The sequence below is a fragment of the Beta vulgaris genome, chromosome 4 (assembly GCF_026745355.1).
Source record: "Beta vulgaris subsp. vulgaris cultivar EL10 chromosome 4, EL10.2, whole genome shotgun sequence".
NCBI lineage: Eukaryota > Viridiplantae > Streptophyta > Magnoliopsida > Caryophyllales > Amaranthaceae > Beta > Beta vulgaris.
Genome location: NC_079205.1, coordinates 16,114,974 through 16,187,062, shown reverse-complemented (window position 1 = coordinate 16,187,062; position 72,089 = coordinate 16,114,974). Strand labels below are relative to the sequence as shown.

General features: G+C 35.3%; 2 protein-coding genes across 4 annotated transcripts in view; one reads left to right on the top strand and one right to left on the bottom strand.

Annotated features, from left to right (window-relative positions):
* Positions 1–38,538: 38,538 nt before the first annotated feature.
* Positions 38,539–47,971, bottom strand: LOC104884685 (probable glutathione S-transferase). Its single transcript, XM_010669368.4, has 2 exons — positions 47,453–47,971; positions 38,539–39,039 (listed from the first exon to the last, which is right to left on the bottom strand). Exons 1-2 carry the CDS (start codon positions 47,762–47,764, stop codon positions 38,677–38,679), a joined length of 675 nt encoding a protein of 224 aa, XP_010667670.2. The 5' UTR covers positions 47,765–47,971; the 3' UTR covers positions 38,539–38,676.
* A 12,594-nt stretch (positions 47,972–60,565) lies between these two features.
* Positions 60,566–72,089, top strand: part of LOC104884684 (7-hydroxymethyl chlorophyll a reductase, chloroplastic) — an 18,071-nt gene continuing 6,547 nt past the window's right edge. For 2 of the 3 annotated variants that reach the window (XM_010669367.4, XM_048641518.2), the window contains exons 1-16: positions 60,566–60,726; positions 60,812–60,920; positions 62,190–62,274; positions 65,418–65,529; positions 66,008–66,092; positions 66,183–66,224; positions 66,610–66,688; positions 67,218–67,269; positions 67,363–67,425; positions 67,969–68,066; positions 68,259–68,294; positions 68,390–68,451; positions 69,280–69,307; positions 69,461–69,540; positions 70,049–70,118; positions 70,206–70,263. In XM_010669367.4, the coding sequence (XP_010667669.2) occupies positions 60,651–60,726; positions 60,812–60,920; positions 62,190–62,274; positions 65,418–65,529; positions 66,008–66,092; positions 66,183–66,224; positions 66,610–66,688; positions 67,218–67,269; positions 67,363–67,425; positions 67,969–68,066; positions 68,259–68,294; positions 68,390–68,451; positions 69,280–69,307; positions 69,461–69,540; positions 70,049–70,118; positions 70,206–70,263 (1,135 nt within the window). In that variant the 5' untranslated portion in view covers positions 60,566–60,650. Of the gene's footprint in view, positions 60,727–60,811; positions 60,921–62,189; positions 62,275–65,417; positions 65,530–66,007; positions 66,093–66,182; positions 66,225–66,609; positions 66,689–67,217; positions 67,270–67,362; positions 67,426–67,968; positions 68,067–68,258; positions 68,295–68,389; positions 68,452–69,279; positions 69,308–69,460; positions 69,541–70,048; positions 70,119–70,205; positions 70,264–72,089 lie in introns of those variants that run through there. The other variant, XM_057394204.1, reaches the window with a different exon arrangement.

The window sequence follows — 72,089 nt, the reverse complement described above, 5'->3', positions numbered from 1 at the left end:
ACTACAAAGGCTATGATGATCAAAAAAGGTTCAAGGTGGCTACCTTAAAACTCACAAAGTATGCTTCTTTTATGGTTTGAGAGTTTGGTTATGGAACTTCGAAGGGAAGATCAAAGACTCACTTCATGGGAGGACTTGAAGAGAAGGATGAAGAGACGGTTCCTACCTAGGTCTTATGAGCAAGACCAATACATTAAGCTCACTTGTTTAATGAAAGACAACCTTAGTGTTGCTGAATACACTAGGGAATTTGAAAAACTTTCTATGATTTGAAACATGCAAGAACGAGAGGAGTTGAAAATTGCTAGATATATCAAGGGGCTCGCTAAGAACATTGCTGCCAAGGTCGATACTTCTCAATTTTTCACTTTTGATGAAGCTTGCAAACTAGCAGAAAAGTATGAGAAACAAGTGAAGGACGAGAAGCCCAAGCATACTTATATATCTTTTCAAAGTTCACAGCAATATGGGTTTGAGGAGGGTTCTCAAGGGAGCAATTTCAAGGGTAATTCTAATTCGAATATAGAAAAGAAGAATGGAGATAAACCGAAGGTGTTTTTGCCTAAACAAGAGTACTTAGACAAGAGAATGTGTTATAAGTGCAGAGGAAGAGGACATATTGCGAGTGAGTGTCCCAATAGACACACCTTGACTATCATCCAATACAATGAAGCTACTGCCTTAGAAGAACAGGGAGAGTTGACACCTTTAGAAGATGAAGAAGAGGAGGACGCATATCCTGAAGATGATATCAATTTTTTGGGAGTAATTAGGAGAGTGTTGCATGTTGAGTCTTCACCAAATCGAGAACAAAGGGAAAATCTGTTTCATACGAGATGTAGGGTGAAGGATAAGACATGTGATATGATCATTGACAGTGGCTCGTGTGTGAACATAGCTTCATCAGCTATGGTAGATAAGTTGCAATTGCCTACAAGGGAACATCCATGTCCTTACAAGATTAAGTGGTTGAATGATACGGTAGGTTTAAGCGTGAAAATGCAAGCACTAGTTGCTTTCTCTATTGGTGGCTATTCGGATGAACTATGGTGTGATATACTACCAATGAGTGCTTCACATACACTCCTTGGTAGGCCATGGCAATTTGATCGCAAGGTTAGTCATGAAGGTGAAAGAAATGTTTATACTGTGCGAGTGGGGAACAAGAAGATTCACTTGGCTCCATTACCTCCAAAGCTTTCGGGTGCTACTGAAGTTAAGGGAAAAAGGGTCGAGTAGTACTTCTTCACCAACTAGTTCGTGCTTCATTTCTACTGTTGATTCAAAAGAGATGACAAAGAAGGAGAGAAAGGTTAGAAAGCAAGACCATCTACTGCAACTTCGTCGAAAGGCACCACTTAGTGTTGGAGATCATATATGGCTTTCCCTCGCTGCCTAAAAGCTATATTACGACTCAAAGGGGAAGGAAGAACTGGTGGATGAAGGACCATTCCAAATTGTGCATCATGAGAATTTCGACACATATCAAGTGCTACTTGGCAAGGGATGTTGTGTTTCACTTAATGTTTGTGATTTGGTACCATGCATGGATGGAACTTAAGGGCAAGTTCTTCTTAAGAGGGGGAGTATGATGCGTATGAGGAGCATCAAGTTCGCTAGACAGTGCCAGCCACTGAGCCAGCCACTGTCCAGGAGTCCTAGTTCTGTTAGGATTCATACATAGTGTCCTAGTTCTGTTAGGACTCATATCTTTATTGCTTTCCTAGTTCTACTTGTATTAGGAATCATGGTTTTGCCTACGTTCTTAAAACGATGGATTTTACATGATTCAAAGAGTTTACAAAGTATAGGACTTAGGGACTTGTCCAAAGCCTATTAGGGTTCTAGTTTATTATGTTTTTCTATTAGAATTAGTTTATTTGTTTTCTACTAGGTTTAGATTAATTAAACTAGTATAAATAGGGTGTATGTAGTTCGAAATTTAAGATAGATTGATGAGATTAGAGTTTTAATTTTCTTTGTGGAAATTTTCGGACTTCTGTGTGATTTCCAAACCTTGAATCAATTACTTTGTGTTTGAGATTTAAGATTGATTGCTTAATTACTTTGTGTGTTGAGAGTGAATCAAGACCCAGTTCGTGAATTACTTTGTGTTTGATCGAATTGTTCTATCCTTAATACTTAAAGAAAACCCTAAAGATCCACTCTTTCTTTCAAGATTCTTAGATTTCCGTAAAACTCGACTAAATTACATTCACATTCATATCAACGCTCTCATACATATTTTTATAGTACAAAAACACACATTCCAACACATTGGAATACACTAAAACTCTATCGATTTACATTCGTTGACATTGTGCTTGCTGGCTTCGAGCGTGCTGCTTAGCTTACGATGCTGCTGGATCAGTGCAGTGTAGTGCAGGGATGGATCATCGATACTAGGATAGCACGATGTCGACGTCTCATAACATGCTTTCGTGCCACCAAGCTATGATGATACACTTTCTTAAACTCTCAAAGATTACTTCAATTAAATATAATTCAATTCCGTTTCTCCTTAAAAGCTCAGAACCTAGAACATTAACACTAATTATCTCACAAAACATAGGAATTTTGCCAAGATCGATATAATTGCAAACCTCAACAATTACGAACAATACCTTAGCAAAGTGCACCCAAAATATCATAAAAACATCGTATAACTTGAGTGTATCACCTACGATAGGAGCAAGGCTGTTAAATCTAGCATGGCCAATACAGCACCATGCGCTTGGTGCATGGGGCTTATGTTTGGTGCCCAAGGCGTCAACGCAAGTCCTTGGTGTGTTCCTAATTTGTGTAAACTGCGCCTATCTTACGTCAACGCATCCTAGTGCCCTTGGCACATCCTAGTGCGCTTGGCACATCCTAGTGCGCTTGGCACATCCTAGTGCGCTTAACGCAATACACATCCGAGTCATTTTCGTTCGTTTAAAGATTTACTTTTATCTTTGGTGAAAGTCTATCCTTTGAAATTCGATATCAACTATCTTTAAAAATTAAAATCTAATTTTTGAAACTTTTTTGAATTTGGGTAAATATTTTTAATTATTAAGAATAATTAAGCTTTATTGAAAATACAATTAATTATCAAGAATAATTAATTGGGTTTATGAAAATGAGCTTGAATTAATATGAATAACTAATAGCGCTCTTAAATGTGGACTCAAAGTTGTTTAAAGCAAATAAATAGACTTTAGTTTCACAAAATGATTTTAGGCCAAGCTGTTTAGATCGCTCTTCCTTTGGAACGAACCAATTAGGACTATGGTATGTTTCATCATTAGGCAATACATGGGAAGACATGATTGTGTGTCTATAATGAGTGATTGCATTGTGAGGAGATTTAGCTGCACCAAAGGTCCCCGACTGCGTTTTTTAGTGAAGGTGATCGTAATTCAGATTTTTTTCACCTCCAGGATTTTCTCTGTAGCAGCGTAACATAATAAGAGGAGTACACAATAGTGATGGTGTATTGGTGGATGATGACGAGGATATTTAAATGGTGGTTATGTAGTACTTCATAAATCTTTTGACTTCAACTTGCCCTTGCAGCTTCGAGCAAGCTTTAGCCAGCTTAGAAACACGGATCATGGCAGGAATGAATCTAGAGCTATGTGCTCCTTTTGCTCGGTTAGAGGTCTTTGATAAGTCATAATTATATATAGTTTTTTTAGGTGCATTTAGGTTGCATTTAGATTTATATTTAGGTTCATTGTTGCATTATATTCTTAAGTTATGCTTTTGTACTCCTATTCGATATGTTTTCTTGTTTTTGATGAATTTCAGGCATTGAGGATGTATTTGGAGTATGATTAACTAAACTTGAGGATTAAGAGCACTTGGAAAGAAGCTACAATGCATAAGGATTGTTTGCATATTTCATAGTACGAGTTTGAGCTAATACAAAGAAGAAAATCATTAGAAGGATTGTGTAAAAAGAGTCTTGTCTACTCTTCTGATCGTCACTTTTGATGTGCTTATTGAAATTGAGTAATTCCAGAATATTTCGAAAGTACACTTGAAGAACTTTTCAACTATAGGTGGCACGCCATGGGGAGACTTTTAGTCAAGCAGTTATGCCTTGCTTCCGGAACATTGCACTGTTTCTTTTGGAATCTATTACGCGTACGCGCGGATCACTAATCCGCCCGTTAATGATTTATTTAAAACTTTCCTGGTCTTATAAATTACTTTCCTAGTCATATTAGGTTACTTAATATTATTTAGATTAGGTTTTAATTCTTTTTTCTCTCTCTTCCTCCCTTCACACGTTATTTTCGTATTCTTAGTTTTAGTTTAGTTTTGTCCTATTTTTCTCTCTAGTTTTTAGTTGTAAACCCTAGTTTTTATTCGTTTTCTTTAATTCATGAGTTTCATTAGTTTCTGTACTTGATTTTTTTTATTATGCTTTTCTTTGTAGATTTAGATTTCATTATTTGTTTTATGATGGAGTAGTTTTTATTTCTAGGGTTTGGGAATCCATGTTTATATGATATGGTTATTAATTGATATTTATTCATGGTTTGATTAGTTATTGATTCTCCAACAGATTAGTGTTTTGATTGTTAATCTTGCAATCTGATCAATTGTTTGATTAAATATTGCTAATATCGAGTCATAGATCGAGAGATAGTACTCTTTAGAGGCTTACCTACAATTAGCAAATCTAATTATATTGAGCGACCGTACTAGCATATGTTGATTTGAGAGCGTTAATACCCGAGCATAGGATTAACCTATGCTCTAGATATCTGATTAATTGAACTATTAATGATATTTTGATAGATTATAGTTATCAACATGGTGAACCATTACCCTAGATCCTTAGCTTTTTAGTTTGATTAGTTTAGAACTTTAATTCAAATATTTGTGATCTTGTTTAGTTTTTCTATATCTTGAAAACTAGATTAAAATGACTATCACTAGATTAAAATGACTATCTCTGTGGATTCAACCCTACTTACCCTACTACATTGTTAGACGGTTTTGTAGGAATTACTTTTGATAGGTGTACGACAACCTATCAGTCTTCCAAGCTCTTTCCCAAATGCATCCTAGCCAACCTCTGGGCATTGATGGTCTTAATGCAAACCTTTTCAAAAAAATTGGCACATTATAGATGAGGATCTTGCTGACTTTGTGATTAGTGTGTGTTTGTGTGTTGATGGGCCAATCAAGAATCGAGTCCATTAATAATACTAGAAAGATTCATATCCTCAAAGTTAAGTCCCCTTATAATATGTCTTATTTCCGTCCCATTTCGCTGTGCGATGTAGTGTATAAGCTCGTGTTTATCTAAGATCTTAGCTAATATAAATAAAAAATATTCTTCCTTCTATTGTCTCCCATAACCAGTGTGCTTTTTTCCCAAAGGACTTATTACCAATAATGCTTTGGTGGAGTTTTCACTATTTGAAAAATCAAAAGAATAGGAAAAAAGGTCATGTTGCCCTTAAATTGGATATGAACAAGGTTTATGACCTTGTTTAGTGGGACATTGGAAGATGTTCTCTTTAAGTTTGGGTTTACTTCTAGTTGGGTGAATTTAGTTATGCAATGTGTTAGTATTATTAATTTCATAGTGCATATTAATGGTGTAGATTCAGAAATTTTTTCGCGGAGAAAGGTCTCCATCAAGGAGAACCCATCTCCCCCTATTTGTTCATGTTATGTGTAGAGGTTTTCCCCATCGTGATTTCCACGTGTGTTTCTAATAAAGAGTTAGGTGGTATCCTGGTTGCTCGTAATGCCCCAGTTTTTAGTCACTTACTATTTGTAGATGACAACATTTTGTTTACCATGCTCGTAAAGATGAGTGTTGGAAGATAATGACTATTTTTTTGCATACTTACATGATTGCTTCTGGGTAAGAGGTTTGTTGTATAATATGAGCACTATAAGAGGGGGGGGTGAATTATAGTGAGAGAATAAGCACTACTTTTTGCGGAATTAAAAGTAAACTTGGGAACAAACAATGGGAACACGAGAGATTTTACGAGGAAAAACTTCCTAGGCCTAGTAGGAAGAAACAACCTCGACCACAAGGGATTTTAAACAACTTTCCACTATAATAGGCCAAAACAACTCTGATTACAACCTATTACTTTTCTCTCGATTCTCAACTTAAGTCACTCAACTCAAGTTCCCAACGACAGTTCCCAACAACTGACGTTTTCTCTCAAACTTCACTCGAAGTTCCTTTCTCTTTCTCTTTCTTCTCTTTCTCTTGCTTCACTCAAAGCTTTCTCACACTTACAAGAGTTCACTCAAACCCTTTTTCTCAAAAATACACTTTGTAAAACAATGGAAGAGTAATAAAACTCGATTAATGTAAGTATGAATTCTCTTAAGGAAAGGCACTGACACTTTAGATAACTTAAGACAAATTAACTAAGTCAGACACATTTTACTAAATGAATTAGGCGCCTATTTATAGACATTAAGACAAGACATGATTTCCACTAACTTAGACCATTATCACATGTTCTCCATGATTTCTAATTAATTAATTAAATTAAATTATTATTCCAAGTCATGTACATCATCCACTAATCCATTACTTCACTTCTAGAAGCAGTAACAATACGTGGTTTTGCAAACTTGGAGAATAATTAATCTTATTTAATTTAATTAAATACTTGGAGGATAATTAACTTAGCCACTAAATCCACTAACTCATAAACATGTAGCAGTAAATCATTTAGGCGTGTAAGCTAGAATTTAGGAAATAAATAAATAAAAATCTTTAGCTAGTTTTTAGGAAAAAATCTTTTTCAAAATCTTTTATAAAACCGGAAAAAATTTTTTTATTTCAAAAAATCCGAAACATTTTAAAACCGGAAATAATATATTTTCGAAAACTAAATCTTTTAAATAAAATATAAAAGATAAAATATATATTTTAAAAAGATAAGATTTGAAAATCAGTTATTTTAAAATCAGAAAATCTATTTAAAATCTTTTCCTAACAAACTTAAACTAACTTCCTAAAATTGTGGATCTTAGTCAAATATCCCTAAAAACTCTAACAACTATATTGGGCACACAATTACTTAGGCGCACAATATTAGTCACTTAGTATTCCTAAATTAGTTTTAAGTCTTGTTCCCTAATTATTAAGTCTTGTTCCTAAGCCTTGTTCCTATAGTGCCAGGTCTGTTCCTTTCATGGGAACAGAACCAAGTTCCTTTGAGAATTCACCACGAACTTAATAAAGCTATTACTCAACCTTAACAAGAAGATTAATAAATACCCTAATGTATTCTAATCTTCATTCCATGCTTGATTCTTCATTCTCGAACATCTTTACTTCGATCTGATTAATTCTCCGCTTTAATCTTCAATCAAGTATTCTCTTAGCTCGAGCATGAATTACCTTGCAATCAACATAAATAAAATATACTATGTCTTTTGTGGTTAGGTCATCTTCAAAACTCAAGGGTCAACAATTTCCCCCTTTTTGAAGATGCAACAAAAGGCATATACAAAAATAATAATCATAAGTCATATAAAAATAATTTCAACAAAGTATGTAACCAAGTTAAATTAACTATTATAGACTTGTTATTTTATTTTGTAAAGTCGAAATATGAGAACATAATTCATGACAAAAAAAATTTACTCTGATTTGCCTTATCTTTCCCCCTTTGGCATCTTCAAAAACATAGTCCACGATTTCAAAAAGATGAATATTATTCACTAAACACATCACACCACCAAACTTGTAAGAAATAAGTTGGTTAGTATAAGCAAATAAAGCATTCAACTCTCAAAAACCGCAATCCAAGAATATTAGCCATTCATTTAGACGCACACATGCAAAAAGATCAAACTTAGAATTAAGCAAACCAAAAGTTCCATTGTAGCATGATTTAAGGAGAAGGATAGAAAAGACAAATATTAAACAAAGTTCATGTTCCCACACAAAATAAAACAAGCTAAATAAAAAATTTATGATTTAGGAGAGGGAGGTTGTTCTACTTCTTCCACCACATCATGAAGCTTTGCCATCACTTCTTGATGATTTTCGGCCAATGTATCATTTCCCTTGAGCACAATGTCTTCCAACTTCAACAACCGAGTTCATAGCTTGAATGGAGGAAGAAAGTTCACCAAGCCGAGCCATAATCTCTTGTTGTCCATCCAAGGCTTTGTCAACTTTGCTCATAACCCCTTTTACCAACCCATTTAAATCCTTAGCTTCCGTAGCAAACTCCATCATTGCTTCCGAATGACCCATAACCAAGGAAAACAAAGAATCCAACTCTTCTAGCATGAGCTAGAGTATATGTAGAACCAATGGTAGGATTTTGAGAAGTCGAGGGAGCTTGAGAAGGCTTGGGGTTTGCGGTTTGTTCCTTAGGTTTGGGAACAGCAGGTTGTTCCTCTAGAATGGGAACACCACCTGTTTCCTTAGCTTTAGGAACAGAACAGGAGGGTTTTGAGGTAGAGGGAGGGATAGTATCATCTTGTGGTGCTAGGGTAGAGGGTGAGGCAGATTTTTGTGGAGATGGAGGAAAAGGAGGATTGGTTTCCATGGGAACAGGAGTCGGTTCCCTAGAAGGAGGTAGGTTAGATTCATAATCTTCCCTATCAATCACCTTTACTTCATCTTCCTCACAACTTTCTTCGGCATCAAGATAGGAAAATTAAGCACTTTCATATTTTGAACCCTTTGACTAGCTCTAGTGCTCTTCATAACCGGTTTCACCACCTCATCAACCACCTTCTTCCCTTTCTTCTTAGTTTCTTCTTTTTCTTTTTCAATTTTCTTTTCTTTTTGATTTTTTTTCTTTTCTTTCTTTTCGTTTTTCTTCTCTTCAACTTCTTTTTCTTCTTCTTCTTCTTCCACTTCATCATCCACATCATCATCATCCTCATCATCATCAAGATTAGCACGTCCCTTAATAATTCTCCATTCACAACACAAACATTTAAGTTATTCAAGGCACGCACATTCAACATATTTCCCGTGGACACACTTATTACTGAGTTCCCGAAATTTTCACTTTAAACTTAAGTAGAATTTCGGTTACTAAGGCTCCATAGCCAACAACAAATCCATTTTCAATGCAATGACTCAAATGTTGAATCATTAAAGAGGGAAAGTTTATGTGTTTGTGAGAAGCTAGACAATGAATGTAAATTAAATCCAACATGCTAACTTGAGCACGTTTGGAAAGCGAGGCAATAAAGCTTTCTTGAGGATGTGAACAAAATTTTGTGATAAGGGGAAAGAAGATTTGATCAAGAAAGTTTTTCCCTTTTGACCACCATACTTAATAATCAATTGATCAAAGGAAATGTCCGAAAATGGATATGAACCACGTTGTTTTTGAAATAAATCTGTTCCTCTCACGGGAACACCAAGCAATTTACCCAATGTTTTTGCATTAAAATCAATTTGAGTTCCTTTCACCAAGGTGGAACAATTTCCTTCTTCATCCATGGAAAAGTTTTCACAAAATTCGTCCATCAATTTAGGAATCAAACTATTTCCATAACATTTCACAAAAAGATTTTCCCAACCTTGAAACTTAATCATATTAAGTAATTGACGAAAGTTTACTCTTTTGCACCAAGAAACATCAATAAAAAGTCCATGCACATACCTAGTTGCCGTGGAATTTTTTCGAACAACCGAGTTGTTCCTCTCTCGGGAACATCTGATTCCCCCTCACTAGTTGCATGAGCTTCTTCAACCTCCATTTCAACCGATTCTTCTTGTTTCTTCCTTTTCCTTAGAATTCTTGATGAAGAATTTGGAGAAATATCCATGGGTGTTGGTGATTCAATTTTAGAGGATGAAGGAGAGGGTTTTTCGGCTTTGTGGGAGGAGAGAGAGTGTAGTGTTTTTGGTAGTCATGTTTTGTGGAGTAATTTTCGGTTTTATGAGAAGGAAGGAAAAAAATTTGTTTTGTTTTAAGGAAAGAATAATGTAAAACCGTGTATTTACACGTTTTTAAAAAAATCTTCTAAAATATCTTCAACTAACTTGAGAGATATAAGGAAAAATCAGATTTTTAGGAAATAAAATCTGAACAGAATATTTTTGGTTTTTCGAATTTTGAAAAGAAAAAAATCTAACTCTAATACGCTGGAATTGGGAACAGCGTTTGGGAACAGTGAATGGAACAATGAAATTTTGCTACTTTGGAACTCCATTAATTCTTTTAATCCTTTGTTATCACTTAAGGCATAGAATTGTCCTATGAACAATAAGGGGAATATTATTGGACATTGGTGAGCAGTTTTCAGACATTTTTACTTATACATATGAAATAATCATATAAGAATTGTGATGTATTTAAGCAAATAAAACATCGAAAATGCACATCAAGACATAATGCCAAAGAATTAACACAAAGGGGAATATTGTAGCAATCATTTCAATTTAATTAAGCCAAGTTCAAGTCTCAATTTCTCAAACCTATCTCTATTTAAGGGTTTTGTCAAGATATCTGCAATTTGACGTTCAGTCTCACAGAATTCCATTTTAATAAGACCCTTTTCAACATTATCTTTCAGAAAGTGATGCCTAATATGGATGTGTTTGACTCTTGAATGTGTACACGGATCTTTAGAAATACTAATAGCACTAGTATTATCACAATAGATGGGAACACATTCAAAGTAGATTCCATAGTCACGTAGTTGTTGTTTTATCCATAGCATTTGGGAACAACATGCTGCTGCTGCAACATATTCAGCCTCAGCTGTAGATAAAGCAACTGTGTTTTGCTTCTTGGTGCTCCAAGAAACTAAACTATGACTAAGGAACTGAACCATACCTGATGTACTCTTTCTATTGACCAGATCTCCTGCATAGTCAGCATCCGCAAATCCTTTCAATTCAAAGGTATCACTCCTCGAATAGAATAGGCTTAAATCATCTGTTCCCTTGAGGTATCTTAGGATTCTCTTCACAGCTGTGAGATGAGATTCCTTTGGATTGGCTTGAAACCTTGCACATAATCCTACACTGAAAGCAATATCAGGACGACTTGCAGTTAGATATAGTAATGAGCCAATCATACCTCGATATTGGTTTGATCCACACTTGTTCCTATAGAATCTTCATCCAATCTGGTTGAGATTCCCATAGGTGTATGATTAACTTTGGATGCTTCCAAACCATACTTTTTCAATAGTTCCTTTATGTACTTTTGTTGATGGATGTAGATTCCTTCTTCTGTTTGCTTGATTTGCAACCCCAAGAAGAAGTTGAGCTCACCCATCATACTCATTTCAAATTCTTTACTCATGAGATTAGCAAAGTCCTTGCACAAAGATTCATTAGTGCACCAAATATAATATCATCAACATATATTTGAACAACTAATAAATGTTTTCCTTTTGATTTTAAAAACAAGGTTCGATCCAATTTTCCTCTTTTAAACTCATTTTCAAGAAGGAACTTAGAAAGTCTTTCATACCATGCTCTTGGAGCTTGCTTTAACCCATAAAGAGCTTTGTCAAGCTTAAAGACATGATTAGGAAATTCTTTATTTTCAAAACCTGGAGGTTGTTCTACAAATACCTCCTCATTAAGATAACCATTTAGAAAAGCACATTTTACATCCATTTGATACAATTTGAAACCCATGAAGGCAGCAAAAGCTATGAAGATTCTAATTGCTTCCATCTTGCAACTGGAGCAAAAGTTTCTTCATAATCAATGCCTTCCTGTTGATTGTATCCTTTCACAACTAACCTGGCCTTGTTTCTTATGATAGTTCCGAACTCATCTAATTTGTTTCGAAACACCCACTTTAAACCAATAACCTTGTTATGTTTAGGCTTAGGTTCAAGGTGCCAAACTTTGTTTCTTTCAAATTGATGAAGTTCATCCTGCATTGCTACGATCCAATCAGCATCAGTGAGAGCTTCTTCATGATTCCTAGGTTCCAACATAGAAAGAAAAGCATGAAAAGCACAAAAGTTTTTCAATTGAGATCTCGTTTGAGTTCCCTTATTTATGTCACTGATTATTAGTTCCACAGGATGGGAACGATGAGTTTTCCAAGGCTTTGGTTGGAAATCCTGGATGGAAACTTGGTTTCCTTGATCATCTTCATTTCCCTGTACTTGGGAACCAGGTTCAACAATAGTGGATCATTCACTAGTGCATCATCACTTAGTTCCTCTTCTTCCTCATTGGGAACAGGAACAGGAGTTGTTCCCTTGGCTTTGTTCCCATGACTTCGTCTTCCAAAGTCTCATCAATAAGACTTAGGTCTTTTGTCAATCCTATTTCGAAGTCATCTTCAACCTGTGTCTTGCATCAAATTTATCTGTTTCATCAAAAATAACATGCACACTTTCTTCTACACACATAGACCTTTTATTATACACTCTATAAGCCTTGCTACTAGAAGAATATCCTAAGAATAGCTTCTTCACTTCTAGCATCAAATTTTCCAATATTTTGTTTCCCATTATTATGAACAAAACATTTACATCCAAATGTTCTGAAATATGTAATATTGGGCTTTTTACCAAAATACAACTCATATGTAATATTGGCTTCTTCACTTGTACCGCGTAAGATTACAAGTGTAGTGGGAACCCTAATTTTTAAATGTCATTGTTGCAGTTCTTTGTGGTAACCGCGATAATAGATCTTTCATATTCCCGTTAAGACATATTGCTACAGTTTTCATCTAGAGCCGCTACAATATGTTGATTTATTACAAATTTTCCTTTTTTTACGTGATAATTTGCTGCGTATGGGTAAAATCGCTGCAAGTCAACCGCAATAATAAAATATTATTCTACTAGTTGACGCTAAAGATGGTGAGAAGAAAATTCACTAGGTTCATGGGATAAGGTTTGTCAAACAAAGGCATAAGAAGGTATGGGTTTTCAACATTTTGAGTCTTTTCATGACATTTTGCTGGCCAAACAAATATGGCGATTGTTGAAGATGTTGGAGAGTGTGGTTGCTAAGGTACTCAAGGCTCATTATTTTCGAAAGTGTCAATTTTAGAAATTGTGATTGGATATAACTCAAGTTATACTCGGAAGAGTCTTGTTGGTTCCAGATGGGTTATCTCTCAAGGTTGTAGGTGGAGAGTCTAATTATAATTTGAGATCAGATGGTCCATCCATAGTAATACACGTTTGATAGAGGCTTCCCTTGGGGTCGTCATTGATGGTGAATTCACCACGAGGTGCTAATGTTGAGAGTACAAAAAAGTAATGGAGCTAATCGCCAGGACAAAGGTGTATGGGAGGAAACAAAAGTTAGAGATATATTCCTAAGCTTTGAGGCGGATAACATCCTCAAAATTCCCCTTAATGAAGCCATTTCCATGGATAACTTGATTTGGAATTATACGAAGGATGACATTTACTCAGTCTGGTCATGCTACAATTTCATCTGGTGGTTCAATTCTCTTGGCGAGCAGACTTCTGCTTCCTAACAATTGACGGTTTAACAACATCTCTAATCACTTGTCATCTCTTGAAGTCAAAACGTTCATTTGGAGAGCCTGATCGATTTAATACCCTCCCAACTTAAAAGGGGCTTTTGCCCGTAGGATTCCTATAATTAGTAATGAATGTGGTACTTGGCCAGGTTATGTTGAAGATATTTTTGCATGCTCTTGTGTACTATAACCGTGCTCAGAAGATTTGCGCAAAGTTGGGGATGGTGGATGAGTTGTTAACGGAGTGTGAATCCTCGTCTTTTGCAGAATTGTAGTGGAAGATATCCAAAATGTTGACGACTGAAAACTTGTGTCGGGTGGCTATGATTTATTGGGGGGTTTGCATTGGAATGCTAGGAATAAAGCAGTGTTCCAAGAGTGGACGAGGTATTATAAAGAAGTTCTAGCAAGTGACATCACCTTTTATAAGCCTTTGTCAAAGCTTTTATGCGTCACGAGACTCACTTGGAAAAACCTCAAGCGCATTGGTCTGCCCCCTCCCTTATGTGGTTCGCTTAAGATGGATTTAACTTTTCATAAAGGTGGGAACGTGAGTTTTCAGGCTGTTATTAGGAATGCCGATGATTCATTCTTAGCTGCTATTATCCATCAAATGCGTGGTGCATGAGAGCCCCCGATATGATAGTCGAGGCGTATGAAATCCTTTTTGCTATGAAGTTAGCCCTTAGTTATTGGTATGATGAGGCCATTTGTGAGAGTGTTTGCCTAGAGGTGGTACATCACCTCTAGAAGGGGATCTCGATGTTCTCCTCGCTATCATTAGTGTGTGAAGACATTTTCAATTTGTGCTCCTTTTTTCATGCTATTAGTTGGAGTCATGTTGAGAAGGCGGGTAATATTGTTGTCCACCTCCTTGATAAGTCTTCTTCCCTAAAGTTAGGAGAACATGTTTGGTTAGGAGGGATTCCTGAGTTTATTGTTGATTATGTAGCTTGTGATATTTTTGAAATTCATATGCAAGAAATTTCCCATTTTCCTTTCAAAGAAAATCAAAATAAGCGAGTAACGAGCTAGTAAAGGGACTTGCCCTCTAATTTGGATACACAGTCTTACTATGACATTTGATTTTTTATCTCTATGATTGAAAAAGATTACATTTCAATTTTTTTCCTTTTTGAAAACGTAGCATTCAAATTAAAAAGTAGTACTCCCTCTGTTTCAAAATATAAGGCATTCACGCTTTACGAAAATTTGCTTTGACTATAAATATCTTTTCAAATACGATAAATAAAAATTATACCGTTGGATTCGTCTTGAAAAATACTATAATAATATTGTTTTTAAAAATTTTCTATCAGCAATAATTGAGAGTAATTAACGGTCAAAGTTGAACCTCGAACATCGTGCGTGCCTTATATTGTGAAATAGATGGAGTAAAACTTACTAATTCAAGTATATGGCCTTTCCCAAGAATTTTAACTGTATATGCCTTTGATTTTGCCACTTGGACTTTACCCTGTACTTAGGCCCTGTTCTATGGACTGAATTAATGGAAATTCAGTTTCGTTCTATTTAGTTCGACAAATTCAATTCAGCTATGTTCAGTTCACACAAATTAAGTTCAGTTCTTTTCAGATCAGACAAATTAAGTTCAGTTCAATTTTGTTCAGACAAATTAAATTCACTTCAGTTCAATTAAGACAAACTAAGTTCCGTTGAGTTTGAAAAATTTTTAAGTTCAATCTAGTAAAGTTCAAAATAACAGAGCCTTATTAGCCCGATTAAGGATTCATAGTTTATGAAAAAAAATTAACATACTTGATTATGCAATGCAGATGGTGATGTTTACTCATGCTTTACATTCTCAAACAGATACCTAATGCCTGATATTAGCGACTTGCGTGCTTCTTACTGAAACTTGGTTCCATCATCACCCAGAATGACACATCTTTGTTTACTTTTCGCCAAGAAAATGACTAAAGGAGTTGTCCTTGGAATAAAGCATGCAATTATTTATACGGTATTTAATAATTAAATAATAATATATTAAATGAACTAATACTTAAATGATTTTAAGTAACCATAATGTTTTGCTAGAAACCGATTATGATTTTTGATAATAATAAGTGTTATGTCCTAAATTTTTGCCTAAGCTGGGACTTGCAGTTAGGTTGATTGCCGCAGCTAGGAAGCATCAGGTAGCAGCTACAACAAGCAGTTATGAAGCTCAGAAGATAATTCGGTTAAAGAGCATTGGATACTGATCAAGACCAAGTCAAATTACGTTGTTATGCCTAAGAAATAGGGTGAAAGCTATTGTTGAGCAAAAGGAGGAGATATCCCTTGATTTTAGGAGATCATGGCACCACATTAGCGGATTAGTTACAAAACGGCTAAGTGGGATGCAACATTCAACAAATGTATTAGTATAAATAGAAAGGGAATGATCTGAGTAGCATAAGCTTTTTACATCATTTACATTCAAACACTCTCTTCTATTTTTACAATATTCTCAAGTGTACTTAGTATAAGCTATAAGCTACAAGCTACAAGCTGTAAGCTATAAGCTGTAATTCTGATACATAGTGGATTGGTGGACTCAATTCCACCCGCGGTTTTTACCCTTCTTCTTGGGATTTTCCGCGTCACCATTTCTTGGTGCCTTGTCTCTTTTTTGGCATTTGTTCATTTTCGTAGCTAAGCATCCGTTATTGTTATAGCTGCATCTTCATTAGCTGTAGATCCTCAGCTGAGTTCTGCCTGGTCAGAATTTGGCATAAACAATAAGTATTGCATCACTACTTTAATCATTTAAGCCTTTTGTGCCACACATACACTTATGACTGAGTTTAGGAGTAAAGATTAGAGTATTAATACGATTAGGAGTAGGGTTGGAGAAATTAATATAACTAGGAGATGGGAGAAGATGCACGCCCTAGCTGTGTGGCACGCGTCTCCAGGCCTCCCCCTCTCTACTTGTTCTTCCTCCTACCCCTAATCACTGATCTATAGAAATCAAGGGGAAATGATTCAAGTTGGTGGCAGACTTCGTTAGAGGATATACACTTGATGATCTTGAAAAGTTTATACTTCGGCATTAGGGATGATTTGCTAAACACCCTTAAAAGGATTCATTATCAATATGAAAGTTTATTCGTTATTATTTAGACTAAAGAATTGTTATTTGAAATTCCATTATTATGATATAGATCCTTTCAATGACACTACTTTCATGCTCCTCTATGTTGATGATACTATTTTGTTAACAACTTCGCATTCTCTGTGAGATCGTTTAATCACTACTATGGAAACTAAAAATCTTATGACTGTTGTAGGATCACTGAGTTATTTTTTGTGCATTGATACTCGTATTCCTTCTTTCATACTGAGTCACAGTAGGGCTGCTCTTTTCCAAAAAAAGCGCAGTCCTACGTTTTCTTCTTTTTTTATTTTTGTACTGAATAATGCGCGCATGTACAGTATTATACCAAAGCTTAGTAATTTTTCCCTCCCTTAGAGAAATTTCACGAGCGAAAAACCACCCCATTGCTCCTCCACCACCACAGTGCGCGAACCCTAATTCGAGTGCACCACCACCAGCACCACTACTGCTGCCCACCACTTTGCTCCACCACCACCACATTGCTGCCCACCACTGCTGCCCACCACCAATTAATTCGAGTGGGTTATTTGCGCACCACCACATTTGCGCACCACCACATTGCGCACCACCACCTTGCGCACCACCCACTACATTGCACACCACCACCTTGCGCACCACCTATCACCATTACCCTTCTCTTCTCTTTTCTTCTCTTCTCTTCTCTTATCTTCTCTTCTCCACCATTTGAGTGGTTTAGGGTGTAGTGGAGCTCCTCCACCACGCCACATTGCTGCCACCACGCCACCAAGTATGAATTAATCTTGTTTTTAAGTTACTTTTGTTTTTCTTAATTGAAGTAAATGATTAATGTGCAATGTGGGTTTTGTCAATTGTAGGAAGAAGAGGCTAAGGAAGGCAAATAAAGTTCCAAGTATCTCTTTTCTCTTCATTACTCGTCGTTGGTGTTAAGAGGTAACTACTTTAATTTCGTTGTCTTTTTTGTTTGATTTAATTTGTTAATGAGACAAAGTTGTCATGTGCTTCATATTGATTTAATTAATGATAATTTATTGATATGAGATTGTATGAAAAAGCAATGTGATTTAGCTATATATGAAATCTACAAGTTGTTTGAATCATCATCATATGCCTCGATACCCGTTCAAGACTTACTCATTAGGAGTAAGTCTTGAATAGTCCCCGTTTTGGGACTGTTATTGGACGTTTGATCTCACTTAGGTGGTGAATGTGTGTGTTCTTTTCAATTCTGAGGAAATTCTTGGCTTATCGTTTCTCTACATTGTTCTCTAGGTACATATGTAGATAAGCAATTATCTACATTGTGTACTTGGAGAACTGTAGGGAAATGCTGCCGGTTTTTCCTTAGAATTGAAAAGTTGGCATATATTCACTAGTGAGATTAGACATCCAAGGATGGGTTAGGTTGGAGTGACAAGGACCTTCAGCTGCATGCATATAATTGAACATGTCACTATCTTAGCTTGCTGTATACGTGTGTGATTTGAAGAACCTAATGTGTCCTTTCGGTTTAGCGTACGAGCGGATACATGCTTGTCCTAACGATTGTGTGCTTTATCGTAATGAGTATGAGCATTTACATGAGTGTCCACGTTGTGGATTGTCGAGGTACAAGCATGAAGGAGCTGGAGGTAGTGAATGACCACTAGCTAAGGTGTTGTGGTATCTACCCATAATACCTAGATTTAAGCGCATGTTCTCAATTAAAGGAGATGCAAAGAATTTGAGGTGGCATGTAGATTGTAGGAAGAAAGACGGTCTGCTCAAGCATCCGGCTGATTCGCCTGAGTGGAAAACTATCAATAGGCTGCATAACTCATTTGGTAATGAGGATAGGAATCTGAGGCTTGGATTATGTACGGATGGTATGAACCCTTTTGGCAATCTCAGTTCGCAACATAGTACATGGCCAGTAGTTTTAGTGGTTTACAACTTGCCTCCTTGGTTGTGCATGAAACGCAAGTACATGATGTTGTCGCTTCTTATATCGGGGCCCAAACAACCTGGAAATGACATAGATGTATACCTCCAGCCGCTTGTTGAAGATTTACAGAAGATGTGGAACGAAGGAGTGTTAGTATTTGATGCGTATGCTAATGAGATGTTCATTCTGCGTGCCATCCTTTTTTGTACTATGAACGAGTGTCCAGCTTATGGGAACTTATCTGGGTATAAGACTAAAGGAAAACAACCTTGCCCGATTTGTTTAGATGATATGAAATCTACACACCTCAAGGGATGCAAACATGTGTATATGCGCACACGAAGGCTCCTCAACCGCGACCATCCCTATCGGTTTAAGAAGAAGGCATTCGATGGATCGGTTGAAGAAGAAGTTGCTCATCGACCATTCACTGGTACTGATGTTTATAATCAGGTGAAGGGCATTGAAACAGTCTTTGGTAAACCTACTAGTGAGGTTGATCGACCTACAGGATTATGAAAAAAGCAGTCCATTGTTTGGAAACTCCCATATTGGAAAGATCTAAAGGTCAGACATTGTTTAGATGTCATGCACATATATAGAGAATAATGTTTGTGAAGCTATTCTCGCGAAACTTATGAATATTCCGGGAAAGACAAAAGATGTTAAGGCGTCACGACTTTACTTGGAAAAACAGGGGTTTCGACCAGAGTTGTGGGCTCAGAAAAGGGACGGAAGGAAGAAGAAAATAGCGGAGGAAAGGGTTGATGATGAAACTCTGAAAAGCAAAAAAAAGGTGGAGGATTCGGAGAAAAATTATTTGCCACCAGCTTGCTACACGATGTCGCATGCAGAGAAACAAATTTTTTGCGAGTCATTGTATGGCACTAAGGTCCCTACTGGCTACTCATCGAATATGAAGCGCTTTGTTACCTTAAATGGTGAGTTGAAGTTATCGAGTATGAAATCGCACGATTGTCATGTCATGATGCAAGTATTCTTATCGAATACAATTCGTGGGATACCTCCAAAGCATGTGAGGCACACCATTACAGAATTGTGTTCATTTTTTCATACAATATGCAGCAAAGTCCTAGACCCGTCGACCCTCGATTCCTTGCAAGCCAGAGTAGTTGAAACTCTATGCAAATTTGAGATGTATTTTCCCCTGCATTCTTTGCCATTATGGTCCATCTCATTGTCCATCTAGTTCGAGAAATTAAGTTGTGTGGTCCAATGTTTTTGAGGTGGTGCTATCCTTTTGAGAGAGATATGGGAACTTTGAAGGATAAAGTTCGGAATCCTGCACAACTAGAAGGTAGTATAATTCAAGGGATTGTGGGTGAAGAGATCAGTAATTTTGTGGCTGAGTATTTTGCTAGTGTTGATCCTGTTGGACTTCCGACATCCCGACACGAGGGCAGACTTGAGGGCAAGGGTACAATTGGTTCAAAAATGATCACACCTTCCGCAGAAAAGCGTAAACAAGCTAACTTATTTGTATTGCATCACGTACCAGCTGTCCATCCTTATTTAAATGAACATATGGAGGAATTACGTGTTAGAAATCCTGGAAAAGGAGTGAGGGCATTGACGCAAATGCATAACAAGACTTTCATTGATTGGTTTCATAAGCGAGTACTGAATGATTTGGATGAAAGTGTTCCTAAAATAGTTAAGTGGATAGCATTTGGTCCTCGTGAAACTGTACTTATGAGATTTATGATATTAATGGGTATACGTTTTGGACTGAACGTTAAGATCTGAAGTCAAGATCGCAACAAAATAGTGGTGTTTCACTTGTGGCGTCGTCTACACAATACGCAAGCTCGAAGGATAAGTCGCCTATACATGCTGAAAGCAACTATTATGGGCGAATACAAGAAATATGGGAGCTGGACTACTGTACTTTTAATATTTGCCTCTTGTGTTGCAAGTGGGTTGACGATAATCGACGTTGTGTAAGAAAAGATGATCCTTGCGGATTCACTCTTGTTGACCTTAATCGTCTACGTGAAACTGAGGAGCCATTTGTAATTGCATCACAAGTCAAGCAAGTATTTTTTGTAACTGATCTTGCTAATCATAAGTGGTCAATTGTTGTACCTGGTAAAAGGAGTTGTTATTTCATTATTTTGATAATGACAAATAATTAAAGTTTATTTGATTTTAGTTTATTTTATTAGTCCTTTTTAGTTTATTATGTTAGATTTAATTTCATGTGTTTTAGATTTATTCTTTCCGTTTTGATTATTTTATTTTGTTAGATTTATTCTTTAAGTTTTAATTAGTTTATTTATTTTTAGACTTCACAAATAACATGTTAAATAACTCATGAAGAAGTGATTAGGAGTTTAATCAAGATTAAGTTGTTAAACCTTATTTGTGACAAACTGTTTATATTATGGAGGTAAAAATTTGATATATTAAGATTCCATAATATTTTGTTTAGTTAGTTTGTGTGTAGCATTTTTTGTTTTCCTATAAACAAGGAGCCGCCAAAAACTAACCTAAGCAAGCGCCCCAAAATAGATCTTTGAGGTAGTTCCTACATTTTAGGAACCACAACAACCAACCTATTTACAAGGCGTGTGAACGTGGAGGTGCGCATGTGTTAGTGGCTGAGATTATGGAAGCCTAACTAACCAACTGCCAACGGTAAAAAATACAACGGACATATTATGGGAGAAGTGGCTGAAGCTACGTGTAATCATGGAGAAGATCATGGAGAAGATCCTGGAGAAGATCGTGGAGAAGAACTCGAGAAGATAGGTCTCTACAAATAGATGTTTGCAGCGATCTTTTTGAATATGCTTTAAGAATTTTTTATGTAATATCTTTAGTGAAAGTACATTCGGTTTTCTTCTTCTTAGCAATTGATGTATTATAGATTGGGTTGAGTGAATCTAAGTCTGTAAGCATTTTGAGAGAAAAAGAGAAAGAGAAAGAGAAGAGAGAAAGAGAAAAGACTTCGAGTGAAGTCAAGGGAGAAAGTCAACTGTTCAGGGGGAACAAGCTGACAGGGAACCAGTTCCTAGTGGAACAGAGTTGGTCCGAGTTTAGGTTGTACAAAAGAGAGTCAAAATCCCTCGTGGTCAAGGTTTTTCTTCCTATTGGGCCTAGGAAATTTTCCTTGTAAAAATCTCGTATTCCTAGTTCTTTTTTGTTCATGCAGTTATTTCTTTCTTATTCAATCATTCTTTTATTTCCGCAAAAAGTTTGAAAATTCTCTCCAACTACAATTCACCCCTCCCCCTCTTGTAGTTGTTTAAGTGTTCGTCCAAGACTAACAATTGGTATCAGAGACTAGTTCCTCTAAATCAGTTAACACTGAGGAGCTAGTTCTGGAAACGATGAACACATCAGGAGAAAGATTGGAAGAAGGTTACTCAACTCAGCGTCCACCCAGTTTAATGGCAAGTATTATCCATACTGGAAGAATCGTATGGAAATTTTTATCAAGGCAAAATTATCAAGTTGGAGAGTAATAGAGATTGGTGACTTCGAAGTCACAAGAAAAATGAAAAAGGTGAAGACATCCCAAGCCTCTCTCCAAATATGATAAAGATGACTTCGACAAGATGGAGATGAATAACTTGGCCAAAAGATTCTCCACTGTGGTCTTGGTCCCCATGAACACAATCGAATCATGGGATGCAAATCAGCCAAGCAAATGTGGAACTTCTTCAAGTTACTCACGAAGGAACAAACGAAGTCAAGAGATCAAGATTGACATGCTCATGCACAAATATGAGCTATTCCAAATGAAGCCTAAGGAGTCTGTTCAAGAGATGCTCACAAGGTTATCCAACATTATTAATGAACTTGAATCTTTAGGAAAGATCATCACTCCGAAGGAACAAGTACAAAAGATTCTACGAAGTCTTCCTCAGGATGAAAAATGGATGGCAAAGTACTGCCTGCTTAAACAAAAGATTTCACCACATTCAATATCGAGATTTTCCGGTTCCTTGTTGACTCATGAAATTCATCTAGGAACTCATGAAGTTGACTCTAATAGGCCTAAGGCTTTGGCTCTCAAGTCCAATGATCTGGAGGATTCAGAAACCGATGATGAAGAGGCAGCAATGATCGTGAAAAGATTCAAAAAGTTCTTCAACAAAAATTACAAAGGAAACAACTTGAAAAAGCCAGGGAAGCTAATCTGTCACAAGTGTGGAAGTCCGGATAACTTTACAAAGGAATGCCCTCTCTGGGAAAATGAAAAGAGCAAAGGAAAATACAAGGAGAAGGGAAAGGAACAGCAAAAACCTTTCTCAAAAGTTGATATGAGAAGGGCCATGGTTGCTGCCTGGGGAGAATCGATTCGGACGAGGAGTAGGAACAACCAGAAGAGGAGACAGCTCATTTATGTCTCATGGCAAAAACAACGATGAAGAAGACTTGCCAACAACAAGGTACGCATAAATTTATTGAAGAAGAGTTAAAAGAACTTTCAAGAATCAATTAATAAAACTACTTTTGGAAACTTGATGACTACAAGGCCATTTTGTTAGAGAAGAAAATTTAGAAAAAGCCTTAGAAGTCACCAAAGGACATTCAAATTGGTTTAAAATGAATGCAAACATTGAGGAAAGATTCTTTGAAGTCTTTGATGAAAACGACTATTCGAGAAGCTTTTGAAAATGCTAAAAATGAAAATTATTTCTTGAATATGGAAATGGCTGAATTGAAACTATTCGTTCCTGAAGGAACCAGTTCCTCTATAAGTACCAAATCCGAGTTCGAAAAGTTAAAATTCGAACATGAAAAAGTTTTAGTAAATATCTGGTACTTAAAGAGAAAATGGAATCTTCAAGAACGAACTTCCTGATCCAGTGAGTTGGATACAAAAATAAAAAATGAAGGAAGAAGTGGGTTAGTTTCAATCACAAGAAGAAAAACAAAAAGAAAAAATATGTTGATCTTCCAAGCAGCCGAATATGCTCTTACTGCGGGAACAGTGGACACCTAGTGTCTGACTGTTCCTCCCGAGAAGAACATATTGAAATGAACATCCACTTAGTTAAAAAAGTTTGGGAAGTTAAGAGAAATACTAGCCCGACAGAGGAACCCTAGTCAAACTGGGTTCCTACCACTGACTAATTGCTTTGATACAGGCTAAAGTGAGGGGGAACAACTTGTGGTACCTCGATAGTGGTTGTTCTAAACACATGACAGGAGATAAAGAGAAATTTCTCTCGCTTTCAGCCTATGATGGAGGAACTATGACCTTCGAAGACAATCTTACCGGTAACATTGTTGCAATAGGAAGGTAGGAAAGTCTAAGTCACATTCCATAGACAATGTATTTTTGGTCGAGGGTTTAAAACATAATCTGCTTAGTATTTCTCAATTTTGCGAGAAAGGGAACAGGGTAAATTTTACTGATGAATGTTACATAGTAAGTAATACAGGAACAGGTACCAAAATTCTGGAAGGAACAAGGAAAGGGAACACCTACGTTGTTGATCTCAACCTTGTTCCTAGGAACGATCTAACTTGTTTAAGTGCCGTTGACAATGAACCACTTCTTTGGCATAAAAGATGTGGTCACGCAAGTATGGCATTGCTCCAGAAGCTAAGTGGTAAGGACTTGGTGGTTAGATTACCAACTATCAAAGTCTCAAATCATGAAGTTTGTGGACCATGTGCAAAAGGTAAACAAGTTAGATCCTCGTTCAAATCAAAGAAAATGGAAGTACACAAATCCTCTTGAATTGATTCATATGGACTTATGTGGCCCTGTTCGAATCCAAAGTCGATCTGGTAAGAGATATGTGCTTGTTATAGTTGATGATTTTTCAAGATACACTTGGGTTATTTTTCTCCATAGCAAAGATGGGACATTTGATGAATTTGTTAACTTTGCAAAAAGAACTCAAAGAATAAGTGGTTTTGAAATTAAGCACTTGTGTTCTGATCATGGTAAGGATTTTGAAAACTCCAAATTTGATGAGTTTTGCAGAAACGTAGGTCTTGATCACAACTTCTCAGCTCCTAGAACTCCACAACAAAGTGGCGTGGTAGAACGGAAGGACCGCACTTTGGAGGACATGGCAAGAACAATTATCATAGCAAGCAATCTTCCAAATAATTTCTGGGCTGAAGCAATGAATAAGGCATGCTACATAATCAATAGAGTCATGCTAAGACCTATTGTCTTGAAGACCCCTTATGAGCTTCTCAAAGGAAGAAAACCCAATATCTCGTACTTTAGAATCTTTGGCTGTAAATGCTTTGTACATAACAATGGTAAAGACAATTTAGGAAAGTTTGATGCTAGAAGCAATGAGGTTGTTTTTATTGGATATGCTTTAAGTAGTAAGGCATATAGAGTTTACAACAAACGAACAATGTGTGTTGAGGAAAGTGTCCATGTTATTTTTGATGAAACTAACTCTTTGCAGGAACTAAGTCATGAAAATGACTTTGAAATAGAACTGACTTGTATTGAGGAGTCAGTAAACATTGATGAGGAACTAACACCTGCAGGAATTGACAAAAAGCATATTCCTGAAGAAGATATAGCTGTTCCTGATCCTGTTATACAGGAGGAACAGGCACTAGAAATTCATCCAGTAGACGAGACGAATGAAGCTCCTCAAGCTGGAGGAGCAGAGACAAGGAGATTTAGTAGTAAGTGATTTTGAAAAGGGAAATCAAACAAGATCCCAACTAAAAAATTTATGTGCTTTCCATGCCTTTTTGTCTATGACAGAACCACGAGATCACAATGATGCCCTACTGGAGTCTGACTGGATAAACACCATGCAAGAGGAACTAAATGAGTTCCAGAGGAACAAGGTCTGGCATCTTGAGACCAAGCCTAAAAACCAAAAGGTGATTGGACTAAAATAGGTCTTCAGGAACAAGCTAGGCGAACATGGAACAGTCATAAGAAACAAAGCCAGACTCGTAGCCAAAGGGTATAATCAACAAGAAGGTATTGACTTTGATGAAACCTTTGCTTCTGTAGCTAGAATAGAAGCAATAAGAATTTTGATTGCCTTTGCAGCATTCATGGGTTTTAGGTTGTACCAAATGGACGTCAAATGTGCCTTTTTAAATGGATATTTGATTGAAGATGTCTATGTGGAACAACCTCCTGGTTTTGAAAACCCGGATCTTCCGAATCATGTCTATAAGCTAGATAAAGCTCTTTATGGGCTTAAGCAAGCTCCTAGATCATGGTATGAAAGACTTTCAAAATTCTTACTTTCTAATGACTTTATACGAGGAAAGTTGATAGGACCCTGTTCCTTCGATCCAAAGGAACAGACATCCTAGTGGTTCAGATTTGTGGATGATATAATTTTTGGTGCAACTAACGAATCTCTTTGTAAAGAATTTGTGAGTTAATGCGTAGTGAATTTGAAATGAGCATGATGGGAGAGTTAAACTTCTTTCTCGGTTTGCAAATCAACAAACTGAAAAAGGAACAATGATCCATCAACAAAAATACGTAAAGGAGTTATTGAAAAAATATGGACTGGATCAAGCAAAATCAAACCATATCCTATAGGAACGGTACAAGGTTGATGAGGATCAAAGTGTAAGTCCGTAGATCAGAAACTCTATAGAGGTATGATTGGTTCCTTACTTTATCTAACTGCTAGTAGGCCTGATATATCCTTTAGTGTTGGTTTATGTGCAGATTCCAATCAAATCCTAAGGAATCTCATTTGACAGTCAAAAGGATTCTTAGATATTTGAAAGGAAGTGATGTCTTTGTTTGTTCTATCCTCGAAGTGACAGCTTTGATCTAGTAAGTTATTCCGATGCTGACTATGCTGGAGACTTGGTGAATCGCAAAAGCACCTCGGGTATTATCCAGTTCCTAGGATCAAGCTTGGTTTCTTGAAGCTCAAAGAAACAGAACACTGTTGCTCTTTCCACAGCTAAGGCTGAATACGTGGCAGCTGCTGCTTGTTGCTCTCAAGTATTATGGATCAAGCAACAAGTTCGTGACTTTGGCATAAAATTTAAGTGTGTTCCTATACTCTGTGATAATACTAGTGCCATTTGCATTTCCAAGGATCTAGTTCATCACTCTAGGTCAAGCATATTCACATTAGACATCATTTCCTAAAAGACAATGTAGAGAAGGGATTAGTCAAAGTTGATTTTTGTCCAACTGAAAATCAAATAGCTGACATATTGACTAAACCTCTAACTAGGGATAGGTTTGAAAAGATACGCTTGGAACTAGGAATGATAAAAATTGTTTAAATGTACACATGATGTTGATTCCCCCAATTGTTTCTTACTAAGTATGTCCTGCAACCTTCATGAATTAAAATTCATACACCTAGGGTCAAGTATAAGGACTCACATATATCTTTGAATATTACCCTTAGTGTCCTTGCACATATTTGGTACGTATGTAGTTTGTACATTATGGACACAATTTTATCATATGCAAGAGTAATTTTTGATTTTCTATTTTCCTATTTTTCCCTCCAAATTTCCTTGTTTCTCTTTCTTTTCACACCTTTCCGTCCAAAAATTAAAAACATTAATCTGAATTATAGCCACTATTACGCGTTCAATTAATCTAAGTTAAATGAAGAAACTTCATTAAATGCCTTCCAAAATCCCATAAACCGTTTCATCAAACATAACTCTCCACTTCTATTTCACACGGAATCATGATTACTTTATAACCCCAACCCATCACATCACTGACCCCTCATAATTTCCCTCTCACATCAACTCATCTCTCTCTCTCTCCTTTCTCATCTTCAACCTCACTCCAAAACACTTTCACCATGTCTTCCAAAACCCAAAATTCCGGTGATCATAAAAATTTCCTAAGAGAGAAAACACCATCCCATGATGAAATAAGTGCTCAAGAATCATCCAAGAATGAAGCAGATTCTACCGGGTCAAAATCGGCATCCTCTGCTCCTGTTTCTCTCTCTCCGAAAAAGGAAGATGGTGAAAACGAGGTTGAAAGCGATCAAGAAAAAGAGATTACAGTACCTACAAAGCGAGGTAAGAAAACAAAATCTTCACAATTTCTTGTGGGCTTTTGTGTCGATGTTGCATGGTGCAAAAAGTCTAAGTGGAATGAGTTATTAAAAATTTTAAAATTTCAGAAATGGTTGAAAATTGTTAGTGTGGATGAGGGTCTTTATGAAAAAGAAAGGAAAGCGTTTTGTTCTGGGTTTTCCATAACTGAGGGTGTTGGTGTGTCAATAGTAAATGGGTTTGTGGTTAGTATAACAGAGAAGAAACTGGGGGAATGGTTTGATGTTCCAAATTAGGGTTACAACGATTACATTAAGGGTAGGGCTAAGCTGAACATGAATGGAGTTTCAAATGCTCAAATTCTTGCTTTGTTTAACGGCAATTCACATGCTTTATCTTTAGATAAAAAAGAATTGTCTCCATTTCATAAGTTGTTATTCCAATTGGTTTGGCGATTCATTTTACCCCGTTCCTCAAAAAGAACCCAGACAAGTCTAATGGATATTTCCATTATGTACTGCCTTGCCGAAAACATAAAAATCAACCTTCCCTCCTTGATTATTTCACATCTCTCTCACTGCATTACCCATAACACCAAAGTGGGTTATGAAAATCTTCTCTCCTCTGTTTTCAAACAATGCAAAGTTAAACTGCCTGCCAGTCCTCCTTTTCTCTTGAGCCAGAAAATTATTTTACAAAAGAAACTCTGACCAGGCTTAGTTTGAGGTTGGTAAATGGGAAGATAGAATTTGAGAGGGAAGAAACTCCAGTGAAGGTTGAGGTGGGAAGCAAGAGGAAGTTGGATGAAGAGGGGGTTCCAAGTGGGTCTGTGAGGAAGAGTCAAAGGTTGGCTGGGTCCAAGTCTCTGAAGGAGCAGGATCAAGGTGAAACAGTGTTTATTCACCTAGATTCTGATCCAGTTCCTTCTACTGTTGTGGATGTTCCGTTGCTGTCTACAACTGGGCTCAACAAGCTACTCCCCCGGGAAATTTAGGACTCCTTGACCCTTCTATACACCAGGATCAATGCCATTGAAGCCACTGTCAATGTTCTGAACTCTCAGCAGCAACAACAACTGATTGCCATCAAGCATGCTGATACTGGAATCGGGAACAAGGTGGATGGTGTGCTCTCCAAGATTGATTATGTGGTCTCCTCTCTCTTCAAACGATCCAAACCCTAACTTCTCTTAACTTTGGAACAATTGAACAAGTTTTTTTGTGGCTGTACTTATTAAGCAATCTTTTGGATTTCTCTTCTTGTGTCCTTCTGAGACACATGAAGTACTTTTAATTTCTCTTTTATTTCTTTACTTTCTTCTACTTTACTCTGCATATTGCGTAATATCTGTTGTCTATAATGTTGCTTTCTGCATGCCTATTTTGTTTGTGTGTTTGGATGGCTAATATTATGAGATCTATGTTTGAGCAACTTGCTTGTTGCCTAGACTGTTGACTCTCTAGTGCTGCAGGTACATTTCTTGGTTTTGATAATGACAAAGGGGGAAGAGATATAGTGTCTAAAAAAATTTTATCTTAGTTCCTATGCATGTTTTTCTCATACCTGTTCCTAGTCAAGTATGATTCTGTTCCCATTCTTAGTAGAGTTTTACTTAAGTATAGTTTGTTTTATTTGTTTTGTGAGTTATAGTCTTAGTCTTTACCTTTTCCTTCAAAACATAAAAACATAAAAAAATTTGTTAATTATTTGTCATAATAAAAAAGGGGGAATATTGTTATTTCATTATTTTAATAATGACAAATAATTAAAGTTTATTTGATTTTAGTTTATTTTATTAGTCCGTTTTTAGTTTATTATGTTAGATTTAATTTCATGTGTTTTAGATTTATTCTTTCGGTTTTGATTATTTTATTTTGTTAGATTTATTCTTTCAGTTTTAATTAGTTTATTTATTTTTAGACTTCACAAATAACATGTTAAATAACTTATGAAGAATTGATTAGGAGTTTAATCAAGATTAAGTTGTTAAACCTTATTTGTGACAAACTGTTTATATTATTGAGGTAAAAATTTTATATATTAAGATTCCATAATATTTTGTTTAGTTAGTTTGTGTGTAGCATTTTTTGTTTTCCTATAAACAAGGAGCCGCCAAAAACTAACCTAAGCAAGATCCCCAAAATAGATCGTTGAGGTAGTTCCTACATTTTAGGAACCACAACAACCAACCTATTTACAAGGCGTGTGAACGTGGAGGTGCGCATGTGTTAGTGGTTGAGATTATGGAAGCCTAACTAACCAACTGCCAACGGTAAAAATACAACGGACATATTATGGGAGAAGTTGTTGAAGCTACGTGTGATCATAGAGAAGATCATGGAGAAGATCTTGGAGAAGATCGTGGAGAAGAACTCGAGAAGACAGGTCTCTACATATAGATGTTTGTAACGATCTTTTTGAATATGCTTTAAGAATTTTCTATGTAATATCTTTAGTGAAAGTACATTCGGTTTTCTTCTTCTTAGCAATTGATGTATTATAGATTGGGTTGAGTGAATCTAAGTCTGTAATAATTTTGAGAGAAAAAAAGAAAGAGAAAGAGAAGAGAGAAAGAGAAAAGACTTCGAGTGAAGTCAAGGGAGAAAGTCAACTGTTCAGGGGGAACAAGCTGACAGGGAACCAGTTCCTAGTGGAAGAGAGTTGGTCCGAGTTTAGGTTGTACAAAAGAGAGTCTTTTAGCCTAAAGTTATTAAAGAGAATTGAGTCAAAATCCCTCGTGGTCAAGGTTTTTCTTCCTATTGGGCCTAGGAAGTTTTCCTTGTAAAATCTCGTGTTCCTAGTTCTTTCTTGTTCATGTAGTTTTTTCTTTCTTATTCAATCATTCTTTTATTTCCGCAAAAAGTTTGAAAATTCTCTCCAACTACAATTCACCCCCCTCTCTTGAAGTTGTTTAAGTGTTCGTCCAAGACTAACAGGAGTATCCTCGGTATTGGTGATGTTGAGGACCTCCCCCCTTTTACCTATACTGAAATTACTGTGGAAGTGATGTGAATATGTCGGAGAACTATATGCGTGTATATCACACGGAAGGGATACATATACTTGAGGATCCTAAGAAACGGCGGAAGGTCAATAAATCATGAGATATAAACTCAGGTCTGTGTAATTTCTCCAATTTGTAACTATTGTGTAGAAACGACTTTCATTTGTTTTTTGTTGCATATTGGGAACGAAAAGGTCAATTTAGGCCTATTTTCGCCTTTTCACTCCCAAATCGTACTTATCGGGTCATTTAACCCCAAATTTTCTTTGAACATGCTTATATGAGGTATAATGTAACTAGTGTGTAGAGTTATAGGCTTTCATTTGTTGTTGGTTGCATTTCGGGAACGAAAATGTCATTTCGGGCCTATTTTGGCCTTTTCGCTCCCAAATCGTACTTATCGAGTAATTTAACCCCTAATTTTCTTTGAACATGATTATATGAGGTATGATGTAACTAGTGTGTAGAGTTACAGGCTTTCAATTGTTGTTGGTTGCATTTCGGGAACGAAAATACCATTTCGGGTCTATTTTGGCCTTTTCGCTCCCAAATCGTACTTATCGAGTCATTTAACCCCAAATTTTCTTTGAACATGCTTATATGAGGTATAATGTAACTAGTATGTAGAGTTATAGGCTTTCATTTGTTGTTGGTTGCATTTCGGAAATGAAAATGCCATTTGGGGCCTATTTTGGCCTTTTCGCTCCCAAATCGTGAATGCTAATGGCTAAATTTAAGTACCCTCCTTTTATAGTTAATAATCAACTTCATGGTCTATGGTCTATGGCTAACTTTTACTTTGTCTAAGTTTTAATACCCCCTCCCCTCCCCCACTACTGCCCTCCCCTCTGCACAGCCCCCCTCCCCACTGCTGCCCCCTCCCATGCACACCCCCACCCCCACTGCCCCCCCCTCTGCACACCCTCCCACAGCCCCCTCCCCACTGCCCTGCACCTCCCTATAGCCCCCTCCCACTGCTGCCCCTCCCCTGCATACCCCTCCCCACTGCCCCCCTGCACACCCTCCCACAGCCCCCCTCTCCACTGCCCTGCAACCTCCCCACAGCCCCCTCCCCACTGCTGCCCCTCCCTACACACCCCTCCCACTGCACCCCCTCCACACACCCTCCCATAACCCCCCTCCCACTGCCCTACATCCTCCCACAGCCCCCCTGCCCCTCCCCACTGCTGCCCCCTCCCTGCACACCCTCTCCCCACTGCCCCCCCCCCTCTGCACACCCTCCCACAACCCCCCTCCCCACTGCCCTGCACCCTCCCCACAGCCCCTGCCCCCCTCCCCACTGCGCCCCCCCCTGCACACCCCCTCCCCACTGCACTGCCCTCTCCCTCCCTAAATGTGAATTTTTTTTATTAATGCGTATATTTGTACAATTTCAGGGACATGGCGGAGGTGCATACGAATACGAGTGCTGAACACACTACCGATGATGAGTCTTTCGATTACCAAAAGGAGTGGGGTAAATTGGTTCGAGCACGCCGTGAAGAAAAAGATGCACAAAGGGATAGGAAGTCATTGGCGACTAAAAAGAGAAAAGGAAGGGGACCTACAAAGTCACTAGGGAAACCCACCCTAATGACTTTGGAGTACGATCATTTGGGGCAACCTTGTGGAAAATGCCGTCAAAAGTATGCCATGCAAGTTGGGATTTGCATGCATAAGCTCTCATTCTCCACTCATGGAAAGAGGTGCCCGAGTCTTTGAAAAAGATGATTTGGGAAGATACTATGGTAAGCTTCGCGTACAATAACGTTTAGAATCTTAACACTTTAGTTAAATATATGTGTAATATTTACTAATTTGTGAAGTGCGTTTTTGTAGAATCAATTCAATATTGAAAATGATGAAGCCAAGAAGAATGTGTTTCTATCCACGGTTGCCAAGAGATTTCAAGGCCAAGTTAGTGTCGGGGTGGATCACTAAGCGGAGAAAAGTCGTGGGTATAAAGAAGAAGAAAATCTACGGTGGAGAAACACGCACCGGTTCTGAGGCTTCACCGGACACATCATTTAAGGCACCCTCCAAGTTACCATATCAGATATGGAGGCATATCAGAGCCGAGGAGTGGCAAGTATTTGTTGCACAAAAAAAACCCCGGAAGCTGTTGTAAGAATATTTTACTAGCTAAGATTTAATACTCATAGATCTAGTATTATTATATAACATCATACCTAACCTTTGTTTATAATTGTGTGTTTCAGGCAACTCGTGAGAAAAGTAGCGCGAATGCAAAAGCTAGGAAGTATTATCACCATCTGGGTGCTCAGTCGTACGGTCAGGCGAGAGATACGTGGATGTATAGTCATTACCCCACGATTGGGTTGACAACGGCAATGGGCACTAGCTCTACAACGACAGTTGCACAGCCTCGGCAACCAGATAGAGTGCTCGATTGGTGGTGTTCGATGCATGGGGTTGATGCAAAGGGACAGAGAGTCTTGCCTGATCCCGGAACACAACAGATAGCTAATGCCATTGTAAGTACATATTATAAGTTTTTGATAAGGTATATATAATATAACTTGTGCGCTCACGAGCATTTCTCTCTTATCCTTATGTAGATTGGCTTGAAGGAAAAGGAGGCAACTGGTGAGTTCACTCCTAAAGGACAAATTGATGCCTTACACGAGACTTTAACGGGACCAATATGGACGTGTGAGGGGCATAGGAGGTGTCCTCCTCGGGGTGAGAAAGGTGTATGGTGATCAATACACTACTACGTCAAAATCCAGTGCCTCCAGTGTGAATTCGGCAGCTTCAATAGATGTGGAGGCTATGAAAGCTGCAATTCGGGAGGAGCTCAGAGAGGAGATGTCTCAAAATTTCAACGCCATTTTGGTGCAAATGGGCTTACCGACTTTTGGTGCTTTCAAGCAGGGCAGTGTTATTACACCTACGCAGCCTGATCCAGTTCCGGAGTTCACGGTAATCACTTAATATCACAACTATTGTTCTTAAATGCTTGAAATTCTTATTATATATGTTGTTTCATAGACTAACTATGAATAGAGTTTTTTTTTAAAGGAAGAGACACCATATGATCTATTAGCTAGAGGAGATGGTCATGGCAGTTTCATTCTTGTTGCTTATGGCCAAGCACAAACCCCTAGGGACCGGGTACGATTGCACAACCAGGCAGTGGCTGATATTCACTATGTAGTCACGCACCGTTTCAGAGATTGTGCCTGGTTTCGAAGAATTACCTCTTCCGCTACCGAATACAGAAGTTGGTCTACATTCAGTGACTGATGCCCTTGGCAGTTTTGTTCTATGGCCGCGTGCATTGGTGCGGTTATCAGATGAGGTACAATGATTAACATATATATATATATATATATATATATATATATATATATATTATATTGTTTTCTTTTATAGTTCCTATATATGATTGTCAGTAATATATTTTAATTTAACTAATTACTAGGTTTCGGGTAGGGGTGTAAGCAGACTACGAAAAGTCCAGAGTCCAATCCAGTCCAGTCCAAACTTGTCAGATTGGACTGGATTGAAAATTTTCCGGACTGGACTCAGACTCAAATTTTCGAGTCCAAATATTTTTGGACTGGATTTGGACTCATCCCTTTGGAGTCCAATAAGTCCAGTCCAGTCCAAAAATATTTTTATATATAATATATTTTAATACATATATAATGTATATATTAAAAAAATTGATACTATTTTTAAAATTTTGGAGTTTTTAACCTTCGTTCTCTAAATATTTCAACTGGCACCAGACAATTTTACTTGGCGCCAGACTATTGCACTTAACTTCATTTGTTAAACAAGTAAATTATACTACCAGTACTGCAGTAGTAGGCTAGTAGCCAACTAATTCTATCTCACTTCACTCCTCAGTCCTTACTACTCACTTCCTCTTACTCTACATTTTCTTTCTACCTCGCTGTCTTGACTCTCGCATTCTCTATTTCTCCCTTAGTTTAATTCTCAGTCTCTCTGCTTCCTCTCAGCTTAGATCAAGGTAAGCATCTAATTCAACTTTTTATTCATAGTATTTTACTTTAATGTAAGCTTTCAATCTAATTTGTGGATATTGATAATTGAATCATATGTCAAATGCTCAAGCATCTCAAAAAACGTGGTGAATCATTGAATCTAAATCGGGAAAAAAGATATAATAATCGGACTGGACGGGATTGGATTCGGACTCAAGAAAAAATTATCGGACTGGATTGGACTGGACTCAAAAAATATTTGGATCGGACTTGGATTCGATTTCTCGAGTCCAAAAAACTTTGGACTGGATTTGGATTTGGCAAAGTCCAATCCAGTCCAATCCATTTACACCCCTAGTTTCGGGGAATGCCAACAGGAAGGGAAAGAAGGCATGTTCACCTCAGGATGGCCGACGTGATGAAGTGGAGAAAGAAAATGTTTCTATGGCAAAGTGTCCACTCATTACAGAGGTGCAAGGCCTTAGTTCTCCGTGCTTTTGGTTACATGAGTGCGTTAGCGATGTAGACGATGAAGCAATGGTTGAGATTCAGTTGTCGCACAAACAATTCCACTACTTTGAGGATACATCGACCTTCATTTCTAAGGTTGATATTAAAGAATTCTTATATGGGGAAGAGTTGAATGTTTCCATGATACAAACATTCAGAGGTAATACTTTAGTATATAAATTAAATATACATTATATATATATATATATATATATATTATATATATATAATATATATATAATATATATATAATTTATATATATATATATAATTATATTATATATATATATATATATAATATATATATATATGCCTTAAGTAGTTTTTAATTCAACTAACTTCCATAATAAGTAAGTTTTCTTTTAATCAATATGATTTCTCAGGTTATTACACAATGAATTGATTGCATCTAGTGAGCCAATATTTGGTTGGTTATGTCCAAGCATAGTACGAGATGACAGTTGCTTAAAAAACAAAAGGGAGTTGAAAGAGTATCTCAATGCTTCTTTGAAAGCATGTTCTCGTCTTGGATATAAGATCATTCTTCTTCCTTATATTGAAACGTATACTTCTTAAACTCCCTTTACTTTAATTAAATTGACCTATTAGTTGTTCTACGATTAATAATAACTATATTTTGTTGTTGTAGGAATCATTGGACACTGATTGCGATATGTTTGTCACGTAACGAAGCCTATCACTTTGATTCTTTGCGTAAACAACCACCGCCACATCCCTTACTAGTCAAATCATTATTAAATAAGTAGCCTAATCAAAACTCAATATATGCGCACTTATTAATATTAAATGTACATCTAATCTTATAATAATGTATTGGTGTAGTGTGATGAAGGATGTTAATGCAATAGGACTTCGATCACCAAAATCTCCTGTTTGGCATTCACTCGAGGTAACATGACTAATTTTTTTTTCCTTATATAGAAACACATAATACACATCTAACATCAATGTCATTTATTGCATCCTTTGGTGAATTTAGTGTCCGCAACAAGAAGGTGGACTTGCATGTGGGTATTACGTCATGAGGTTCATGTTCGATATCGTCAATCGTTGCACTAGAGTTGATGATCTTCGAAATGTATGTAACTTATTAATTAGTATATGTTAGTTTCTGCCTATTTTTGCCTTTTACGCTTCCAAATCATATTTATTGATTCATTTAACCCCAAATTCATTTTGAACATGATTATATGAGGCATAATGTAACTATTGTGTAGATATTTAGGTTTCAAATTGTTGTTTGTTGCATTTCGGGAACGAAAAGGTCAATTTAGGCTTATTTTTGCCTTTTCGCTCCCAAATCAAACTTATCGAGTCATTTAACCCCAAATTCTCTTTGAACATGTTTATATGAGGTATAATGTAACTATTGTGTAGAGTTATAGGCTTGCATTTGTTGTTTGTTGCTATTGGGAACGAAAAGGTCAATTTAGGCCTATTTTCGCCTTTTTCGCTCCCAAATCATACTTATCGAGTCATTTAACCCCAAATTTTCTTTGAACATGATTATATGAGGTATAATGTAACTATTGTTTAGATTCTTAGGCTTGCATTTGTTGTTGGATGTATATCGGGAACATAAATGTGATTTTAGGCCTATGTATGCCTTTTTGCGTCCAATTCTTATTTCTCGAGTCATTTAACTTCATTTTCTTTTTGAATGTGATAAAATGAGATATATTATAACTAGTATGTAGAGTTTTAGGCTTGCATTTGTTTTTGATTGAATTTTGGGAAGGTATATGTCATTTTTAGAACTACTAACTACAGTAAAATGATTGAATTCTTATATATGTGTTTATTCCTTGGTTGTTTTGCAAGGTTTATAAGAAGAATTCCACACCAAGTTTGAGGATCTTCACCAAAGAAGAAATAGATGAAGTTCGGGATAAGTTGGCGTCTCACATTACCGATGATTGCTTATGATACATTTTAGCTCGAATCTACTAGTTTGTATCAATTCTATGTACAATTTTTACATTATTAAATATATATTTGAAGTTATTTATTACCTTTCTCCACTTGTCATATATTATTGCATTGGCATTTTTTTTTGTCGAAGGGAGGTTTTGGGTGGGGGGTGGGGGGGGGGGGGGGGGGGCTGCTGGGTGGAGGGGTTGGCAGAGAATGGGCTGGGATGGGGGTGCAGGGCTTGTGGTAGGGGTGTGGTAGGGGTGTGGCTGGGGTGTGGGAGGGGTGGGCACGGGGTGTGCAGGGGTGGGCTGGGGGCTGTGCAGGGGTGGGCAGGGAGTGTGCAGGGGTGGACTGGGGCTGTACAGGGGTGGGCAGGGGTGTGTAGGGGTGGGCTGGGTCTGGGTGGGTGTGCTGGGTGGGCAGGCTGGCAGCAAGTGCTGGGTGGGCAGGCTGGCAGCAGGTGCTGGGTGGGCAGGCTGGCAGCAGGTGCTGGGTGTGGGGGTGGGAAGGTGCTGGGTAGGCAGGGGTCTGGGTGGGTAGGCTGGCAGGTGTGGGAAAAGGCTGGTTGTGGTGGGCAGGGGTGGGCTGGGGTGGGCAGGGGCTGTGGGTGGGAAGGAAAGGCTGGCAGGGGTGTGAAGGGCTGGGGGTGTGCAGGGGTGAGATCTGAATTAATTTTCAAAAAAAAAAATTAAAAAAAGAAGGGTTGCGCTTTTTTCAACAAGCGCAACCCTTCTAAGCAAGAAGGGCTGCGCTTTTTCAACAAGCGCATCCCTTCATGCTTAGAAAGGATGCGCTTGTTGAAAAAGCGGAGCCCTTCATAGTAGGAATGGCTCATGAAGGCTGCAGCCCTTCAAGCTTAGAAGGGCTACGCTTTTACCTAAAAACGCAGCCCTTCTAAGCTTGAAGGGATGCGCTTTTTAGGTAAAAGCGCAGCCCTTCGTTGTGAAGGGCTGCGTTTGAAAAGCGCAACCCTACTTAAAAAGTGAAGGGCTGCTATAGAAAAGGGCTGCTGTCAAAAAGCGCAGCCCTAAGGGCCTTTTTTAGCGCAACCCTTCCTTATTTTTCCACTAGTGTTAGTCACTTATATGGAAGCTAATTGGGCACGTTGTCCTGACGTTCGTAGGTTCATGTTGTTTCCTTGGAGACAATCTTATTTCGTGGTCCTAAAAGTGGTAACACATCGTTTCCTGATCCAGTATAGAATCCGAATATTGAGGCGTCACTAATGTCGTTGTGGAGGCTTGTTACTTCATAACCTTCTTCTTGACTTACTTTGTTCTCTCAAACAGGCTACTATTGTTTTATAGTGATAATAGTAGTGCTAGCGACCTGTCCAGTAATTTCATTCAGCACAAACTCACGAAACATGTTAAGCTGGATATTCACTTTGTTCGGTGAAAAGGTTGCTTTTGTTCAAGTACGTGTTTTGCAATTTCCCTTACGGTCTCAGTTTATAGACACACAAGAGGCCTAACGCATAATTTCTTGTTGGATTTAGGTCCAATATTAGAGTTCAACCTCCTCTTGCTACGACTGCAGTTTACAGACATGTAACATAGAATAGAATTATTGTTATAATATTAAATGTTAGGCTATATTATTTGCAATGTATATAGTTTATCTTATAGGATTCCTAATCCAATTAAGACTAATGCATTGTATTTTTACTATAAATATGATTAAGGAAGAGACTCCATTTTATTTAGCTTCACAAAGTCTATGACATCCAAATAGGTAACTATCAAACTTTAAATGTTGAAAACATCCAATAAATCTTGCTCGTGAAACGAGCCAATTACCAAACAACTCTATTATTTTCACATAGATGTAGCTTCCTTTAGTTTTACTCTTAGCTTGTTGAAGAATAATAACATTTGGTCTTGATTAGGAAGGTTGCTCTTAATTTGTGGGACTTCCTTGAAATGGTTGAACCATCGATACAACCTGGGAAAATTACTTGCTTCAAATAATTTGACTTTCAATGTAAGCTCAAAAATTTGCAGCCAATATATTGCAGTCCCAATGGCTAGGTCAGCTATTCCAATGTTTTCACCTCCAAAAAATGTATTGTTTTCTAAGCCATACTCTTCTAGAGTTCTTAGCATATCTAAGCAATCTTTTCCAGCTTTTGCTTGGTCGTCCACCCTTGTAGTTTGAAAAAATATCCAAATGGCTATGCCCTGTGACATAGTATATAAATCATAAGAATTCAAGCATAAAATTGTGTAATAGTATATAAATCATATGTTAAGTCTTCTCAAAGAAAAATCAACTTTTTGATGCAAAATTACCAAATAGAAAATTTTGTCAAAAATTATCTTATAAAACACTAAAGCTTGTGAAACACTAACTTACGCTGGAATACTAAACAACCGTGACATTAGCTCCCACGTGTGTGTAAATTTGCATCAGAAGATTTGCTCCGGTCCCCGATTCATGAAAATCATTGATTTAGGTCTTTCGATTCAAACCAAATCCGAAAAATTGCAGTCCAGGGCGTCAACCCAATTTCTTTTAAAAGTTTTTTTTTTTACCAATATTAATGTAACTTTTCATTTGTTTCATAGAATATTGAATTTTATAGTGCGTGTGTCTATATATATATATCTCCTTTTCTCAATAGAGGAACAAATAAATAAATAAAAAAATCAAGGAAACATGGATTTAAAAAAACCAAAATAAAAAAAGTAAAATAATTGTAAATGTATGTTTGAATTAAATTTTATATATATATATATATATATATATATATATATATATATTATATATATATATATAGATCACATGACAATGCTCCTTATGTGAGAAATGAGAATGAATCTCAACCATAAGATTTGATTAGAGTTACAACACTTGTTCATTAGAGTTATACCCCTAAAAAAATTTAAGCCCAAAAAAACAAATTTTTTGATTTTTTTTTCTAATATTTTTTTTTTGGAGTTACATCCCTTTTTCATTAGAGTTACATCACTTATTCATAAGAGTTATAGCCATAAAATTCATTCTCATTTCTCATGTAAATATGCATTCTCATAGTGAGCCAATTATCACTTTATCTTCGCTAACACTATTTCCACCATTTGGTAGGTGTGATTAGTCTTTATGCAATAAAACCAAACATGACGTTGACATCTAGCCATCATAATCTATGACAAAAAATTAAAACCTTAAAAATAGTACAGTAAATTTTTAGGTATGTGGTGAGATTCATAAAAGTTCAAGTGTCGCAGGTGGTTGGCGGCGGAGGTGTGGTGGTTCATGGTCGAACCCACTAGTGGAAAGAGAATTGAACTAAGAAGCTAAGGAGCGGAATTCTTCAGCAGTAGTGGCGCGCCCAACTGGTGGTGGAAGCTTCAGGTGGCCGACGATCGCTAGTGGTGGTGGTCAAGTGTGGTGGTGGGTGGTCGAAACCAGTGTGGTGGTGGTGAGTGTGTAGACTTCAACTGAGAGTATAAGGGAGCAGAGGAGCGAGAAATATAAATTGGGTGGAGGGAATTGAAAACGCGGGGGTTTTTGTGTTAGAAAAATAACGGAAAACTTAATCAGGTCTTGTGAACCAAATCATATTTTCGAAAACCGCAACAGTTTATACAATCTGATTCGGTTCACTAAAGGACCGGATTAGATCTTCCGTCTAGCTTTCCCTCTCATTTTTTCTATTGATTTTTAGATGCAGTTTTGTAAAAACTGAATCTGTTACTAAGTGATATATAAGGTTTTTTCCACGGGTGAGAAACACAAGAAGTAATAAGTAGACATGTCGGGTAATATTGACTTGTTTTATGATATTCATGAAATACCTTCAGAACCCGTTGGTCTTCCGAATGGCAAAAGTACCACTGCAACTAAGGAAGGTCGCGTAAAAATTAGTGATGATATTATCTGGGAAAATGTTTTATATGTTCCTGCGCTCAATTGTAATTTAATGTCTGTGTCTCAATTTCTTGAAAAACAGAAATTTATTGTATTTTTTACTAACAAGATATGTGTCATTCAGGACCCGAGTTCGAGGAACGTGATTGGAGCAGGGAAGCAACATAATAGGGTCTATGTGTTCTGTCCAGTTCGACGTATTCAAGCAAATAAGTCAGTAGTTCAAGACACCTCTATGCTATGGCATCGCCGATTGGGACACCCGTCTATAAAAGTGGTTCGTTCTTTACCAGGAGTAGCTAGTAGTATTAAAAATAATAATGTCTGTGATGACGATTGTCAAGTTTGTTATTTTGCTAAGTAACCTCATTCATCTTTCCTTTTAAGTATGAATAAAGCTTCCGATTTGTTTGCCTTAATTCATTGTGATACTTGGGGTTCCTATAAAGTGGCTTCTAGTTGTGGTGCGCATTATTTTTTAACTATGGTTCATGATTTCTCACGCGCAACGTGGGTGTATTTGATGGTTGGGAAATATGAGGTTGGTAATTTGATAAAGAATTTTTGTGCTATGGTCCAAACGCAGTTCAACAAAAACGTTAAAATTATTAGAAGTGACAATGGTCAAGAGTTTCTATGTCTGCGTGATTTCTATGCTCAAATGGGTATTTTACATCAAACATCATGTACTGTTACTCCGCAACAGAATGGGCGGGTTGAGCGTAAACACCAACATATTCTCAATGTGGCTCGTGCCTTGCGTTTTCAAGCTCATTTGCCTATTGATTTTTTGGGGGAATGTGTTTTGTCTGTGTGTCATCTTATTAACCGCACTCCTACCCGCTTTTTACACGACGAAACCCCCTATGAGTTGCTATATGGTTATGTGCCCAATTTATCTCATTTGAAAGTCTTTGGTTGTTTGTGTTACAGGGCATATCGGCCTCATATCAAAGATAAATTTGGTCCTCGTTCGAGAAAATGTATTTTTGTTGGGTATCCTTACGGGCAAAAAGGATGGTGATTGTTTGATTTGGAGACATATGAGTACTTTGTAATTCGGTATGTTAAGTTCGTTGAAAATGTGTTTCCATTTAATAATGTCAAGATTTGTGATGATGGCTCCTTTAATCTTGATCAATACTTGCATTCTAAAATAATGGTGTCCTATATGATGATCTTGTTGTCTATGACAATAATGATGTTGTAGGGAGTGATGCGTTGACTGGGCAGCCTTGTGTGGAGGCTATAAAGGTTCTGCCAACATCTCCACTTGCTGGTAACAGTGGTAGTGAGCTTGTAAGGGCTGCTGCATCACCAGCCGAGCAGATCGTTGTGCTAGCCGAGCCTTTTGGTGGGCAGTCGTAGCAAAGTGTGGCTGGGCAATATGCCATATCACAGCCCAGTGCTAGTACATTGAGGGGGAGTTCAGTTGTAGTTCATGACGGTGCTCCGGATGATTCATTAACTATCGAAGATGATATTCTTGGTCGTGGTAAATGGGTTAAAACCGAGTCGACACGGTTGCGTGGTTTTGTAACTTACGCTGTTGTTCATGATATAGACCCCCATTTTGCTCCTTCTGCTTCTCCTACTCCGATCACTTCCTCAGGTAAACCTTTTAACATAGCTTGTTATGTAAATTATGATAAATTTTCTGTGAGACATAAACATATTTTGGCAGCCATCTCCAAAGTTATTGAGCCTACTTCTTTCAAAGAAGCGATGCTTGATCCAGGTTGGTGACGTGCTATGAAGGAAGAAATAGATGCTCTTGAGCGCAATGGAACGTGGTCTTTGAAGGTCTTGGTTGCAGGAAAGCGTGCTATTAGCAGTGGTTGGGTTTTCCGCACTAAGTATCGCTCTACGGGTAAGATTGAGCGTCTCAAAGCTCGTTTGGTTGTTCATGGCAACCGTCAGATTGATGGTATCGATTATACTGAAATTTTTACCCCTGTTGCTAAAATGGGCACTGTGCGTCTATTTCTTGTTGTTGCTATTAATCGTGGTTGGGAGCTTCATCAAATTGATGTCTGTAATGCCTTCTTACATGGTGATTTGGAGGAGGAGGTGTATATGAAACTTCCTCCGGGTTATTCTAGTTCCATTCCTGGTCATGTTTTTCCGATTACGTAAGTCCTTGTATGGTTTACGACAGGCTCCGCGCCAATGGTTTTTTAAACTATCCTATGCTCTGCGCCAGTTTGGTTTTGTTCAGTCATATGCAGACTACTCTTTATTTTCATATCGACAGGGAGGTGTTTCTCTCATGTGCTTGTGTATGTGGCTGACTTAATTATTGCAGGTTCCTCCATTGACGTGATCACGAGGTTCAAGCAATACTTAAGTGCGTGCTTTCATATGAAAGATTTGGGTATGTTGAAGTATTTTCTAGGTATTGAGGTGGCTCGTGGCAATGATGGTTTTAATTTTTCTTAACGTAATAAGTATGCTTTGGATGTTTTAAAGGAAGCTGGTATGTTGAGATGTAAGCCCATTGACTCTCCTATGGAACAAAATCATCGCTTAGCACATGAGGATGGTAATCCTTTTGAGTACCCTGATAAGTATCGTCGATTGGTGGGACGATTAGTTTACTTGTCTGTCACTCGTCCTGTTTTATGCTACTCAGTGCATACGTTAGCTCAGTTTTTGAGTGCTCCTCAGGTTGCACATTGGGATGCTGCTCTGCGTGTCTTTCGTTATATTAAAGGTCATCCTTGACAGGGTGCTTTGTTGCGACGTGATGCTCTACAGTTGAATGCCTATTGTGACAGTGATTGGGCTGCTTGCCCCCTTACGCATAGATCCTTGTCTTGTTATATTGTGCTTCTTGGTCATTCTCCTATTTCATGGAAAACCAAGAAGCAACCTACTGTGGCTCGTTCTTCTGCCGGAGCCGAGTATCATTCTATGGCCGTTACTACTAGTGAGTTAAAGTGGTTTAAATCCTTCTTACGTTCTTTAGGTGTCATTCACTCTTCTCCTATGAAGTTATTCTGTGATAGCCAATTTGCGCTTCACATTGCTAAAAATCTTGCCTTTCATGAACGCACTAAACACATCGAAGTTGATTGTCATTTTGTACGTGATGAGCTATAGTGTGGGAATATTGCTACCGTTTATGTGCCGACCATTCTTCAGTTGGCCGATTTCCTGACTAAGGCTCTTGGTCGTCATCAGTTCCGTTTTCTTCTACGCAAGTTGGACATTAGTGACTTGCATGCTCCAACTTGAGGGGGATTATTAGTGATACATTATTATGTTAATTATGTAAAGTCTTTATCTTGTAAAGTTTCCTACTTTGTTTTGAGCTTTCATTGTAAAGTAGGTTAAGGGCTTGTAAACTTTGCATATAAAAGGTATTTGGAGGCTAATGAAAATGACAGTTTGATTTTCTCCCCAAAACACATTCCTTTACAATTATTGTCACTGTTAAGTACTGAATGTGGATTCTAATTTTTTTTGGCACCTACTGGAGATCCCATGATAAAATGAAAAGTCTTGTTAAATCGGCACCTCTCATAGCTAACCCAATCTGGGTTTGCAGACAAACACTTCGAGACTGGGGAGATGTTAAGGGAGAACTGTCTTTAAAGTCCCCATAGTGGGGATCGAATCCCTAATCTTAAAGTTGGAAGGTTCTGTCTTTACCACTAGGCCAAGCTTAGCTTGGTGAATATGGATTCTCAATATGAGTAAGTGAGTTAATCTATGCTTTCACAATTATTGATTAGTGAAAAAAAACAATTATTCTGGAAATCTTGTAGAATTCAAGTATTCATTAGACTGATTTTGCTCAAGAAAAACATACATACTACATATCCGAAAAAATGACGTTGGTGAGTTCGAAATGTATGACGTTATTATAAAGGAAGAAGAAGATTATAGGTTCGGGAAGAATGCATTCCCATTTTGTTCAAATATTTGCCGACCTTCGAAAAGAATGACGTTGTCATCAATATCTTTTATTTGATTTTTACTTGTAAGTTTTATTATTTATCTAATCCTAACAATTACGATTGCGGGAGGGTATTAGGAATACTATGGGATAGTAAAGATATGATAATACTTATTAGTTATTGGTGGGGATTCGGTTCGTTAGCTGGAATTTGTTTTGTTTCAGATAGTGACTGGCTATTTTTTAGCAAATCCTTGGGTAAAAATAGCACTTGGTGCAGTTATTGCACTTAAAGAATTTTTCACTTTAAAAAAGAAAATGGAATCAAATGAATAAGGTAGAAACTCCAGGAAAGGAAGATTAATGATTCATATGAAAATGAATTTTTTTTTCTGATTTTTATTTCATAATTTGTAATTGAGGGGTTTCGTTTTTTTAAAAAAAAATATATATGATAACTCTCTAAAAGTGAAAATTCTATTATGCTTCCAGGAGCACGATGCACACCATGCACCCAGTAAACTTGTTCTATTTCCGATGAGTAAATGTTCTATTTTAACAAATGTTCGTTTTAAGCATATTTTTCAGCAAAACAATATGCATGTTCTATTTTTCGTAAAGATTGTTCTATTTTCAAGAAACAAATGTACTATTTCAAAAAATGTTCGTTTTAAGCTTATCTTTTAGCAGAAAATTCTGTTATATTTTTCATGAAAATTGTTCTATTTTCAATGAGCAAATGTTATATTTTAAAAAATATTCTTTTAAAATTTATTTTCTAGCAAAAAATATGCTCTATTGTCCCTGAAAATAAGTTCTATATTTGATAAGAAAATGTTCTATCTAAGTAATTGAATTCTAGTAATGTTCCACTTCAACAATTAAATGTTCATTTTCGTAATTAAATTCTCGTAATGTTCCACTTCAACAATAGAATGTTCGTTTTCGTAATGAATTCTTGTAATGTTCCATTTCAACAGTAAAATGTCCGTTTTGGTAAGACAATTTTTGTAATCTTCTGCTTTAACAGTAAAATATTCGTTTTCGTATTCGTAAATATTATCTTTGTATTATGGAAGCATAGTTCTCATTGTGCTCCTGGGAGCAGAATGCACGCATTATTCTACAAGGCATGCCTATTCTATTAGTCTAGTGAAGCTTGGATAACATAATACATAGGACTTAGACTATGAAAGACCGTGATTGGTGAAGGTACCAAACCCCGCTCTTAGTATGTTAAGATATCTTGTTATTTTAGGGAAATATTATCACAAAAATATGATAATATTTCCAGTAAGTGTTTGATTACTATTAGATATAAAATCATTTATTTTTAGAGATAGTTCAAAATAAGAGTCCCTCTATACTTTTATAGAGCTATACATGTTGTAATTTGGTTTATCATAGAAGACGCATCAATAAGGATGAGGAGCTAGCTCATGTGGTAGAGCACTCCCCTCTGATCTCTAAGGTCAGGGGTTCGATCCTTACCCCCAACATTATGTTGGGGTATTTCCTTAGCATGTTTTAATTGCATGCATTACCAGTCAATGTGCTGGTAGTTCCTACAAGGCTGCTAGCCTTGGTAGCAGGAAAAGAAAAAAAAATTATCTACTTATTTGGACTATTTTTTTCATAATATGCTTATATGAAGTATGGATGAGTTATTATATTATTGAATTCTTCAAATATGAGATCGCACAGGGCATCTATATAGTTCGAGACGGGCCTGCTTGGTAGGGATTAGCCCTTGGGCTGACTTAATTTCCCAATCAAAAAAAAAAAAAAAAAAAAATATAGAAGACGCATCAATATCATATAAACTTAAATTACAATGAATCAAAGGAATGCGATGACACATATAGAATCCATTGCGCTACTTTGACTGATTCCTTTCCGTTTCCTTTTATACATTCAAACAAGATAGAGGCTAAAAGATTCTAACAAAATTTTGTTAGAGAGCCACAATGTTCTTATATCATAGGCTCCCGACTACCCACATACTTATAAAAGGATGGGTAAAAAACTTATATTAGACCTAATTAGTGTGGAACGACTAATACTAATTCATATAATTTATAAAAAAAGATACATTATATAAAGGGTTTTTTTGTCATAAAGGACCTAATAAAATACAAGTTTTGTGGGCAAGGACCAAATAATTATTTTTTTGTCAAAAAGAACCTAATAAAATACTTCCGATTGTGAATAAGAACCACTTTATGAATTTCCGGCCAAATTTATCATTTACCGACATTGACCCTTTTTTTTACCCCTAGTTGACTCTTTAATGTTTTTTTCCTATTTTAACTGAGTGACTATGTGAGACAAAAAAGTTACTGTATCACAAAGTGAAATTTTAAAGTGAAAATTCCATTAAATAAATTAATGTAGGAAAGAGTGACTGTATGTGAAAAAATATTGTCATTATAAAAGGGTAGTATATCACATAAATATGTCACCATGTCATATAGGTGACTTTGGTCCACAATAATATTAGTGTGGATCAGGTCCATACAAGAATAGTTCAGTCATTGGTCAGATCTATATAATTTTGATACAAAAATAAAATCATTTAAACAAAAATACAGTAGATGTAGTACTAACATTGACCAAAAATTTTCTGATTAATACATGAAAATAATAGCAATATATAATTTCAAAAAAATAAATTAATGAATTTTTCACTACTAAATCAACCATGTTAATGGTCGAAGTTGTCCACAAATCTTTTTTTTTATAATAAAACTAAAAGTTTTGCACAAATCTGAAATCTTATAATAGTGCAATATACTAGTAGTATCAAGTTGAGAATCTACCTTCTCTTCAGCAAATTTAGCCCAGAATCTGACAACTGCTCTTTGATAGGGATCTTTTGGTAATAATGGAAGCTGATTAGGCCACATCTCCTCCAGATATTCAAGGATGATCAACGACTCACAAATTGGATTACCATTATGGACCAACACTGGCACTTTTTTCTGAACTGGATTATAATCTAAGAGTAATGAACTTTTGTTTGTAAGATCTTCTTCAATATATTCATATTTTATGCCTTTTAATTCAAGTGCCAAAATCACTCTGCTGCAAAATGGGCTCGACCATACTCCAAATAGCTTCACATTTTCCATGGTATTTTTGAAGAGAAATGGAATATGGGATCATGTAATTTGGAGCTATTTGAGTTTGAAAATTGAAAAGGGGTGTTTTATAGAGTAATCATGGACTCATGGTGACTGGGACATGAGTTTTGTTAATACAGGTTATATTTGAGGAAACATCTAGGAAGGTGCTCTGTTAATATTTAATTTTAGTTCTTTTAATTCTTGAGTTTGTTAAGACTTTGAAACTACTTTGTATTGACATAGATTATTTGACCGTTGGGAGAATTAAGCTTTTAATAATTTTAAAATTTTGTGAATAGAACTATGTGAAGAAGCTAAATCAAGGAGTGAACTAGTAAAAGGTGTGAACCTTTATTTACATTGATCTACAAATACAATTTCCCCTCCACATAAAACTTAATCTTGTCACAATATTGAATTAGGTTAGATTACAACTTCTTTCAAACTAGTAAAAGGTGCAAGCCATTTCTTAGTGGTACCCATGAAGGATTTTGTCCTCGATCAAGTGTAATAAACTAAATAATATTAGGATAAGTTATGGAGATAATATATTCAATAATATTAGATGATCACAACGTTTTGCTAGAAGCTAATTGTGGTTTGTTGGACTAATATGATTAGGGCCAACTACTAGTATTATTGGGTCCTATGAGGTCACACAAGTAATAACACTTGGATAATATCCAAACCCATTTGTGAAAAGGGTTGGACGGTTTTATGGTGGATGGAAAAGATGTGTAACTTATGAGTTTATTAGGCTCATAATATATCACATTATGAGGCCAATAAAACCTCATGAAGTTCACTTGTAACCACTCCTATATATTTGTATTAGGAGTTACATAGTTGATCATCCTTGTGTGTGTCATCTTCTTAAGAGAAAAATCTGATTTTTCTCTCTAGTTTTCCTCCCCATATTTCGGCCCTCATACACCACCAAAAGCAAGTGAGTTTGTCTCTCTTCCGTACTAGCATACGTGGTGATCCAAGTGTTGTTCGTGGACCAACATTAGAGGAACGACGCTTGACGTTCTAAGGTGATCTCTACTAGAAGTTTGGTGGACAAGAGGAACATACGCATCAAAGGTATAATTCTATACTATTGTTTGATTCATACTAATTTATGCAATGATCTTGGGATAGATGTACAAGTATTTGATACTTGGTTTTCCGCATTATGCATCTAAGTTCCTACAACCCAATGCCAAACATTTATTCCTACCGATTTAGTTTTATAATCATATGCAACAATATCTCATTCCACAACTTCGTACATAAAGTAAACTAGACAATGTATCAAAACAAACATTAGCCACACCCTGTAATGGAAATCATAATTAATTAATAAGTTGGCATTTGACAACATATACCCACACTTATATAAATTATTATATTTGACTTATTATAAAAAAGTTGAAGAAGTGTTGTTATTATTATGATAATATATATCATATGTTTTCCAAAAACTCAAAATCAATGGACTCTTCACATAGGGTTATTATTATCCACATTGCTCTACTTAAATGTAGTTTCTTTGAATAGATTCCAATCTTGTACGTAATTAACTACTTTATTTACTTCTTTTTGAGTGTATTATAAAGGGTACGTAAAATAGATAGCAAAGAAGCTATATGCATAAGGGAAATAAAATAGCATCCCCAATTTTCATACAAACCATGTTTTATATATATCATGTCCATGTGTACCATAAATGAATGGATAACATTTTGCTTTTCAGAAAACTATGTGAATCAAAAATAATTTTTCCAATCATGAGAAACAATATCTCTGTGTATCCAAAATATAAAGGAATAACACACAAAATAATTGAAATAATAATTCCTACACTTGGAGAATCATCGAGACGATATTTTCTAATTTAGTCCATTTAAAAAAAACAGAAAAAATCAAAATGAAACATTTTCAAATTAAGGAACAACCATAACCAATCTTTCAAATTCCATATAAAATTAAAGTATCTGATAAATATTTTAGGTGAGGTTTATTTCTCAACAATATGATGGACGTACTAAATTGATTAGGTTTTTTTTAACAATGAATGACACTCTTAAGATATTTTACATGATAGTGTTGCCGAGATATAGTCAATTTGATATTACAAATTACAAAATTATTGTCGCCCATTTGCTCATATGTTCGAGTTGGAAGGTAAAAATAAACCTCATATTAATTTAATAAAATTCATGTCTAAAAGCGGGGGAATAAATTATTTATGAGAAAGACAATTGATAAATTTTGGATCTTTTACATATTCAGGGGGGTGTTGCATTTAGTATTAATGACTATAGAAATAACCCCTCCCTTATGTACCGAATTGTTATAACATATATAATATTTTAATATCAATATGTTGAACATTATTATTTCTTAAACTATTTTAGTAATTCAGCGAAAAATTACCATTAAAGAAAGAAACTAAAGCGAGAAATGATAGCGGAAAAGAGAAAAACAACATAAGGTAAACAATAATAATAAATATTTATTTTCAATTCAAATATGTGCCTCATTTATTTTATTGAGTTATGGGTTTAACAATACAATGTGTAAAACACATTTCTTTTGTATTGTTTTAAGTACAACAACAAAGGTTGATGGTTACGCAATGACGATTACGAGCGTTCACTCCACAATATTGCGTACATGTTTCAAATGTACAGTTGCTTTGGGGAACACAAGAGTCAGATCGATCTACTCCAAAATGTCCGTTAGACCTTGAACTCATAACACAAGTACCTTGAGCCATGAAATAAAATATATTAGGCAAATGAATATTTTATCATACAGTAAAAAAAAATACAAAACTAGTATCTACTCTAATCCTTTATTCGTTCTTTTGACGCTTAACAATAACTTTTGTCAACACGTGCTAATATTGATATTTATATGATTTTTGTTACATAAAATAAGGTATTGTTTATATATTTAAAATACGAAAGAAGCGATACTTTACAAATGAAGGTTGTAGGCCGGCATTTAGGTGTTGTTATGTTTTAGCTTTTAGTTCTTACGTGATTGAGTATAGATTATATGTATTATGACAAATCCAATTTGTTTCTACAAATATTTTTTCCCTTGATGTCAATAAGAATATTGAATAAGCGTATATAATGTTTGTCTAATTAAAGCTCCAATTTCCAATTTCTAAATAATAAATGTATCATATATAGATAACAAAATTTGTTTTAAGTAATTGTAGCATCTACGTGACAACATCTTTCATGCATTAAAAATCATAATTCTTTTTTAGTTTTTTTTCCCCTTAAATATAACACATGAACTTTTTATTCAAAGGGAAACCAAAATAACTTTGTACAGCAACATCAAACATCGTATATTCGCTACAAATCTGAATTTTCATTTTATGTCTTTTAATTAAGTATGGTTTTGTTTTTTAGTTTTGATCTTATATATAGTTAGACTGATAAACTTCTATAATAATAAATTCTTGTACTTACTGCATAAATCTCATTTATTCTTTTTTGGGAGTCCATGTCTTTAATAGTAAAAAAAGAAATAGGATACTACCAATTCATAAACTAAAGAATAAGTATACTAAAACCCTTTATAAATGTATGAAGATAACAAAATAATATCACAACCCATATAACTACTTTTGTTGAACTGACCTTAGGTGATGCCTTTTCGTTGTTTTTAGTTGTTAAACTTAGGAAAATTAATTGAAAATTTTCAATCCGAAATTTCTCAATATTATATGTAATTAAAATATTAGAAATTATTATTTATAAATAAGTGTCATATTATGAAATAACAAAAATTATAGTTTTAGCTATACATTAAAATATTTAATTATTATTAACATGTTAAATGATGAGAGGGCCATATATATATTTTAAAAAATATTATCTTTAATTACTATTATGCAAAATATGGTTCAACAACAACAACACCAACAACAATAATGATAATAAGTACCGATACTAACAACTTTTTTTCGCTTACCAAAGGATAAGATGACTAATAACACTATAACAATGCGCATAAATGATGTCTTTTCGGCCATTGATGGAGACATGAAAACTTTTTGAGAGTAAATTGATTTTAGGAAAAGTAAAGATAAAGCAGTGAACTAGTATGTAGAGATATGAGAAAATAAACTACATACTTTTTGCTCTTTATATAACTGTGCATTACTATTATTGTTGATTTTTGTTAAGATTATCATGATTTCATTTCTTTCTATATATTTATATAGATTATGATATACTTCTTTTTTTGAAAATCACTATTTTTATTTAATTTTTTTGTAATACTATATATGAATGATTTATCACCTATTTTATTAAATATCCATTTGGGTCTTTCTGATCCTCGAGGATCACTTATTCACTTATTGTAGACACATAATCATGTCTTGTAATTTGAGTACCCAATGATTATACATACCACCATCCTAATTAGTTCAATCAGAAATATATTATAAGCTAAAGAAATAGGCGAAAAACCATTTTAAAAGCAAAAGATTTGTTTAATTTAAAGATTCAAAGCCCAATTACTTATTCATCATAATTAATTGCATTCACAACCTAATTTGTTAAAGGAGTCCAAATAATTATTCTTGATAACTAATTATTTTATTATTAATTTTTTAATACATATTTTCTAAGATAATGGATTTGGATTAAAATCTTATTTGTCTCTTTAGATAATTGATTTCCGGATTTAAATGGTAATATTTGATAAAGATAATAATAATCATTTAAAGAATGATTTAATTATAAACCGGGTCAGATATGCAGATGCGCTTCATCTCAATGCTTTTTGGCATAGCTTCTTGCGCACATACAACTGCGAGACAGTAAGCAAAATCATGAAATGCGTAGGAGGATGCATCAGCGCATAGTGCTGCACGTGGTGCATCACTATTGCGCACCGTGCTGCACGTGGGGCATCACTGTTGCGCACCGTGTTGCACGTGTGGCATCACTGTTGCGCACCGTGCTGCACGTGGTGCATCACTGTTGCGCACCGTGCTGCACGTGGTGCATCACTGTTGCGCACCGATCAACACTGGATCTTATCTTTTATCTTCTCAGTTTTAACATTATAATAGGCCAAGCCTCGCCCAAATTTTGGCACGCCTTCTTATGCGTTTGTACTCTCTCATACTCATATTAATATCATTTACTTCTTATTTCTATAATTGCATAAAACTTATCAAAGAATCGTGTTGAATAGAGGCCAGCAATGGGACAATGTGATCCATGATGATCATGTTCATAACCTCACCCTCGAACACAATTTTCGATCCAATGACCAATCATGAAACTATGACTGGAAAATTTACATTGTATAAGTTTCTAACTTGTTCTTATGATTTCATAATATCCAATTAGGTTCAATGACCCGTAATTATTGGTTTGTAATAAAAATGATTACTACGACAGAATAATAGTTCATTTGTCCCCTTTTTGATTAACATAGTTCGAAAATTTGTTAGACAAATGAAAATCAAACTAGCAATGCCAAAGAGATTAGAGAAGATTTAAATGACTTATGACTTTTTTGACTCACTTAAATGGATCAAAAATTGTAAAATCACAACGGAGAAATGATGTAGATAATTTGAATGATCAGGCTCATTGAAGATTGGAGGTTGTGTTCTATAATAGAGATTTTCATCATTGATTATTCCGTGTCTACACTTTGCCTAAATCAACGAGTGAACTAGTAAAAGGTGTGAACCTCTATTTTACATTGATCTACAAATACAATTTCCCCTCCACATAAAACTTAATCTTGCCACAATATTGAATTAGGTTAAATTACAACTTCTTTCAAACTAGTAAAAGGTGCAAGCCATTTCTTAGTGGTACCCAATGCCAAACATTTATTCCTACCGATTTAGTTTTATAGTCATATGCAACAATATATCATTCCATAATTTCGTACACAAAGTAAACTAGCAATGCATCAAAACAAACATTAGCGCCACCCTGTAATGGAAATCATAATTAATTAATAAGTTGGCATTTGACAACATATACCCACATTTATATAAATTATTATGTTTGACTTATTATAAAAAGTTGAAAAAGTGTTGTTATCATTATTACCATATATATCATATGTTTTCCAATAACTCAAAATCAGTGGACTCTTCACATAGGGTTACTATGATCCACATTGCTCTATTTAAATGTAGTTTATTTGAATAGATTCCCTTCTTGTACGTAATTAACTACTTTATTTACTTCTTTTTTGAGTGTAATATAAAGGGTACGTAAAATAGATAGCAAAGAAACTATTATAACTATATGTATAAGATCGAGAAATAAAATAGCAACCCTAATTTTCATACAAATCATGTTTTATATATATCATGTCCATGTGCACCATAAATGAATGGATAACATTTTGCTTTTCAGAAAACTATGTGAATCAAAAATAAGTTTTCCAATCATGAGAAAAAATATATCTCTGTATCCAAAATATAAAGGAATAACACACAAAAAAATTGAAATAATAATTCCTACATTTGGAGAATCATCGAGACGATATTTTCTAATTTAGTCCATTTAAAAATAATTTAGAAAAAGATCAAATCGAAACATTTTCAAATTAAGGAACAACCATAACCAATCTATCAAATTCCATATAAAAGTATATGATAAATATTTTAGGTTAGGTTTATTTCTCAACAATATGGTAGACGTACTATATTGATTATATTTTTTTTAGCAATGAAGGACACTCTTAAGATATTTTACATGATAATATTGTCGAGATATAGTCAATTTGATGTTACAAATTACCGAATTATTGTCGCCAATTTGCTCATATGTTCGAGTTGGAAGGTAAAAATAAACCTCATATTAATTTAATAAAATTCATGTCTAAAAGCGGGGGAATGAATTATTTATGAGAAAGACAATTGATAAATTTTCGATCTTTTACATATTTAGGGGGTGTTGCATTTAGTATTAATGACTATAGAAATAACCCGCCCTTATGTACCAAACTGTTATAACATATATAATGTTTCAATATCGATATGTTGAACATCATTATTTCTTAAACTATTTTGGTAATTCAGCAAAAAATTACCATTAAAGAAAGAAACTAGAGCGAGAAATAATAGCGGAAAGGAGAAAAACAACATAAGTTAAATAATAACAATAAATATTTATTTTCAATTTAAATATGTGCCTCATTTATTTTATTGAGTTATGGGTTTAACAATACAATGTGTAAAACACATTTCTTTTTGTATTGTTTTAAGTACAACAACAAAGGTTGTTGGTTACGCAATGACGATTACGAACGTTCACTCCACAATATTGCGTACATGTATCAAATGTACAGTTGCTTTGGGGAACACAAGAGTCAGATCGATCTACTCCAAAACTTGTTTGGCCTAATTCGCCATAGGTATACCCAGAACTTGTTTGACAACATGTTTTGACACCACTACTAGTAGTGGTGTCAATTCAGTTAACCAGTTCAGTTCTGATTCAAACCAAACAGTTCAGTTGACTTCAGTTCAGTTAATTCAGTTCATTTTTCTGAGCTTAATTGATTCAGTTTGAACTTTTTCGGTTTCAGTTTCAATCCATACAGTTAATTCAATTTTTAGTTAAGTTCAGTTCAGTTTACAATTGTCTTTTGGTTTGACCCATACAGTTTGGTTTAAACATTTGACTTTTTACCAATTAGTATCAATTAAACAGTTATTTTCAGTTCGGATTCAGTTATTTTCAGTTTCTTAAGGAAACCCGCATGGACTCGGGTGAAACTTGATACGGTCATGCCGTGTACACCTTTTCACTTCGGGTCTCGCTTCGGGTCAAGTCATTATTCATTGTAGGAAATTCCAACTCGGTTGGACCTTATCACATAGGTTAAACTTGTCGAATACAACGATAGCACCAAAAAACGTAACTATATTCGTCTATGAAAGCGCATTTTGATGTTGCCATAATTTCTGTAAAATTATTTTATTAAAGGTTCAACATTTGGATGACATTGAAAAATTCGATTTCAAATTCTTCATTATTCTATAGTTTTCTAATGTGTAACTATCAATGAGATGAATTGGTGATTGGTTATGGTCAAAAATTAAGATGATAATTGATAATGATGAATTAGTTTATAAATCAGTTAATGTAAGTGGTTAATTATAAGGCTAATTTATCATCTAATGAATAGTGGAATTTGAAACAGAAAACATCTACTTAAACAACCCAAGAATTTAATTTATTACTGTACATAAAGAATGTCAATGGTAGCCGCTAAGCTAATTCAAGATAACAATATGATATTTGAGTTAATCGTCTTTATGTAAAATGCATTTTGAAACATAAAACATATGATTGACTAATATGTATTATTGTTTAGATGACGATGTATCAAAATAATCATTAATGATTCAACATAGCTGTATTCTGTTTAACTTAGTTATATTTAATTTCAACTAATTTTGAAACTAAAAATATCTAATTGAAGTAGAATAAGTTGTTGTCCGATGAGATTAATGAAAAGACTAATGTAAGTCGATAAACTAATTCAAGATAACAATCATTTATTTGACTTTAATAGTCTGTAAGTTAAATTCATTTTATTACTAAAATATCTAATTCAATTGATGCAAGTTGTCATAGAATGAGATATATGAATGTACCATCAATCAGTGACTTATAATAAGTTGATAGAATCATATAAAGTATCAATCTGCAGTCAAGTTAATAGTATTTAAGTTAAATCAATTTTGAAACTGTAAACATGTTATTGAATTGGATTAATATGTGTCACTGTGGTAAGGAGAGCACCCTTCCAATCTCAAGGTTGAGGGTTCCATCCCCACTAGAGGCACTTTGAGGGTAGGGATTCCCCTTACTCTCAAGTGCCTAGCTCATTAAGACCCGAGCGGGGTCCGAGCCACTTCTTCTTACCAAAAAAAAAAAAAAAATACATTAATAGATGTCAAATTAAAATAAGAGAATAATTCAAAAATAAATGAAAAAAAATATAAATAAGTACATGATATTCTAAGTTTGATCCTTAAATTAAATATAATTTATTTATTTTATTTAATTTATTATTAAATGTAAGCAATTTTATAAATTAACATATTTAAATGATTTTGTATATATAAAAAAAAAAATTGAATTTTAGTAATATCTGTGTAACACCCCCAAATTTCTCTCTTTAGGAAAACTTATTTTAATATAAAACTCCTTGAGAAACTTGAGAGTATTACCGCCACGTGATAACGTTAAAGGCTTTAATACTAACTACTAACTGAACTTTAAACTAATGCAGCGGAAATAACTGAACTAACTTCTCTTTATTAATATAAACTTTATTGTACAACTATATAACAATGGAAATAAAGAAAATAAAATAACAACTCCTTGACTAATTATGATTCCTCACTAGCTCCCCAATATGAAGTATGCATCAATCAACCTGTAAAATCTGCTCACCAAAAGGGTCATCACAGGGACAAAGCCATAAAACAAAATAAAACAAAAGCGTGTCAGTAAAAATACTGAGTACATGTATATGTGGAATATTAAACACTTTATTTAATTAACTATTTGAAATATATAATTTCAAAAAACCTTTCTTGGATACTTGATAATACTTGTATAATATAAAATATATAACCTTGATAAAAATCCTTTTTCTTGCCTAGGTACCTTGCCTAAAGTGTGCACACCCCCCAAGTTTAGTATTCCTTACTGAGTCTATTACGAGGGGAACTACCTTGTCCACATGACTTATACAAAAAGTACATGGGTAAATAATATAATAGCTACCGTTCTTGTTAATAAATAACAAGCCGTGGCCTCTTTATAAATTGTGATCATAAAAGATCATATAACTAATAAAAATCCTTTGGAAATCATCCTCCTTTAAAATGAATAATAATTCTTAAAACTTAGCCATATAAAGGCATATATAAAATACTTTATTCATGAAATCATCTTGGAAAACTTTAATTATACATGGGAAAATAATAATTTTTATAATATTAACAAAGCACAACAACAAATAACATTGCACTAGTTGTGCGTGAATGCTCTAGAACCCATATAATTTGGAAAGTATGACAATTTTAAGAGTAGTAAACTGACGCAACCAAACTATAGCTTATAAAAATCAAAGTGACGCTATAATAAGTTTAAAAGCATATTACCATGGTAAACTACTAACGTTTAAGCATGATCATAGAAACTCATTAAGTTTCATAACAAAACTCATAAAGACGTATTTCAATCTAAAATAATAACCCTAAACATGATACTACGCAAGCAGAACAACATTCACAGATCTACATATACACGCACCTTGAATAATAATAACTTCTAGGGAGAAGAGAAAAGGTAGGCTAAGAGGGAGAGAGAGTTTAAACTTGAGAAAAGAGATTTATTTCTCAAATTTGGTGTGAAGAATATGATGGGTGGAGACCCCTATTTATACTAGTTGGGTAAATAGGATAAGAATAGGAATAGGAACTAAAAGATAGATTTTTGAGAAAAGATAATTATTTTAGCTAGGATACATTATCTTTTTATGATAATATAGCTTGAATAGAGGAATATTCCATAAGATAAATAGTCTAGACCTTAATTAACCAAAAGATAAAAAGAAACAAATTTAATAAATCTTGAAACAAATTAAACTCACTGGCGTGAGTTCCTTCACGTAAAGATTTTTTTTTTCTTTTTTTTTTTCTTCTAAAAATCTTTCCCTTTTTTTTGTAAATCTTTTCTTTTCTAAACCTTTTTAGATTTTCTTTAAAATATTTGTAACTTTATTTTGAACCAACTACATGTAAAACTTAGGAAAGTTAGGTCCAAATTCATTTGGGCTAAAATTTGTTTTAAATACCCAAAACCTTTCTTATAAAAGCCTTTCTAATAAATAATAATCCTTTTTAGTAAATAAAACCTTTTTCAAAAACTAAAACTTTTATATAAATATAAATTATAACTTACAATAAAATACGGAGTATTACAATCTGGTTGAGTACGGTCGGGTTCGGGTTTGAATGCAGGTATCTCTGGTCAGGTCAGAATATAATCTTGTCAGGTGTCGGTCAGGTATGGGTAATCCCACGTCAGGTTTGGGGACTGGCCCTCAAAAGTCGAATCAGGTTCAACTTTGCATACAAGTGATGCAACTATGCAAGTATTTTTCTTTATTAAAATACACAAAGGTCTTGTATATTGAATTTTTACTATTGAGAATTCAACTTTTTAATGAAAATAGTAATTGAAAATTGAAATCACTTGTTTTTATCTTTGTCTAGTTATTAAGGTGTCATGTCATTGTATGCCAATATTTTAGATAAATTAAATAATTATGAAATTAGGTGTTACATTTTGAAACATTTCAGTTTGAGTCTTTGATACAATTGTATTCTATATAGTTTAAAACTGTTTGATTCGGTTTAGTTTTAAACAGTTTTATGCAGTTTAGTTAAAAATAGTTTGATTAAGTTCAGTTAAAAACCGTTTTATTCAGTTTAATTCAGTTCAGTTAAAACAGTTTGATTCAGTTCAGTTAAAAATAATTTTATTCAGTTTGATTCAGGAGAATCTTTATAGTAAACCTGGGTGTACCATGCTCATGGTACACCCAAGGCTATTTTCGCGAAATGAGCAAAATGGGCAAATGAGCAAAATGAGCAAATGAGCAAATGAGCAAATTAATCAAATGATCAAATGAGCAAATGAGTAAAATGAGCAGATGAGCAAGTATTTCTACTCATTTAAGAAAATGAACAAACTTTGTGCAAATGAGGAGTTACGAAAACGAACTAATTACAGGTGAGCAAAAAAGAAAATGAAGAAAGAGATGAAATGAATAGAACAAAAAAAAAAAAAAAACTAGAGCAAGTATAAGAGTTGACTAAGCAGCAATAATCATCCAACACAAATTATGTAAATGAGCACATAATCTTCAATCATTCTAAATAAGCATAGATGCTTGACTCATTTGAACATTAGAATTCAAAATTATTGCAGAATACATTTGCTCATTCCTACAATGATAATTCAAAATCAGCACCCATAATTTTGTTCATGTCCTAATCATATAAAACAACCAAAAACATCTGGTTTATGCAATACGAATAACTGGGGGGAAATGAGAAAAACAACGACAAAAAAACAAATGAGCAAAAACATAATCAGATCTGGGTCGTGGGTCTTCATCATCGTCGTGGATGGGTTGTGGGTCTCTTCAGTCGCCTCATCATCATCATCTCGAGTCCGCGTCATCATCATCTCATCATTCATCTCGCGAATTTCAGATCTCCATTGTTGTTTTTGGAAGGTTTGGAAGGAGGAGAGAGAGAAGAATTGGAAATTAGATTTTTATGGTGAGCAAGAATTGAGAGAAATGAGCAAGAAAAAAGAATTCGATTCAGATTTTTACTTTTTGCTTTTTGTCATTTATTGCCCCGAAATTACCATCGTGCCCCTCAACTTGCAATTAATTACAGAAATCGGTTTTGAAACAGTTTTCAGTTCAGTTAAAAACATTTTGAAATATTTTGAAACAGTTTTCAGTTGAATTCAGTTCAGTTCAGTTCAGTTTAAATCGGTTTTTCGTGCAGTTAATTTCAGTTTTGTATGTTTTCGGTTGAGTTTCAGTTTTGTTAATTACAGTATATTTTAATCTGATTGACTTATCAGTTTTTAAGTTTTTAGTTATGAGTCAATTCAGTTCAATTGATCAACAGTTTGCAGTTTAACCATCGATTTTCAACCAAATTGACAGCACTAACTACTAGTTTCTCCTTGACAAGTCTTTTGGATTGCATATTTTGCAACAATATTGTTGAGCACCAACACAAGCACAACCACACATTGAATTACAGACTTACAGTTGTGCATTGTGGATGATCATGTCCTCCATGCTCATGTCTTCCTTCTCTCTCATCCCGTCACCTATCTTTGCTTGCTCTTCTTCTCCAGGTTTCTTTCTCTCTCTTCCTTATCCTTCTTCTGTCTTTCATTTCTTGTAATTCACAAACTAATTAGCATAATCTTGATTTTACAGACACTTCAAAAACTCCAAATTCAAATTCTGTGAAACTCCGACCTGATTGGAGGCAAAAATCTCGACCAATTCCTCCTGGTGGCACTTATCCTGCTAAAGACCATTGCAGGTTTCGTCTTTCTCTCTCCTCTTTTATATTTCCATTCACTTTTATTTTTCTTTTGCTGGAAAAGGCGCTATTATTGCTTGTAGAAATTGATAATTCTTTTTAATTTTGACGTTCCAATATATGTTAAGAATTCAAAGAACATACTCCTCAAATTGAGATTATACTTCCCAACATTTGCTTTTAAGATAACATGGAGGGGCTGACTTGAGAGGGAATAAGGGAATTCCTCAAACGGGTCCTTTGAGGTTTGATCCTTAGACCTAAGGAAACCTCAATTCTAAACATATATATGTGAAGGAAACAATGGTATAACTATCTTTACGTATATGATAGTCTGATAGATACTATCTAGCTTAGTTGAAGTGTTGCGGGGGTGGTAACCAAGACCTGGCATCGAATTCCGTCTCCATCACTGTGCGTAGTTGCACATTTACACAAGAAAAAGAAAATCGATACATATACTAGCACACATGTCGATGCACCATTTTGATCGTTAATATTCTTTAATTATTGATTAGTACTGATTTTGTTCCTTTTTAATCTACATGGTTTGTATTATGTTCCTTTTTAATCTACATAGTTTGACTTTCACGCTTGCTAATGCAGAACTTTGACCTTTAAATATGTTTGATTACTAACACATAGTTGTTTTTATAAAGTTGATATTTTGAAAAATATATTTCGATACGAATCTAACAAGATCGCATATAACTATAGTTTTTCTTGTGCATAAATCACATATGATGATCAAAGTGAACTACGTGCATAGTGTCAAATAACAAAGTGTATGTATTATAAAGAAATGGAGGGAGTAAACAATATAAAAGTTCGATATACTGGAAGTACATATTGAGACGAATTCAACAATATTTCAACAAATGATAGCATTTGATTTATATATATTAGTAAAAAAAAATGCCGTCAAAGTTAGCATATAGTTAGCACACATATTTCCTATTGAACAATTTGTGTTATGAGAAAGTAGTCGGCTTTAGATGACTATATAGTTATATGTATCAGCACCACCAATAAAAAGATATAAAGTTGTTTTAAAATTGAATTTAGCAAGAAAATTGGTGAATTATTGTTGTTTAATAACAAATTTATGATCAAGGACCTTAAGCTTTCACCCAAAGGTAAAATATGACCTAATATTTGAAAGAGAAAGAATTATCGTGGTTGTGTTTTTGTTAGATATACTAGAATCAAATTTCCTAATTTCATGTTTGGAAAAAGTATACTGATTTATTGCTTTTTTTTTGGGTGCAGCCGATGTGGGCTTTGTGATACTTATTACATTGCTCATGTGAAGGATGCGTGTGCTTTCTTGGGGGATGGCATGTCTAGAATAGAAGTATGTTTCTTTTCTTCTGTAATATTTATGAACTTTGTAGCAGTTATGATAAACAAGTGGCTCCAATTTTGCCTGATCAATATGTTAGTTTGCCTACTGGTATAAATGATTTATGTCTCTGTGTGGTGAAGTGAAGCTAGGAGTTTAAGAACTAGTTTTGTATTGCTAAATGCTTATGTTTTGCTGGGTTAGGACAAATGCTGAAAAATCATTTTTAGTGGCAACAATTTGATGTTTCTTTTTTCCCAAAATGAATTGCTACTTAATTCTCTGTGTCTTTTGTAAAGATATACTTCTACACATTTGCTAGATCTTTTTCTTTCTATTCTAATTTTGACAACTAAAATTTCATTTACAGCGAAAACAGGTTTGCATGCTAATTGATGAGAAATGAAGATAAAACAGACCACTAAGCTACCAAAACATAGATGGAACATAATTGCATCAGTATCTTAGGAGGGTTATTTACGAAATTCTACAAATGTTATACCTTGCTTACTCTAACATCAAATTTAATCTTTAAGCTTTTCCTACAAGCAATCTCAAAAATAATTTCTCTAGTTATATCTGCAGGAGATTCACAACAATTGTTAGAAACATTCTGGTCCTCTGAATAAAGAGTTTGAAGTAAAAGTCATGACATATACTGGATTTGTAAACCAACTGAATTCCTTAAACTACGATGAAGAACCTTCTATACTTCGGCGTCAAAACCATCTGTTCCTCCACTACGTCTTAAGTAACATAAAATTATCTGCCACATTGATCTAAAACAGTCACAGTCAAAAAAGAGGTACAATACCGTCCATGCACACATAAAGAGCAACTAGTGGACCATTGAGTGTTCCGTTGTACCCACCTCATCGCTGTAGGGAAGCCTATCCCATAAAGTCATCCATGAAATAAATACACCTCTGGAAGTGACATGCTGTTGTGCATTGCACACGATTTTCCTCCAAGACACCTTAGGAAGAGAACCAAGCCAGTTATGCATCTTTTAGATGGAGAACCACCATTTTGCATATGTTGAGTCCAACCTCCATCATAAACCACTAATTCGTTCTTTGCAAATTAAATTTTCTTCACCATCCACGAAATTCTACTTGCAATAGAGAACATAAGTACACTACCCTGCATGATATAGTAACCATTAATCCATTCGACTGACAAGCTATCAGCTTTTTGATAAAGAGCCTAAAGAAGCTTTGTAATAGTAAACTATGCTTTAAAAACTATAACTTCTTGCCACCAGAGCCTTTTTAGATAAGAGAATATCAGGGTCTGCCTACAATCTCAATTTTTTTTAAAAGTTTTTAAAGAAGGTATTAAAGTTGTTTCGACTATGTGTAAAGCACGGTTTTAAATCACAGATCCCAACGACTCTGGCAGGCAATGGGGATGGTTTGTGGCTGTTGCGGCCATATATCTCGGCTGCTAAGGTTAAAAACCTTTGCGATGTGGATGCAGCCGAAATTTAATACCATGCTCTAAAAGCTAAATAAGATAGACGCAACAAAATGCAGCCTCTAAGAATAGGAGAAATTCTTGCACTAATTATGTTTACTAAATGTTGTCTCCAATGATTGACAGACAATTTTGTGGAAGGCAAAGGTACACCCAAGTCCTTGCAATATTCCCATGATCCTGAATCTCCACTTTCTTATGGTTGCGTCTTCTGGTTGATGTCATACTCATTCAAATTGTAGTAGGTTTTTCCTTATCTTATTCCCAATATCTGCAACTTCGACCTTTCTCCAATTTTCCCGATTTTCGCTGACTAGCTAGGTAATTAAGAATCCTAAATGGCCTACCCGCACCCGTGGATGAAGCACTACACTGCCACACCTGATAACGATAATAGACTGAATAGAGATTGAGAAAATCGACTACAACATCACCAAAAGTATCCATCCAAGTATTATTCCCTAGAGCCCAATCAGTCCTGCTAACCACCATGGAAGCACCTAAGCCTTTGTTAGATAAAATATAACAGAACTTCCTCCAGTGACATCCTTGGAACTTAAAAATCTTGGTTATATGTAAACTATGACAAGAAAGGAGGTATGCTAGATATCTTCCACTACAGTTCCTTCATTGTCACAGTGCAGCCGACATATAGTAGTTAAAATGAACAGAGAGCCAGATGAATTTCGGACTTGACAGTGAACATATCACTGCAAGCTTAGCCTCCTTATTTTTCCAATCGAACCATATTCTCTCTCTCGTAGAACATAATTATGAGCTCATGTTCAAGAGGGCCTAATTTTAAGTTGTACTCTTTGACTCTGTTTTCAATAATATCAATGAGAGAAATATGATAAGCAGCTAGAAACCTCTTAACCTCTTTCATTTTGAGGGTATTATTAAACTTCTACTCCCTCCGCTTTTTTTTTTTTACTTGCTACATTTTCCTTAAATAATTGTTTTTTCTAAATTGCTACGTTGTTTAGGCTTTCCTTATTTGGAGTAGTTTTTATTATGTTTAAACTTTACTTATTTTTTCTATTTCAAAAGTAATAATATTTTATTATGTTTTGTACTTTTCCTGGCAATCAAAGATTTTTTTACTACTTTTCCCATCAAAAAGTAAGGGTTCCTGCCTCATTTAATGTTAAAAGGGTAAAAAAGTACACAAAAAAAGATTGAAAGTGACATCCCCTAGAAACTAGTGAAAACACTAATGTAGTAAGTAAAAAAAGCATAGGGAGTATCATTGAAGATACACGTGCATGCTAATTGCCAAGTGAACCGATGCTCGGTACCTTTGTCAACACCCTCTGCATATTCCTCAATTATCTCCAAAACACCCTCATAATATGATTAGCAATCTGAGGATTATCGCCTTTGTTTTTAGATTTCCTAAAAACAACTTTCCATCCCCCATGCATCATCATTTGAATATGAACCCCCTTTTGCAGTAACTTTCATATTCTTGTTTTCATTCTGGAATACATCATCCTTGAATATTAGCAAATATTTGAAGCAAAGCATGTATTACTCATTACTCATCTACTCATGTCAGTTCAAAAGGTCATAGACATAGGGTTTCATCACTTTGCCTCAGAAGTTATAAGTATTTTCTCATGCTCCAACATTTGAATCTCTATTCTGCTTTGCTTTTTCACCATATTTTCTTTTACTAGAGTATGGAACCCCTAGTCCATGGGAGAGGCAGAAAGGAAGATTCACTCGATGAGACATATCTAGGAGTCTATGAGGACGTATTGTATGCCCGTAAGATTAAACCTGTTGAAGGTAAGTATTTTCTTCGATTATCATGATTTGTTTTCCAATATATTGAAACTTAAATACTCATAAAAGATGTACTCCCTCCGTTTCTTTCTAATGGTTAAATTTATGTTTGACTATCGTTTGTGATTAATGGGTAAGGAAAATATAGTCATGTGAGATCTTGTTTGATTCGTATCGATATGTACTTTTGGAATAACAACTTATTATGATTTCTACAAATGCAAATTTAGAGATATTAATGTTCAAACATTTACATTGGCAAGCATGAAAAGTTAAAGTGTAACTCTTAAAAAGAAACGGAGGGAGTATTTGTTTTGACTTTTGAGGTGTTCTAATGTGTCTGTCTCTAAAAACCATTGAAGCTTCTATAGGTATAGTTCCCTATACATCATACTTAAAGCTGAATCAGCATGATGCATAACCTGCCGTAACTAAAGGTCTCGCTCTTCTTTCTTTGTTTTCTGTGGGTAATGATTAATAGGAGCACAGTGGACGGGTATAGTAACAACTATTGCTGTTGAAATGCTTAAAGCAGGCCTGGTGGAAGCTGTTATCTGTGTACAGAGGTACATGTGTAACTTGACAGTATCATCTTTTCTAGTTGTAGCAGTCTTCATGATTACTGATCTTCAAGCTACCCATTTCTTCCCTTGCAGTGATCCAGAGGATAGATTCACTCCGAGGCCTGTATTAGCCAGGTTTGCTTATATTTAATTTGTTAGAATAGATAACTCTCTTGAAATTTATTCTGCTTTGTAACTTCCTCCATCCCACATAAATCAATACAGTTTGACTTTTACACATGCCAATGCACAACTGTGACCATGATTATCTCGAATTATCTATGTGCAAAAATTATAAAAAGTCGATATATTGAAGCATATACACTAAGGAAAATATAACATCTTATGAACTAACATTTTTCTATATATAATAGTTGAATTATATGGTCGAAGTAGGTCATGTCAATTACATGGTCAAACTGTATCCATTAATATGGGAAGGAGGTAGTATATATTAGCTAATTTCTTATATTTTAACCTCTCGACGTTGCCTCTCATTCACTTTTCCCTATTCAAATAGGACGCCTGAGGAAGTCATTGCAGCAAAAGGTGTTAAGCCAACTTTGTCTCCAAATCTTGATACACTAGCCCTGGTTGAGGTGCATGCTGATTTTATATTGCTTTAATATCTTTACCAATTTTTTTTTCTTCTTGTAGCTCTTCAAGTGCAACATAGTTTAAAGAGGGCACAATGTTAGCCTCTAAAAAAGTCATTATATTGAGTATTGAGTAAATATATTGAATAATAGTATATTGAGACCTAGATAATCCATTCTAGCTTTTTTTTTTGGAAATAATAGAGTACTAAAAGAGGCATGATTATCAAATTTGAAACTTCAATATGTGACTGGATCGACAAAGACTTATTTGTAGTCATCTTTTTCATTGTCTTACTCCCTCCATAGTGCTTGTCACAATATCTATCTTTGTGCTTTTCAAATAGGTTCTTAATAAATGGGTATGGTTCCTATTATTGCTTCTGAATTTTTGAAGAATTTTGCATCAAGATACCTAGGAAAATCACTTCGAAATAGAAAGAGCAGTATGTTCATATTATCATAATATAAAGAAGGTCATAAGATTCTTTTAATGGCCATGTTTTGCCTCATGCTTTATTGCATCTGACAGGCAGCTGGTGTAAAGCGTCTTCTCTTCTGCGGTGTTGGCTGTCAAGTTCAAGGTGTGATATCCTGTAGGACTTAGCAAGGTGTATTTTAATTTGCTTTCCTGGTCATGACCTGTAGGACTGATATGCAGGATAACTTAACTGCAGCACTGAGATCGGTAGAAAAGTATCTGAAGTTGGAAAAACTGTATGTTCTTGGGACAAATTGCGGTAAGTGATCTTACGTTTCTTGGGGGGTTTATGGTGGGTGGGGGAGGAATTATAGTTATATCAGTAAGCCTAAGTTTTTAGTCTGCCCCTCATAGGATATAGTGGGGGAGGAATTATGATTTTATCAGTAAGCCTAAGGTTCTTATCAGTTTGAAGTCTGTTGTGTCTGTCACCTACCTTCACTGACAGGAATGTGTGTTATAGCTGTTTTAATTGTTATAGATCTTAGATGCAATATAATCAATAGTTTTGTTAAGCTGTTTGTAATACCCCCTATCCTCATGATTTCTGAAAGAGTACTAGGGTTTTCGATTTGATAATTCTGATAAATGGTGCTGTTAGATGAGAATTTGAGCAACAAATGCTTGTGGGCATTGTATTAATGCTGGCTTTTCATTTTTTGTTTTTAGTTTCATAGTTGTCAATTTTAGAATGATAAAGAACTGTTTCGCTACAAGCTTAGGGTTTCACTTTGAATTGAATGGTTTTGTATTTTAGAGATTGTCTTTGATAATTTATCGTTTTCAATTCCTCTTTTCATAGTGGACAATGGAACTCGGGAAGGACTAGACAAGTTTCTAAGAGCTGCTAGCAGTGATCCAGATACAGTTCTTCATTATGAATTCATGCAAGATTACAAGGTTGTAATATTCTCCTTTCTATGCTCAATTGTTGTTGTATTCCATATTCATTAAGGCTGCTATTGACCTTAGATTGTGTTTATATATTTACGTCAGCAAATGTTGAGTGATTCTTGTTTTCTTACAAAAGATAGAATGACTGAACAATAGGTTATAGCATCTAATAGTTGCTATTTTTATTAAATATGCTAGGTCCATTTAAAGCATTTGGATGGGCATATGGAAGAAGTAAGATGAGCTTGCTTGAACTTTTGCTTCATGATTTTCACCTTGTTGCTTTACGGTCTACATAAGGTGTCTAATCTTTTCTTCAACATTAACAGGTCCCATACTTCTGTCTACCAGCCAATGATTTGGTTGATGTCATTGCCCCATCCTGCTATAGGTAATGGATAGCTAGTAGCTCCATGTTTAGTTACTTTATATCTTTTTCTCTGCAATAGATTCCGCTATGTGTGATGGTACTGAGACAGAGGTCGTGCATGATACCCATTAAATGTCTAATGGAGCTAGAATTTCTGAATGGAATATTTGCAAATGATGTTGGGACCCATTATGAAGTATGAACTATGTACAATGCTACATCGTAAAATGGTTTTTATTTGGCAGGATACTATGACAAGTACATGCAAACTTTGCAATGTGTAGATGTTGTGACAAATGTTGCAGCACATAGAGTATGTAAACAGAGTACTTCAAATCTATGACCTGGATGCTACTTAAATAGCTATGTCACACCAGATATATGCAACATGTGAGCCTGCTCATTAGCTGTTTGTTACTTTCATATATATGTAATTTGTGTTTATGTTGGAAAATTTTGCTGCTCATACCAAGCTATACGGTGTGCTCCCTCTAAATTCCTCAGTTTTAAGAATTTGTAGAACTTTTCAAGAATTAGGCTTATGCTTATTCCTCCATTTGTGATAAGTGTTCCACATTCCCTTTCACATTGCCAATTACAACTTTGATCGTTAATTTCTCTAAGTATCTTTTATAAAAATATAAGAAGTTGATATTTGAAGATATAGAATGAGACGAATCCAAGAACTTATTTTTATATGTTAGTAGAATTCTGGTCAACATGGGGTATGTGGATAGTGTAAAAGTTGATGTGGAACAAGTAATAATAACAAATGAAGGAATACTATTATTGTGAAAGTAACTATGCTTCTGGGATTGCTTTGATCGTTCTAATGTTATTATTGTGCAGTTGCTTTGACTACACCAACGCATTGGCAGTGAGTGTCTACTTATCCCAAATTTTCTTTATCTTCATTTTGATGATTTAGGCCTCCTAATGATCAATTCGACTATTCTTTGATTCTTTAAGAAAGAATACTGTTAAGCTCATATCTTAAAGTGATATTTGTATGTTACAACTGCTGTTTCAGGATCTGGTAGTGGGCTACATGGGAGTTCCAAAGTATTCTGGCACCAGCATGACACAACATCCGCAGTATGTCACTGTAAGGTGAGTATAGTCCCTTCTGGAGTCGTTATGGTATCACATATTATACAAGTTCTGATTTCCTTTGCTCTGTTGTCCTTCTACCCCAAAGGATGATTTATGAAAGTACATTTTAATTTACATATGGAACAGCATTCTAAGTAAATTTGCTAAAAGTTAAGCAGTAAGTCTTCCTGCTAATATGTCGCCAAAAAAAAAAAAAAAAACTATATCATGCTTGCCTAAAAGTCATGCTCGTTTTTCTAAATGTTTTCATGAATTGGCATAAAGTATTATCCCTCAAAAAAAAATTTGCCAGAAAATATCTTTTGTTTCTATAACTTTTTGACAAAGATTAACTTTAATACCCTCTTTATTTGACAGTTTTTGTTAGTAGTCAATGACAATTGACGTTTCTAAGAAAAATTATTAATTTATTGCTTGACCTTTTTTGTTTCTGAGTCTTCTAATTGCATGCAAGATATCATGGAATTTAGGTGCTTTTTCTGAAATCTGCTGTCAATTATCATAGGAATGAACGTGGTAGAGAGATGCTGAGTCTGATTAAAAACCTTATAGAAATTACTCCTACGATGAGCAGTGTACGTTCCAAACTATCTTCAAGCTCTTCTAGTGTACTAATTGTTCTATAAATTTCTTAATTGGTTGCGTGTCTATTATGTGGCCAGGGCAACAGGCGTCCATTTGTTATAGAGACTGTTAAAGCAGATGATGATGCCAAATTAGGTATATAATATTTACTTTCTCTGTTTCAAATAATTCACACACTTCTCTCGACGCGCTTGCCAATGCATATTTTTAACCATTAATTTCTTTGATTCCCTCTAAGTAAAGAAAATATTAAAAAGATGATTTTTTGAAAGTATATGCCGAGACGAATCTAACAAGATCCCGCATGACTATATTTTTACTTACATAGAGATTACAAAACACGGTTGGCATGCATGGAAGATGTTTTCGAAGAAATATTGATTTGCACTGTCCAAAACTAAAATTAACAATTCTGCTTTTTTTTTTGAAATTTATTTCCCTTTTGTTTAGTATGAGGTGTACCATACCAATTCAATGGTGGGTTTGTTTTAAGCTTTTTTATTTTTTATTAATTATTTATACTACTCCTTGAGTAAGAATTCAATATTAAAACAGCAAAAGAAAAAAAGGAAGCAAAACATGTGTGCCTTTCATTGAAAAGGTGGTAAAGTTGCACAGTTTCCCTCTACTATTGCGTTAGATAGGGATAGTCTTTATAAGTCTATCATGTAGGGAGTTATTAAGGTTGCAAGGCACTGATTTCAACAAAACCACTGCATATCATTGACAAGCAGATGCGCAGATAAAGGTGGTTAAGTAGATGTGGAAGCGTATCCCTGTTGATTCATCGATGCAAGCCACACCCATGGGCTGCTTGGTTACCTTGGGCGGGATATTGATGTAATAGCTCTTTATGTACCCCATTACCAGCTCTATATCGAAATGACCCTTCCACCGCCACTAACCTTGTGTGATTTGAGAAGGGAGATACTGTGGTTTCTGCCATGGAACTTTATGAGGAATTAAGAATCAGAAGTGTAGGGAAGAGAGTTTTCAAGAGGGAGACTTGGTTTCCTTGAAACTTCATCCTTATTATCAGCACTCATTATTGTGCTTACAATTTTGGACCATGCAAAGTGGTTGCTTGAATTGGCGAGGAGGCATGTAAGACAGCTTTTTTTGATTCAAGGCCTTGTTCTTTTGGACTGAACTTGGTATTGATGGGCTGCCTTCATATCTTAATATTCCCTCGGCTCAACTTTGATCTGGCATTAGGAGGAAGCCCGAACAAGTTTGGGTACCATGGCATTCTATACTTGGGTATCAGAATTCTATGGAGGTTCTCCTTTAGCGGAAGCACCTTCCTGATTTTGAAGCTACGTGGGAAGATTTCTGTCCGTTGACCAATAATTTCCTACCTTTTTTAAGGACAAGGTGCTAGTCTGGTTGCTAGGTGCAAAGGATCAAATACTCTTTACTTATGCAGAGTGCAGGAAACGGGGGCAGAAAGGGAAAGTTCTGAATTTTGGTTGTAGAAGCTGGTAAAAGGAAAATTCTACGAATATAGACTTCAGTAGAGAAGAAGCAACTAGTAGTGATCTAACAAGTAGAGGAGGAAGTGGGCAGATTGTATTTTACTTTGGACTACCAATAGTCCAATACAATCATGTCTTACTAGTTCTTTCTCTAAATCTTCTGTTCTTTGATTAGTCATGTGAGATTTACTTGGTTCCTGCGTAAATAGCTTGAATTTGAACCAATAAATGATCATAATGAACCTGAAGTAATACTTCTTTGTTCTAATTTAGTTGCAACTTGAGAGGAGGCACATTGATTGAGGTAAAGAGAGAGATAAAAAGGGGACTCATGTGATATGGAGAGAGATAGAGACAAAGAGAAAGGATATCTAGAATAGGTAATGTTGCAACTAAATTAGAACACCCAAAAATAAGAAATGTTGCAACTTAAAGAGAACAGCACATGAAAGGCCCAACAGGAATTACTTAACTTTTCAAGCTTCC

Coding starts and splice junctions, on each gene's coding strand:
- LOC104884685 (XM_010669368.4), bottom strand. CDS start 47,764: ATGGAAAATGTGAAGCTATTTGGAGTATGGTCGAGCCCATTTTGCAGC. Junction 39,040..47,452: donor CTAAATTTGCTGAAGAGAAG/GTAGATTCTCAA, acceptor ACTATGTCACAG/GGCATAGCCATTTGGATATT.